Source organism: Silene latifolia, chromosome Y (assembly GCF_048544455.1).
Source record: "Silene latifolia isolate original U9 population chromosome Y, ASM4854445v1, whole genome shotgun sequence".
Taxonomy (NCBI): Eukaryota; Viridiplantae; Streptophyta; class Magnoliopsida; order Caryophyllales; family Caryophyllaceae; genus Silene; species Silene latifolia.
The window spans coordinates 314,916,902-314,988,990 of NC_133538.1; the positions used below are offsets into that span (position 1 = coordinate 314,916,902).

General features: G+C 35.9%; 2 protein-coding genes and 2 long non-coding RNA genes across 7 annotated transcripts; 1 reads left to right on the forward strand and 3 right to left on the reverse strand.

The window, feature by feature from the left end:
- Window positions 1-13,669: 13,669 nt before the first annotated feature.
- On the reverse strand, window positions 13,670-15,937 carry LOC141633616 (uncharacterized). Its single transcript, XR_012538399.1, has 3 exons — window positions 15,821-15,937; window positions 15,613-15,722; window positions 13,670-13,852 (listed from the first exon to the last, which is right to left on the reverse strand). It is a non-coding gene; the product is annotated as an uncharacterized LOC141633616 (long non-coding RNA).
- Window positions 15,938-22,325: 6,388 nt separating this feature from the next.
- On the forward strand, window positions 22,326-23,878 carry LOC141627756 (uncharacterized). The gene is made up of 2 exons (XR_012537059.1): window positions 22,326-22,475; window positions 23,014-23,878. It is a non-coding gene; the product is annotated as an uncharacterized LOC141627756 (long non-coding RNA).
- An 11,732-nt stretch (window positions 23,879-35,610) lies between these two features.
- On the reverse strand, window positions 35,611-36,702 carry LOC141631230 (uncharacterized). The gene has a single exon (XM_074443930.1). It carries the CDS (start codon window positions 36,700-36,702, stop codon window positions 35,611-35,613), a length of 1,092 nt encoding a protein of 363 aa, XP_074300031.1.
- A 3,342-nt stretch (window positions 36,703-40,044) lies between these two features.
- Window positions 40,045-44,109, reverse strand: LOC141633742 (uncharacterized). 4 transcript variants are annotated; one of them, XR_012538518.1, is made up of 7 exons: window positions 43,736-44,109; window positions 42,516-43,081; window positions 42,104-42,197; window positions 41,643-41,756; window positions 41,021-41,096; window positions 40,797-40,877; window positions 40,045-40,311 (listed from the first exon to the last, which is right to left on the reverse strand). XR_012538518.1 is itself a non-coding variant. In XM_074446161.1 (7 exons), exons 2-6 carry the CDS (start codon window positions 42,633-42,635, stop codon window positions 40,848-40,850), a joined length of 423 nt encoding a protein of 140 aa, XP_074302262.1. In that variant the 5' UTR covers window positions 42,636-43,081; window positions 43,736-44,109; the 3' UTR covers window positions 40,045-40,311; window positions 40,797-40,847. The 4 variants fall into 4 exon arrangements, 2 of the variants coding, with proteins under 2 accessions (XP_074302262.1, XP_074302261.1); XM_074446161.1 differs by having other exon boundaries at window positions 41,021-41,089; window positions 42,108-42,197; XM_074446160.1 differs by lacking the exon at window positions 42,516-43,081 and having other exon boundaries at window positions 41,021-41,089; window positions 42,108-42,197.
- Window positions 44,110-72,089: the final 27,980 nt, after the last annotated feature.

The window sequence follows — 72,089 nt, forward strand, 5'->3', positions numbered from 1 at the left end:
CGAGCATCCGAAAAAGTATTGCCATGAATAGAGTGTGAAGTACTCTTTGCCATTCTGTCTCATAACTCGGTAATAATGCCGCGGGGAGTTTGCACAGGTTGTGAGACAGTAACCCTAGGGATCACAGGTGTTGCAGCAACCATAGGAGCTTTCCCCTTCTCCACAGCCTTGGTTTGGGGTACAACCACCTTCTTTTGCCAAACTTGTTTAACTTTGACCCCCTCTTTTTTCTTCCTGCATTGATCCTTATTATGTCCTATGCCTAAGCATTGTGAACACTTTAGGGGTAACCAGTCATACTCAACTTTCACAGTATGATCTTTCCCTTTCTCATCCTTGAATTGTATGGAGTTAGGAAAATTTTGAGTAACCTGCACATCCACCAGTAGCCTAGCATAACCAAGGAAAGTTTTGTGACGAGTAGCTTCATCACATTGAACATACTCCCCGATAAGACCACTAATTTTTTTCAAGCACTCAATCCCCCAGAACTTCAAATCCAAGCCTGACAATTTGATCCAGATAGGAACAGTTTGGACATTCTGTTTGACAAGATTCACATCTGGAGTCCATTCATTAATGATAACCGGCTTGTTATCAAACATAAAATGTCCCAAACTAACCACCTCCTTCATTTTTTCAACAGTCTTAAATCTGACTATGAAAACTCCATTAGGCATAAAAGAGATTTTATCCACATCATAATCCTTCCAAATTCTCTTAAGATACCCAGAAACAACATTCCAAGGAGGGTTTGTACCCATGATATACCCGTATAACGAAGACGCCCAGTAATTAATTTCAGGTAAAACATCAGCTTCAGAAAGTTGCAGAGTAGTCTTACCAGAAATAATAGGAGAGGGAATCTGGGGAATACCAGGTGATTTCTTCCGTTTTTGAACCTCAGTCCAGGTACCATTCTCCTCCTCAATGAGAGATTCAGCCACCAAAACGGTCTCCGATGTAGATGGTAATAAAGGAAGCACAACGACCTCTTCCTCCTCCGTTACATCCTCAACCAATGGTTCCTCCTCTAATGATTCCAAAACCTCAAACCTAATCTTCGACGCCGAGCCTACAGAACGTTTATTGTTATTCGAATTTTTTTGATTTTTCCGAGTTTTTGCCATTGTTGCGTGAAAATTAGGGTTGATTAAAGGTGAGAAAATTTTTTGGGAATTTTTTTCGCAGGAACTTTATCTCTCATCTTTATCTCTCTCCATTGGGTTATCACTTGAACCAGCCATTTGTTGTTTAGCAGTTTAAAATCGTGATCTACACTGAAAAAGAAGGAAAAACAAAACGAAATAAGCAACTCATCGAGGTGATTTAAGTCTATTTTAAAATTCATTTTAAAACATGTAGACTCTCGCACTTGCATAATTGATCTCCCTCAAGAAAGATACAAGTGATCCCAAGACTCAATTTCTGTAAATTGATAAGCCAACTGTTTAGCTAATTCTTTCGGAAGAACTCTTGGTCGATAGATTTCTGTAAATCCTATCTATTAGTCCACCATAGTCACAGGATCGTACGAGTGACCATAGTGTTGAGATAAAATAAGTCAATCGGTTCCAATTTACCCGACGTAGAAGGGGTCATAGTATGCCTACCGACGAAGAAGGGAGTCCTTGGAGTTTGACCTATAAAGACCGTTCTCAATTTTGGTTTATACGAGGAAGATCCCATCAACTTAATTATAATTCATTTTAAGTGAACGAAAAACTAGCGTCTGCGTGAATGAATCAATTTAGGTGATGGCTTAGCATGATCGTGTGACATACGAATGTCAATGAAAACTAACTCGTGACCTCTATATGTGTCAGTTTTCATGCAATAATTAGGTGGTTTGGTTTTTAGGCGGAATATGATGCATACTATCGTTACATAAAAATAAATAAATGAATGCGATACGTAAATAAAAAATCCTAGTGTGGCCTATCCTAGTAAAAAGAACAAAGTACAACTTTGGAATCCACCGTTGGACCCGAAAAGCTTGTCTTGATGTTCCATCTTCATCCAAGTAGCGGGAGTGAGCATCCGGTCTCCATCTTTAGTCTTCTCAAGAATTACAATTTAAAATTTACAAATATAAACCTATTTACATTCTAAATAAAAACTGTAATTAAAAGAAATAAAAATGGAGATACGAGATCTCAAAATACAACCAAGACCGTGTTCCATCATTACGGTAACACGTTCTACTAAGGCCACACTAAGTTACAACCGTTTGCAAAATAATTAAATACGTAATTAAAAGGCATTCAAAACATTCAAAATATATATAAGAACGATAAAACAAAATGCATCAACTAAAAATTCAATTTATTCGTGACATAATTCCGTAATTATGTTAAATTTTTTTATCCAAACCACCAAAGATAATTAAAATTATGTGACAAAACCGCTTCATCAACTTAATTTTAATTCGATATAATCCGTTACAATAAATCATGTTAGTGTAACTTTATTTTACGTGGGTGAACCGTTTCACTAACAAGCGAGAGCATAAAAACGTTTTATGCATAAAAAGGGGCCGAAAAAGAAAAAAAAAACAGGAAATTTTTTTTTTTTTTTTCTTCTGTACTGTTGACGTGAACAGTACCAGGGGCCAAAAAAAAAAATTTTTTTTTTTTTTTTAATAAAATGGCAGAATTGCCGAGAGCCTCTAATGGCCAAAAAAAATTTTTTTTTCACGGCTCAATTTGTGAGCAAAGAAAGATCAAAACAAAACGGTTTGATTAAAACACAATTGCAATTTACTCTAATCCGGATTAAAATAAAAGTACAATTGACATGTTCTTCACATTTGTTGTAATTATCGCTTAAAACAACAAATCGCTAAGAACAATAAAACGAGACAATCAATAGATCGAATGATCTAGCAAAGTGTGTGGCACGCAAAACGATGCAAGAACGAAAACAAATAAAAACAGGCCGTGAAACAAGAGGCCACACGGTTTTCAATAAAAATTTTCGAACCAAAAATTGTACCACACGAAATTTTAAGCAATGATTTTAACCGATCTTTAACATATAGCAATAACCTTCGGTCCTAGTGCAAAAGGCAATGAGAGATCAAGTTAGATCTCCTCCTAATCGTTGCACCCAAGATGTCCGAGTAATGCCCTTGTGCTAGAGTGAATCCCCTAATTGCCTTGCAATATCGAGGGGATTGTTTTTGTGAGTTTTTAGTTGGATGAGAGATCCGGGGTTTAGGAGGCACAATTCCCAAAACCCTAATTTTGATTAGCAAATGATCAATTAGGTTAGACAAGAGGAGAAGCTCTCCTTTTGTCCTTGGATAGCTCGGCCAAACCGAGTGAGTAAGAGGGAAATGGGCTTTTCATTTCCTCTTCACTTAAACTCGTGATCCGGTCCATAGCTCGCTAAATGTATTCGACGCGGTTTCATTATAAACTGTTATCGGTTATCGGAAATTAAGGCATCAACTGATAATCCGGGTTAGTTGAATTATTAATACATGTCCGACAAAACAGTATTGTATAATTATATTCAATATACATTTAATTAAATATAAAACGCTTATATTTAATTTTACGAATTAACTGGTTAATTCGCCTTTAGCCCATGATATTTAATCCGTATTAAATATAATATCTCAACATCACATTTTGACTAATTATTAGTCAAATAACTCAGACTAACTGGTTAGTCAAATTTGGCATCTACATGACTGTATTTTCATACCGTCACATTACTCAAAACGTATCCTATAGGTGTGACTTTTAGGGACCAGTTGATCACCGCCATCTGTATGACAATAACGTCAAACTTATCTAGCAAGCCAACCGTTATTGATAAACGTGGATCAACTGATTATGATACAAAGTATACCCTTTTGATCCTTTTAGAGGTTTATAAGTCCTTGCACTAACTGTTAAGGACACCAACCCCAACAGTTTACAGCTACCAGAATATACCTGTTACCCTGGCTAGACGGGAATGGTCCTTGATAATCAATGCCCCATACATCGAAAATCTCAACCTCTAAGATGCCGTTCTGAGGCATCTCATGTCTCTTGGAAATGTTTCCCGTTCTCTTGACAAGCATCACAGCTAGCAACAAAAACTTTAGTGTCAGCGAAAAGAGTTGGCAAATAAAAACCTGACTGCAATACCTTAGCCACGGTACGTGATGGACCGTGGTGTCCTCCACAAGGGGCCGAATGACAGCCTTCTAGGATAGCTTTGGTCTCCCACTGCGGAATACACCGTCTGTAGAGTCCGTCTGCGCATTCCTTAAATAAATAAGGGTCATCCCAGAAATATTGTCGTGCATCGTGTAAGAATCGCTTGCGCTGCTGATGAGATAAATCCGGTGGCAGTGCCTGACTGACAGCAAAGTTAGCATAGTCTGCAAACCAAGGTTCAGCACCATCCTTAGAATTCACAGAAGTCATAGAAAAAACATCAACAGAAAATAAAGAGTCATCAGCATATGAATCATTAATAGGAAGAGAATCCTCCCCTTCCTGATGCGTCAGACGCGAGAGGTGGTCGGCCACGACATTTTCTGCCCCCTTCTTATCGTTAATTTCCAAGTCAAACTCCTGTAAGAGGAGTATCCATCTCAGCAATCTGGGCTTAGCTTCCTTCTTGTTCATAAGGTATTTCAGCGCAGCATGATCTGTAAAAATAATAACTTTAGAACCCAACAAATACGATCTAAACTTGTCTAACGCATAAACAACAGCTAAAAGCTCCTTCTCCGTGGTAGCATATTTCACTTGAGCTTCATCCAGAGTTCGGCTCGTATAATAGATCGCACTCAGCGCTTTGTCTTTCCGTTGGCCCAGCACCGCTCCTAGTGCATAATCACTGGCATCGCACATAATCTCGAAAGGCAGCTTCCAATCCGGAGGCTGGATAATGGGTGCAGAGACCAAACCCTAATTCAAAGTGTTAAAAGCAGAAATACATTCATCGTTAAAATCAAAAGGAGCATCCTTTAAAAGAAACTGTGTAAGCGGTCGAGCAATCTTTGAGAAGTCCTTGATAAACCGACGATAAAAGCCAGCGTGACCAAGGAAACTTCTCACCCCCTTAACATTAATTGGAGGGGGTAATTGCTCGATTACTTGCACCTTTGCTCTGTCTACCTCAATACCCCTGTTGGAGACTAAGTGCCCAAGGACAACGCCCTCATTTACCATAAAATGGCACTTCTCCCAGTTTAGCACCAGATTAACCTCAATACATCGCTGCAAAACTTTATCAAGGTTAGCTAAACAATTATCAAAGTCATTCCCATAGACACTAAAATCGTCCATAAAGACTTCCATGATAGACTCTATATACTCAGAAAAGATCCCCATCATACACCTTTGAAAGGTAGCAGGGGCAATTACACAAACCAAAAGGCATCCTGCGATAAGCAAAAACACCCTTCGGACAAGTAAAAGTAGTCTTTTCCTGATCATCTGGATGAATAGGGATCTGAAAGAACCCTGAGTACCCATCCAGATAACAGAAAAACTCATGAGAAGCCAATCTCTCTATCTTCTGATCAATGAAAGGGAGGGGGAAATGATCTTTCTTAGTGGCGGCATTTAATTGCCGATAATCTATACACATCCGCCACCCGGTCACTAGTCTAGTAGGTATTAGCTCATTATTTTCATTTCGGACAACTGTAGTACCTCTTTTCTTAGGTACCACCTGAACGGGTCTTACGCATTTAGAATTCCCAACTGAATAAACAATACCTGCGTCGAATAGTTTCATAACCTCAGCCGTCACAACCTCCTCCATCTTCGGATTCAGCTTTCGCTGACCCTGCCTGCAAGGTTTTTGATCATCCTCTAGCTCAATCCTGTGCATGCAGACATCAGGGCTGATGCCCTTAAGGTCATCCAACGAATATCCCATCCCCTTCCTATTTCTCTTAAGAACAGTCAATAAAGCAGTTAACTGTCCGTCATTGAGCTTAGCGCTCACAATCACTGGAAACTGCTCAGTATCATCAAGAAAGGCATACTTAAGGTGAGAGGGAAGAGCTTTACGCTCGGGGACCTTTACCTCGACTGAGCACAAGGTGTGTGCCAAATTTTCTACCTGTTCCAGCCGAACGTCAGACAGCTCTATCTCATCTGTAGTAATTCCAAGCAACTCCTCGACATCGTCCTCGTCATCTGAAAAATCTGCACACTCATCTAAAAACATCAAATACTTCTGCGGATCCTTAACTAAGGAATCCGACCAAAAATCGTAAGCAGACTCATCAATAATATCAACAGAATAACAAGTATCCTCTATCATCGGTCTAGACAAGGTCTCAGGTAGACCAAACGTAATCACATCATCACCTACCTTTTAGAGTCAAACGCCCGAGTTTGACATCAATAATAGCTCCAGCTGTACACAAAAACGGTCTACCCAAAATAATCTGGGTACGGGTATCCTCAGCAATGTCTAAAACAATAAAGTCCATCGGAATAAAGAATTTGCCCACCTTGACGGGCACATCCTCTAAGATACCTAAGGGTCGTCTAACAGATCTGTCGGCCATCTGTAGGGTGATATTGGTCATTTTTAGGTGACCCAATTTAAGCTTAGAAAAGATAGAATAGGGCATGACACTGACACTAGCTCCAAGGTCACACAGCGCCCTATTTATCACCATATCTCCTATAACACAAGAAATAGAGAAACTACCCGGGTCTTTCAATTTAGGGGGAGACTTTCCCAAAATTAAACTACTAGACTCTTCCATGAAAGCGACAGTAGCTGTTTCTCCAAATTCCCTCTTACGTGTAATAATATCTTTCATAAATTTTGCGTAAGGAGGTATTTGGGTAATTAACTCAGCAAAAGGAATGGTTACCTGAATATTTCTTACCATATCTGCGAATTTGCTGAATTGTCTCTCCGTCTTCGTGTCGCGTAATCGACTCGGATAAGGGACCTTGACCATAGGAAGTGGGTCCTCTTATTTCTCTTTACCTTTATCAGTTCTTGACACCCTCGCAGCACAGGAGGGTACCCCACTACGGTCAGCATTGGAATGCGTGTCCGTACGCTCAGTATCTCTCGATCGAGGCTCAGAAGTGCTCGATCGAAAGCTTTTCTTACTAACCTCTCTCGATCGAGAGGTTTCATTGTGTATCTCACTCGATCGAGAGGTGTTGGCTCTCGATCGAGGGATTTCTTCCTCAATACTGGCCGATCGGAGGTAAGTTCACTCGATCGACCACCTTTCAGCAGTTCTTCGTCATTTTGCTGAACGGTAATCCTTGCCTCGGCATTTGGACTTTCTGAAGTAGGTTCTGGTTCGTCATAAGTTCGACCACTCCTCAAACTTATTGCATTTACCGGGTCTTCCTTTAAACACATCGACTCACACTTTTCGAGCAGTTTACGGAGGGTATCCGCACCAGATTGCTGCTCCAGATGTTGCGTGTGAATGGCGGCCTTAAGATTGTACTCGACTTGAATATTGTCAGCATAAAGCTCGAAGGAAGGGCCTCCTTGCCTAAACTTCCGATAGGCTAGAACTCTCTCGGATGTAGCCATACATGAAATGGGATTGTGTCCCCATTCGCCACATCTTCCACAGATTGCCTCCATAGCTGAACTATAACCTGTAAGCACAAAAAATTCCGGGCCAAGAATGAGAACTGTCTCAAGGAATAAATTCCCTGAGACAAAAGACAAACAAAGGGACTATAAAATTGCACCGTCTCCCCGGCAACGGCGCCAAAATTTGACACGGCTGTCGCAACCCTGTCAAAGATAAAACCAACGGGTCTCAACTAAATGTAGCAGAGGCAGTCGGGTATCGAAACCACAGGGAGATGGGAATCCTATAGTCAACTAGGTCTGTCGGAAGTATCCAAAATGGGGGGTTTGATTGTTTGTTTTCTAAAAACTACGAGTAGAGGAGAGAATAAAAGGAACGAGAGATAAATAAAATAGAGATGAGCAAGGAAGAAAAGTACTAGGATTGTCGGTTCACCATGGCTTCCAAAATCCGGACTAAATCATGAATGCCCTAAATTCAAGTTGTGGGTAAAAAACGTCACCTTTCGGTCCTTAGTTCGCCCTAGGCAATACTAGTTTAGCTTTCGCCCTAGCTAGCATAAATCCTAATATAACGCTGCAGAACTACTCCTTTTCCAATCTTTCGATCTAGGAGAAGGGGATATCGAGACAGTTAATTGAGTGCGTCGACTCAAACAATTAAAGGATATTAAAGCAGCAGATGCATACAACTAGACTATGGGTATTAATTAAATCGTCCTTCCTACGCCATGGCTACCCTAAATCCTAGCAAAGCGATTAGCTGTTCATGATCGAAATGAGGGACAATAATAGCAAAACAAATGATAATAGATACATAATAAATGAAACTGAACTGAAATTATGCTAATGATAATACCGAATTCAACGAAAGAAGAATTGAGAAAATGGCGATGAAAAGTATTTCTGATCCAAAACTAAAGCAACAGTCTCCGTTCTACGTCTAGAATGTGATAATTAGGTCTCTCGTATTCCTTGCCTATTTATAAGAAAAATAGCAAAGAAACAAAACGTATAGAACAACAACAAAACCGAACTAAAGCCCATCAGCGCGTGGCCTCTCGATCGAACTCCACAGTTGCTCGATCGAGAGCTTTCCCTAACTATATCCCTCGATCGAGAACAGGACATCTCGATCGAGGCCTTCACCTTTGCATTCACTCGATCGAGAACAGGACATCTCGATCGAGGGGTTCTTGACTTCTTGTGTGTTCTCCTAATCCTTTGGATGCCTTCACGCGTCTCAAGATGGTAAGGTTTCACGCCGACTCTCTTAAGCAAGCTTGGAAGACCGCAAATAGGCTGATTTCCAGTCATTCCGTTTCGTACCTGCAAATTATGCAAAACAGACCAAAGTAGACTATTCGGGGTATAAAGTGACATAATATCACTCAAATACATAGAAATGCGTGCCAAAAGAGACCGTAAAAGTCTATATAATATGCACGCATCAATGGTCCAACTTGTTCTTTTAAAAGTCCCCCTAGTGTCATTACAATTGACCATTTAGAGGCTCATGTTAAAAATAATGACCTTGTAGTAGATGACATGCTAGCCATGGGTGATCTTGATCCCGACTATTGTGAAATAGATGAGGTTTTACCCGAGTAATTTGAAACTTTTGAAAATACTTTCACATGGTATGTAGATGACCCATTTAAGGTTGATGGAGGACTTAGTGATCCACACATAGAGGTTAAGTGGGATATACCTCCCATTTTTTATGAGTCCTACCACATTGAGTTTCATACCACTAATTTGAGACCATTCGTGATTATAATTTGTGCACTACGGTTATTTTTATGGTCTTAAGCATGATGCTCCATCTCTGGGTGACGAGTGGAGTAGTACGGTGATTCTCTTCCAAGTCTCTAATGCGCATTTTGATAATATTTATCTTTACCTACCTTTGATCTTTCATGCTTATATCTTATCAATTGTTTATATTTGCTTTTGTATTGCTCATGCGCAGGTATATGATAGACTTCTAACGACTTTGACCTGATTTTTAAAGATAAAAATGGTTGTGTCACCTGAAGAAAAACAAGTCTAGCAAGACATTAAATTTGCGCTTCTCGGGAGGCAACTCGTGTTTACAATTTATAGTTTTTTTGAACAATTTCTATTTCAATTTGGTTTTGATGTAATAGTTAAGACTATAAGACATTTAGTTTGCTTTAGTTTGTAGTAGCTTGTCTTTTGCAGGTACTTTGCTACATGCATTGGACCTTACTCCGTTTTCAAGCTAGCTTGGGGGAGGCTTCTACACTTTAGTAAGCTTTCTTTCCTTCCTTTATTTTCGCATGTGTCATCCCATCTCCCCTTGTTGATTTTTGTTTGTCTATCTTTGTGTCACACATTGAGGATAATGTGTTGTTCTAACTTGGGGGAGGGATTTAGTGTAATGTGTTGTTCTAGCTTGGTGGAGGGATTTAGTGAGTCTAGATATTTAATTGCTTTCATATGTTGAAAAATACAAAAAATTGAAAAAGTTTAAAAATTTTATAAAAATATCCATGTTGTATTCACCCATTTGTCTTAGGCATAATGTCATTCCTCCTTGCATTTCTCATTGTAGCTTTTTAAGCTAATGATTCATGCTTATTGACGGGTTTTGCTTGCATGTGGATGTCTTGACATAGTGGGTGTTGGATGAATTTTGGACAAAGTATACTTGATCTTGACATTGGTAAGCTACACATATGGTAAGGTAGAGCCTCCAAAAGGCCGATGCATCTTTATCCGGTCTCATTTAGGTGTGTGTAGTTTCTCCTCTTGGTGTGCGTTACAGCTATACGCACAAGTATGGTTTTTTGTTCCATTTTGTATGAGTTTTGCTATCATGATTGCATTTTGAAGCCATTCACTTGTTTGCCAACAAATATTTCCCAAATCTTGCACATTTTCCTAGCAACATATAACATTGCCTACCTTTGTTGAGCTAGTGACTTGCTACTTGTGATTGGGGTGCTCTCTTATTTGGGATATGGTTATTTGTCACTATTGTGAGCATTTTTGTTACGGAATTGCTGATTCCCGTAATTTGGTGAATGGTGGTGAAGAAAAAGAAAAAGAGAGTTGAAAAAGATAGAAAAAAAGAAAAGAAAAGAATAGAAAGAAAAAGAAAGAAGCATGAGAAAAATGATAAAAATGATAAACAAAGAAGAAAAATAAATATGAGTTGCTTCCATGTTTGAAATGTATTGTTTTGGGAAGTAGTCTATTGTGCTATAATGAAAAAAATGAGTCATCATCCTATTTTTGGCTCTAGTTCTTGCTCTTGGAAAAGGTTAAGGTTTGGAATAAGCACCCTTGCACTTTTTGGTTAGTTACTAGCTTGACATTAGCTTCACATGACCAAAAACATCTTTCCACCTTCTTACTTATTCCCACTAGCCTTCTTTCTTTGTTATTGGCTTTTTTTCTTATGCAATTTGATCATGATTAGCATTATCTTCTTGATTTGGAATGTTTACCATACTAGATTGCGGGCGCATTCTCTTGAGTCATAGATAGGAGAGTGTCACATTCCATATATTTGCCCTATTCATAACATGAGTGTGAGTGTTTTCCCGTGAGGAGCCCAATGTCATATAAGATCATGCAAGAGTCGAAATGTCCATGTGAAGTCGTTTGTGTAGTGTCGTCATGTAAATCTCATCCATGTTGTTTCATTTTCCCGATGCCCATGTTGTTTCGAGATTTAATTCATTGTACTTTAAAGTTACTTGACGGAAACTGTATGCAGTTGGGATGATTGTTGCTCTTACCCTTTTCCTTGTCACACATTATGTTCTGTGCTTGCTTGAGGACAAGCAAGAGTTTAGTTTGGGGGAGTTTTATAAGTCCATTTTATATATACTTTAACCCCCTATTTTACCCCGGTTTTGCACTTCTATTAGTGTATTTGTGAGCTAATTCCATGTTCTAGGTATTTTTGCTCGTATTCATTACATTTTGTAGGAAATAAAGCACTCGGTAGCTTTTTTCAATCAAATTAGCATTCACCCAAGTTCACGAGGCTAATAAGAGCAAGTCTTGACCATGCAAAGGTGTTTCGGGAAGTATAGGGGCATTTTGGGAAGAAATTGGAAACCCGAGCATGAAGATATCCAAATGGGTCAATGGACAAAGATAAATAAAATGAATCCCATAAAGAAGTTGAGAGCAAGGAGCTTAGGATGCCATTTTGGATTCCATATGAGCATTCAACCGAAGGAATTAAGAGGCATTAAGACATAGCATTGGATTCTCTATACAAATTAAGATGGAATTAAGAGAACCGAGCTAAAACCACACGACCCCGATCAGGGTGTAGTGTCCCTGATCGTGGTTACCCCGTCATTTATTGTTTACGTTTCGTCTTATGGTCCTATATAAAGGGTGTTGATCCAGGACCTCAAACACACCTCCTACACCACTTTCATACTCTCATTTCAGTTCTTAGTTTAGTTTAGATTAGATTTCCCTTAAGCATTTCCTCTATGTTATAAACAATTTCCTTAGGCATTTCAAGTTCATTTACAATTTATATTTCAAGTATTTGTTCTTCTATATTCAAGTTCTATTTCCATTATAGAGTAATCTCATTTCTATTATTATTTTGTTATTCCTTTGTCGTTTCCATTTACTAATTATAATGCTTACTTTGTCATTTGTCATTAGATTAGTTATCATTATGCAGGAATAGTTCACTAGTATAGGGATTAAGGTAAGCCATGCATAAATAGTTTTAGCAATTGTTGAATTGGGATGTTATTATATCGAGTAAAAGTTTCTACCACATGTTTGCATTGTTTTGTTAGTCTTTGATTTTTGGCCACTATCTTAGATTAAATTTGTTAATTCACTTTTATAAGTCGAGAGGCATGAAATTGAATTAGACTAAGCATGTGTTAGTAGACGACCTAGCCCTAGAGAGAGCTCGTTAGGACCCGTTCTATGGTTGATAATAAGGCCGAGAGCTGGTTTTTTTTAAGCCTAAACAATTAATGATATTATCAACTCCTATGTTTAACTTGAGCATTTACATAATTTGCATGTGTGACCCGACTTCCCTAGACTCTTCCTTTATTATTATTGTTTCATAAACCCAACCAAACCAATTGATAACCGATATTGATAGAATTCACCGCATAATAACTTGTATAGCATCTCCCGTCTCCTTTTGTTCGACCCCAATTACTACATTCATTTGTGTCTAGGGTATTTACCTTTGATTAGGTTGCGACATCCAATCAAGACCTAAGCAATATGAAATATGAAACCAAATCTATGGATAAAGTTTTTCATATATGATTCCTCATCATATTAGACCTAAGCCCCTATATAGACCACATACTCACAAGAATGATTTATTTATATAATTCTAGAATACAAAAACCTATAATTCTGATGGCTAATTTTTTGATAGTTTTTAATATTTTTAGTTGTTTGTTTAGATCCTTTATGGTATTTATTTCTAATTTAGTGCTTTTTCTTTTCAATGTCTTTGTTGTGAAGGCTTTCAAACTTTTTGTGAAACCGTCAAACTTGGACAATCATTATTCATACAAGAAGGGTAATTTTAAATTCTTCTTTTCATTGTTCTAATTTTTTTTTTTTTGTGTTTATATATATATATATATATATATATATATATATATATATATATATAGTTTCATAACAAGATTAGGTATTATCAGTGACGATAATTGATCCGTTTTCTATCTATATACCTTTTCTATTCATTAATAATAATTTTTTTTTGTCTTTTTGTATTATTTATTACCCCGAAATACACTTATTTTCGGTATAAAACGGTGGAAGCAGCGCAAAACACTTATAGAGTACTAGGGGTTTATGTACGAAAAACCGGATAAATTAATAGTTTCATAAAATGATTATGTGACACCCTTAAAATTTAGCGTTATCTAATTACTTAAATGCGTAAATTCTACGGAAAAACTGGTAGGATATGTTTGTAAATGGTTCAACTAGATAAAACCTGCAATTTAAAAAAAAAAATTCTAACTAAACCATTCACAACCAATCCAACTCAAGAAGTCCAACGTTCCCAATAGACGGGTGCCAAAACCTGCAATTGCTAACAATCTAACTTACTTGCACCGCTAAAGGTAAGAAAATAAATAATGATACAACCCAAAATAGAAAAGGGAGACATATGTCCCTTCAAATTATATACAAAACCAAAAGTTAAAAGGTTATATACATAACCAAAAGATAAAAGGTTTCTACAAAAGAAAGCCAAACTAGGTCCAAGGTTCCTTGCTCACTAGCTCGTCTGTGACCCCAACTAAGCATCAACAACCTGTCAATCGCATTTTATACAAACACGAAAGCCACAATTCAGTGGGGAGTAACTTCGAGTCCTCCCAGCCACGAATCGTCAAAATTAATGTAACATGTAATGTAACATGTAAACAATTTGATAAACCATTTACTTATCATGTATTCTAACAAATGACCCCTAAACTGACCAAACTAAACTATCATGTGAATCATATAACAAATAGTAATCCAAACTTTATCAATCAGAACCGCTTACATCTCACCTATTACAGTTCATAAAATCACCATACAAGAAAGGGCAATATATCAAAGACAGGCATAAGTTCTTAGTACGGTCAATAGTCACTTTGTAACTCGAGTCTATACCACGAGGTAGGGAAGGTAATCGAACCGGTATCTTGGCTCAGCGGTTAATATTAATAAAACATGGCCAAGAGACAACACAACCCTAGCCTAAAATCACAGCCTTGACCTAGACATGCGGATACACACCACCGCACCCAAGACCCACAACTTTTTTTAAAACAAAGTGAAGTGAGTACCCTAAGGAGTCCACCAAAGGGTTGGCTAGTACTTAAGCTGACCACTTACTATCAAAATAAGTAACTGAGGTCATGCCCCAACTTGGATAAACATCCACTAGTCAGGAACACAAAGGCTATCAAGCAGTGAACATATACTCGTCAAAGACTATAAAGACCTATCTATGATGAAGGCCGAAGTACTCACCTAGGACCTAGTCCCAGCTAATCCCAGCTTGAATACTTTAGCCCACACTACACAAGACTCACCACACAAGTCAAGTAAGACACCCACTTAACCTTAAGAGGGCAAAAAGTCCTACTTACCAACATAAATTCTAACATTCTATCATGTGAAAGGCTATAATATTGTCTATTCAAAGATACAAATCCAACAAGTGTCCTCAATAAGAATTCAATACTAACTTCCAATTCTAGCAATTTTAACAATATTAAAGGCTTTAGGGGAATCTAGGGCCATTACTACAAAATAAGAAGCTATTTAAATTCAACTAACTAAATAAGAAGCTATTTAAATTCAACTAACTACACATGTGAAATAGAGATATAATAAATGGCCTAAAACAAGAAAAAGGCCGATTATCTAATTCATTCAACCAATTTTTACCCGCAACCCCAGCCTGCGGCAGTGCACGGTCAAATTGCGGTGACCAATCACTCAATTAATCGACATCGCATCGATTAAAGGGACTAAGGCTCGATTTTAATGACAATCAACAAAACATTACAATTATCCCTATACAATTCATTCTGAGCCTATTATTTACAAATTCATTTTGTAAACTATCCTAACATGTGATAACTATTAATATAAGCATAGTTTTACCATTAACATAATTTTTATTACTTATATGATTCAATTCCTAAAGTGTACTCATACTAACTAAGTCATTAATAAACCTTAAATGACAAATTTTGCATGGAAAACATGAAACAAGCAACGGACCGACCGGCCAACCGTGGGCTAGCCGTGGGCACCTTGCCACGACTGCCCGGCCTGCTTGCCCGTCCCCTACACCACCATTTTTTTCCATTTTTATTTAGTAAAAGACCGTCTGAACCTTAATTAATCGTTCCCAATTCAACTTTGTTAATTTAAACTAACAAAAGGCATAATTTAAGCATACATGCAACAAATTTTAACATGTGAAAACTACTACTCAAACAAAAATTCACCAAACATACAAAAATCAAAAACATGTGACGATCTTTCGTCGAGTAACTCGAAATATGTTACCTTAAGCTAGAAAAAAGAGCAATTAGCACCTCAAACCCAAACCCTAACTAGCAACTATCCGCTTTCTTCGACAATATACGAGTCCCCAAACTCGTCTTCCAATCCTTCACCTAAATAAACAATTAAAACACAATAATAAGCACATAAAACCGAAATTACCGAAATTTCGTCTTAAAACAACTTAATGAAAACTGAAATTAAATTATACCAAGTTGTAGATCTCGACGAGGGGATTCCGGAAAGGTAAATTATGCGAAAAACCGATAAGAAACGAAGGAGATGTGACGATTTTTAGCTTAAATGTATAAAAATGGAGTTTTGGTAATGTTAGAGGTTGAAGAAGATAAGAAAACCAGAAAAAATGAAGGGGAAGGGGCTGGTGCGCGTGAAAGGAAGAAAGGAAAGGAAAGAGCGGGTTTGAGTCGGGATTTTTCGAGTCGGTTTTGACTCGTTTCGATAATAATTAAAACCGTAAGTCAAATGCAAATTCCGTCAAAACCAAAGTTCTTAAACACGAGATTACAATAAAATTGAGTATTCATACGACCCATTTCCAAATTCGTTTACCCAACGTTCAAAAGAATTGTCATTTTCCCCCCGATACGCCCTTATTTCGAAATAAAAAGTTTTACACGGTTTAAACTATTTTTAAACATCTCGAAACTATCAAAATAAATACTTTTCTTCAAAATATAATAAAATTATATTTCTTTGAATTATTTTTACTTTAAATACTTAAATATCAACTTTTATTTGATTAATAAATTATTTCCGAAATATATTAACGGTCCGAAATTACGGGGCGTTACAGATTAGGTATTATCAATGGCGAGAATTGGTCTGTGTGTTTATTTTTGTATACCTTTTTTATTCTTTGATAATATTTTTTTCTTTTTGTAAGATTTGTTACCCCGATATTTTCTAAGAAGTTAGCCAAGAGCTAAAACACTCCATTTCAAATCTACTTATCATGGAACTCAATAGATTCATTGCGTCAACATGGAGAATATTACTAGGCAGTAATGTAATTACACTACTACAGATACATGCTATAACAACGGGTAAAAATCGTTGTTAAAACAAAAAGCGGACGTTGTTAAAGTGGCCGTTGTAAAAGGTATTTACAACGGTTAGGTTATTTACTAAAACCGTTGGTGGAAATTATTCACAACGTTTAAAAGCCGTTGTTGTTGCGAGTAAGTCGTTGTGGAAAGTTTGACAAAATTTTGGTGGGAAAGATATAACAACGGTTATATTATAAAAAACCGTTGTTGTATCTTTTCCACCAAAATTGTGAAGACTTTTAACAAGGGTTATATTTTACAAAAACCGTTGTTAAAAGTAATAACAACGGTTATATGTTAAAAAAACCGTTGTTAAAATTGACTATTAACAACTGTTTTTTGGCATATAACCGTTGTTATTGATGTTTATTATTTTATTTTTAAAAAAAATTTCAAAATTAGTGCATTAAAAATCCTGTATCAACAACATCAGCACTGTAACAGTATCAAAATACAACAAAAGCTCACTTTAAATTTATTAACCCAAAATTAAACACCTACAAAGTCTTATGCACTAGCACAACGATTTTCTCAAAATATTAATACCACAATTCAAACAACCATTTACATCCGAGAGTTACGACTCCACTATTACGCATGCACTTTTAGCGAATAAAATATTCAACAATACAACTTCAACAAACTTACATCAATCTCGCATCACATCCAACATAACAATAACATCTTAGTGAATAGACTATTCAATATTACGTTTTCCCTAAATAGTTGTTAAGCCTTCATCTCATTAACATCCCTCATCTCCTCAATTGACACTCTCAAATTTAAATCTGCAATGATACATTTAAGTTGAGATGATGGAAATAAAAAAGGGAAACCTACGTAGATATGAGAAGTGGATGGAAGCAATAAGTTGAGGAAAAACAAAGGAGGAAGATACCTGAGGAAAATATATGAAAATCACCAAAAGTCTAACCTACAAACACCATAAAATGAATGTTTACTAGCAAAAATCAAGGAATAAAGCAGAAATTAAAAATGAAGGAAAAATCAAAAAGAAGAAAGTGAGGTAGCACAACATAGAAATTTCACAAGTTTAGCAAAAAATGAGCATATATTGCATCTTTAGCCATAAAATTAAAAGTCGTGAACCCAAACACTTGAAACGGAAGTAACACAAACAACATTGATCCATCTTAACTTCATAAAATTTGGAAGAAGATTCAAACCATAATGGATATTGTGGGTGGACTAAATTACCGAGTCAAATTAGTTATAGTTGAAAGACTTGTTGATATGGAGAAAATAAATTAAATAGTTCTATAACATTCCAAAGACAAAATATTCTGAGTCTTGCGAATCCTTAGCAATTAAAAACTTTGCACTATATGTAAACTATATATGAACAACATAATATTTAGTGAAAAAAAGTAGTGATAATTACCAAAGGAAGTGGCTTTCGTCCTACTTTGTCGATCGAGTTGCTCCTACAGTGATTTACTACCGCAGGATCAATTTCTCTAAAGAAGAGGTCAATTTAAGATGTTAACCGGAATAAGAGCATATATTACAATCCCAATGCTAGGTAATACCGCTGAAATGGGGAAAATGAAGAGGTCACAGGTTAGTATCTTCGTGAAAAGGAAGGAATACATACCATTTCACGCACCTCTGAAATTAATCATCTATAATCGAACAATAGTATACAAAGAAGCGTCATGTCCACCAAACAATATGATCAGTAAATAAGGAGCCCATATATTGAGCAAGATTACCTGACAATAAAGACGGTAAAAGACTACAATGTACAAACTTCCACCATGTTTGACCTTCTAAATCAGCTGAGCATATTAGCATACTACCTCCAAGACTCCAAAACTACAATGTAAAAATTTCCAAGTATAAGAATAATGCGAGACGGTAAAAAAAAGTACAAATATCAAACGAAACCAAAAATTCAACAAGGCACCAGAGATTTTAAAATCAAAATAGGCGAAGCAATTACGGTTAGAAAGAATACCTCTAAGTCTGAATCCCTTCATGGATACTCTGAAAATGAGATCCTTATGAAATAAAAAAAAACCCTAAAATTTAATAAGGTAATTGATAGTGTAAAATGAATAATTGATAAAGGGGAGAGTGATGTCGATGGTGAGATAAAGAAGGGTTAGTCAAACAACAGTAAAATGGGAAATAAAATAGATGTTGATGTGATCAATATTTGAGCATATTTAGTCCCCGAATTAGCCTCGTTCCTATGCTTTTTAGTGAATATTTGGGTCATTTACTATCTTTAGTCCTTTGTTTTGCATATTCTTTGAGGTTTTGTTTCCTTGGTAGGAGAGGAGTGCAAACCTTGCATTTTCATGGCAAAATAGAGCTAAATTGATCGAATCTAATGACCAAGCATCAAAGAGAAGACAAGACTAGAAGGCCTTTGTACATAATGTAGTAGATGGGCAATGATGAAGAAGATCCTTGCATCTCCGACAAAATCCGGAGGATTGTTGGAAGAAGAAAAGAAGAAAAGAAGAAATGGCACGTTGGACTAGGATCCGAGCGTCTCACCTATCGGGACGCTCGTCCAGAAGCTCCACAATCCGAGCGTCCAAGCTGTCGAGCCGCTCGTCCACCGCCTAAACAATCCGCTCGTCCCGACCTTTTGGACGCTCGGATTATCCTCCAGTGCAACACGTCCTCTTCTTTCTCCATTCGAGATGCGCATATTTTTGAAAGACTAGCTAAAAGGAGACCCGCATCTTTTCTTGAGAGGAGCGATTCCTCAAGGACTTAATCGTCATTTAAGCCCTTAGTAACCCTAATTTATGCACCTAATCCCCATTATAAATACCCCATTAGTCTAATTAGATTATCAGGTTCTTCTTATCAATCTTTAGTGTAGTTTATTTTATTCTAATCTCTCTTTAATCTTGTAATCAACTTCTAATCAAGTCTTAATACAAATCTCATTTCTTTAATTTCTCTATTGTTCATCTTTTATTTTGGGTAATTGAAGATTATTTGGGTTTATTGGGAGATTGACAATCTTCCATCAATCATCAAGTACTTCTATTATTCTTTGCATTATTATTTTGGAATCATCATTAGGTATAATTCTCTTAATCCCTTTTTAATTATTGTTAATCATCTTCATTTATTCATCATGTTTTGCTTTGTTAATATGATTGACAACCTTGTTAACATGTTAAACTTGATAATGAGTGAGTAGTTTCCTTAACTATGGTTAATGGGGAACTAGGGGAAACCAATATGGGGGATGATTCATGCTTAATCTAATATCTTCACATAATTTATTTGCTTGCTTGTTGTAATCTCAACTTATGCACATGTTATGTTTGATGAAATGCGAGCTTATGAATCCTTGCATTTTTTACCCATCACTTACCTTTTCAATGAAACTTGTAAGACATAAACCAACTCGAGTCTCATTAGACCATGCATATAGTTGAGTAGGGAGGATTAAGTCGACTTGTAGGTGTTGTACAATCTAATCGATTCGGCTCCGGGACCCAAACCTTCCTAGGATTGTAAGATATAAACCAACTCGATCCTATCACAACAATAATTGCTTGCTTATAATTTGAGAATATGTTTGTATGATCAATTCCCATGAATCCCCTATGAACCCATGACACCCTAGTGCTTGTAATCAATTGTTTACATCTCATTTTAGTCATCTTGCTTGTTTACTTTTATTGTTATTTAGTTTAGTGATCTTCTTATCTCAACCCAAATTGTGACACCTCTAGACACCACTACTTGCAATCGAAAATCCTACATCAATACCCGTCCATTGGGATCCGACCTTTACTTGCCTCTTTACTAGTAGTAGAGTTGTTTGTGAAGTTATAAATATTGTTTTGGTCTAGGTGCTCCTAACGACAAGTAACCGAAATCTAAGCTCAAAGCGGACCGACCAGATGTGCAATTATTAAGATTTTGTGTTGACAAATAAATCGAGTAGGTTAGTATTTCATACCTAACAATCGAAATAATAAGGCGAAAATCAAAACAAAAAATCAATTTCTTGCTCTCGTATTTTTAAAACCCTAGGTTTCTAAATGTCGATTTTGAGTGATTTTGGTAGTTTTGAAGGTTGGAAAATGGGTTATAAGTATGTAAATTGAGTTAGGAAGAATTTTTGAGTGTTTTGGGGGTGATTTGGTGGGTTTTGAGTGAGTATTGTGTGAGAGGTTTTGTTTTTTAGTGTAAGAGAGATGAAGATGCGAAGGTTGAAGATGAATAAAGAATAGAAAGGAAAAGAAATATAAGGGATCTGGTTTGTCCCACAATGAAAATACTTTGGTGCGAAGGTAATAACAAGGGTTATATGTAAAAAAAACCGTTGTTAAAAGTAGTAACAACGGTTATATGTAAAAAACCGTTGTTAAAAGTAATAACAAGGGTTATATGTAAAAAAAACCGTTGTTAAAAGTAATAACAACGGTTATATGCAAAAAAACCGTTGTTAAAAGTAATAACAAGGGTTTTAAATAAATAACCATTGTTATAACTTTTCAACTATTAACAACGGTTCTAAAATGAAACCCGTTGTGATTACTAATAACAACGGTATTAAAGAAATAACCGTTGTTATTACTTTTCATAGAATTGCGCCAAAATATACTAACATGATTAACAACGGTATTACATATAATGCGTTAATATGCGTTGTTAATGGGGCGTTGTTATTGCCTATATTTGTAGTAGTGTTAGTATTCTCTACTTGAATGTGAAAGGCTCCACATGGTTGGACAGGATATTTTAAATGAAAATAATTTTTAGACCACATACTCATAAGAATGATATATTTATATAATTCTACAAAACAAAAACCTATAATTTTGATGGCTAATTTTGTGATATTTTTTAATGTTTTTAGTTGTTTGTTTGGATCCTTTATGGTATTTATATCTAATTTAGCGTTTTTTTCTTTTCAATGTCTTTGTTGTGCAGGCTTTCAAACTATTTGTGAAACCATCGAACTTGCCCAATCATTATTCATACAAGAAGGGTAATTTTTAATCCTTCTTTTCATTTTTCGAATTTTTGTGTGTGTGTGTGTATATATATATATATAGGAATGAGATCATGTGAGGATACACTATCTTTTTGAAGATTGAGGATTTCGTTACAATATCAGAGGTTGTTCAATACAATATCACAGGTTATTCGATAAAATATCACAAAAAAAACACCTGTGTAAAAAAAATATATAATTTTTTTTTTTTCGAAAAAAATATTTTTTTTTTGGCAAATGTCAGATTTTTCGTGATATTGTATTGAAGAATCTGTGATATTGTATTCATTAATCCTCAATTCTCAAATATTAAAAGTAGGTGAACACTGTATTGTGTTGAGCGGTTTTAAGGGTGGCGTGAACTTCGGGAAGAAGTTCTTTTAAGGGGGGGAAGACTGTAATACCCATAATTTTAAATAAGTTTAATTAGCATCTTATATTTTATATATATATGTATATATATATATATGTATATATATATATATGAGTCAGGATTAATAAGTTGAGACGATTTATTAGTGACGGTTTTAAGAAAAGAAAAGAAAACAAAACAAAACAAGCCTTGTAATCTGAGGTGGGCCGAGCTAGGTGAGAGCCCAATATACCCAAGATATATATACTCCAAGTTATAACATTATTACATTATTTCACATTCAAACTATCAAAAAATAAAACAAATAAAAAAAATATCAGAGAGGAGAAGAGAGCACGGACGAACGACGCGAGAACGATGAAGGGGAAATAGGGGTTTTCAATCCGGGTTTTGAGACGATTGTCGCTAGTTTATACATCCTTAAATTGTAAGTATGTTTATCCTATCATCTTTAATTCATTTAGTAGTTAATTAAGTTAGTTTATATCTTGATTTATGTAACCCTAGAAATTTAATTGTGGGTTTTTATTTATGAATTTGTTGAGACGGTTTTATAAGGTTGTGACTGACCATGGAAGGGGGTTGTTGGCCTAGAAACATTCGTGGTTTGAGCCGTGTGTTATGATTGTTGGTGCCCGATTGTTATACAATCTTAAATCTCCTCTTGAGACCGTCTTATATATAGTTGTATGGGTATTGGTTGGTGTGGTAATTGCTGGTGTTGTGGGTAGTTTGGTATGCGTGCTGGCGAGTTATTGAACACGGAGTCAATCGACTAAAACAAGGGCTGGCTGGCGATCAACTAATTATATCGACTAAACTACCGTCTGCTGGTCGATCGACTATAGGGTCAGTCGATCAGCTAAGCAGGGGGGCTGATTCTATTTTAGTTTTTCATAATTAGTGAACCACTACACTAAATTTATTTAGCTAGTTAGTAATTGTAAGCTATTTACTTTGTTTAGGTGACCTTGTCGAGGAAGCTTTTTAGGACTTGCTGCAGTATGCTAAGCTTGGACATTTGCTAAAGATAGGCTAGCTACTCAACGTTTACTTGCGGGGTTCTTTATGTGCTTATTTGCTTTGTATTATGGTCATTCGTTGGTCTTGGTTGCTGAGTAGTGAGTTGTATTGCTGGCTGTGTAATTGGTGCATCAGAATTAGCATAATAGCCATGTGCTTTTGGTTCCATATTGGTGGCTGCTATGTTACTCCGACACTTCACCTAACTGCCGTGTCGCGTGTCAGACACGTGTCGGTGTCCGACACGACACGACACTTCGACACTTCAATTTAGACCACAAAACAGGAAAATTCACCCCAAATAGCCGTGTCCGACACGCCGACACGTGTCGGTGTCCGACACGTGTCGGCGTGTCCGAGTAACACAGGGTGGCTGCTTATTATTATTTAAGTTGTTATTGGCATGTTTGTACTGTCAGTGGACATTTTACCTTATTTCATTACTTAGTTGGCATATTATATCGAGTTAAAGGAACTTGGCATTGAGGTAGCATATACTTGTTTTTATATCATTCTATTGGCATTGTGGATACATATTATTGTGTTGGCATTGGAACGAGGTGGATTGTGTTTTGGATAAGCCAGGCACGGGAATGTTGAAGAGCCATGGACCTTGGTTTGGATAGGACAGGCAGGGCATGGTGTAAGGAGTTAGCCTTGGACCTGGCATGGCTAGTCCAGAGGGTGTGGTTGAGCTTGGGCTGAGAGCCTCGGCAACAGACTACTTGCGACATATTATTGATACCGTGACATTGTGACTTCGTATTCATTTCATTGTTTATTTTATATTATTCACATGTCGTTCTTTCATTTTATTATGGTTCTTAGATTGTTGACTTGTGTGTTCATTGTCGTCTTTAAATTGTCTGTTTCCGTCATGGGAACATATTGATAAACAGGTATGGAGCTGTTGGATGTATGATGTAAAGTATGATGTATGCTGGGGTTAGGGACGAGTGAGCTGGAATCATGTCATCACTTTAGTTGTTTTGTTATAGCAATTATACATTTAAATTTAGTTATCACTATTGGTTGGACTGTATTTAAATTTAATTAGTATTTTCATTTGTTGGCTTTATTTGGCCGACTTTTGTAAGTCCAGGTTGGACAGTTTATTTCACCATTATTTATTTATTTTTAAAGTACCTTGAATTGTTTTTTCTATGCTATTTACCTCAGGCAACTGAGATGGTAACACCATCACTTATCTTAGAGGCCTAGCTTAAGGCTCTTGGATAAGCGTGGTGTTACAAAACCACTAACATAATGAGAACCGTGAGAATCCTTACTAAATCTCCACGTGGCTAATAAGAGCAAGTCTTGACCATGCAATGGTGTTTCGGGAAGCATAGGGGCATTTTGTGAAGCAATTGGAAACCCGGGCATGAAGATAGCTTTTTCCCGTCAAATTAGCATTCACCCAAGTTCACGAGGCTAATAAGAGCCAGTCTTGACCATGCAAAGGTGTTTCGGGAAGCATAGGGGCATTTTGTGAAGAAATTGGAAACCCGAGCATGAAGATATCCAAATGGGTCAATGGACAAAGATAAATAAAATGAAGCCCATAAAGAAGTTGAGAGCAAGGAGCTTAGGATGCCATTTTAGATTTCATATGAGCATTCAACCGGAGGAATTAAGAGGCATTAAGACATAGCATTGGATTCTCCATACAAATTAAGACGGAATTAAGAGAAATGGCCTAAAACCACATGACCCTGATCGGGGTGTGGTGTCCTCGATCAGGGTTACCGCTCACTGATTGTCTACATTTTGTCTTATGGTTCTATATAAAGGGTATTGATCCGGGACCTCAAACACACCTCCTACACCACTTTCATACTCTCATTTCAGTTTTTAGTTTAGTTAAAATTAGATTTCCCTTAAGCATTTCCTTTATATTATAAATAATTTACTTGAGCATTTCAAGTTCATTTACAATTTCTATTTCAAGTATTTGCTCTTCTATATTCAAGTTCTATTTCCATTATAAAGATAATTTCATTTTTAGTATTATTTTGTTATTCCTTGGTCATTTCCATTTACTAATAATCATGTTTACTTTATCATTTGTCTTACTTTATCATTTGTCATTAGATTAGTTATCATTATGCAAGAATAGTTCACTAGTCTAGGGATTAAGGGAAGCCATGCATAAATAGTTTTAGCAATTGATGAATTGGGATGTTATTACATCGATTAAAAGTTTCTATCACATTTTTGCATTGTTTTCTTAGTCTTTGATTGTTGGTCACTATCTTAGATTAAATTTGTTAATTCACTTTTATAAGTCGAGAGGCACGAAATTGAATTAGACTAAGCATGTTTTAGTAGACGACCTAGCTATAGCGAGAACTCGTTAGGACCCGTTTTATGGTTGACAATAAGGCCGAGAGGTGGTTCTTTTTAAGCATAAACAATTAACGATATTATCAACTCCTATGTTTAACTTGAGCATTTACATAATTTTCATGCGTGACCCGACCTCCCTAGACTCTTCCTTTATTATTATTGTTTCATAAACCCAACCAAACCAATCGATAACCGACATTGATAGAATTCACCCCATAACAACTTGTATAGGATCTCCCGTCTCCTTGTGTTCGACCCCTATTACTACATTCATTTGTGTTTAGGGTATTTATCTTTGATTAGGTTGCGACATCCTATCCAATTTTGGCACCGTTGCCGAGGAGCACAGTTTTGTTTGCTAATTAGGTTTTGATTTTTTTCTTGTTTTATTTGTCCCGGGGAACACTTGTTCCTTGGGATTGTTCTCTCGGTTTCCTTGTAATTTTAGTGCCTATTTTATAGGTAATAAAACTTGGTCTTCCATAATGATGAACGGATTCGTCACGCAACAAGACAATGAGCCCTTTCATGAATATCTTGACCGATTTTATGCCTTTACCAATAGTCTCATCTCCATTGGACAAGTCATTGATGTTGTTTACATAGCCTATGTCGTGCTTGATGGCATGAACTCCGGGACCCGAGAAATGGCTCTAAACTTGAGTAATGGGAGAGTCTACTACATGATTAGGGCGGAACTTCGGAATTTCTTGAGTTTCATGGCTAGCCAATGTTAATTGCGGGAGGTAGCACGCTAATTAAATTTATGGCGCATCGAAGAGGGGCTCAAAGTTGCTAAGGCTCATTTGGATCAACTTTCTCAAAAGAAACCGATACCACATGAGCCTATTTTCTCTCCTTTTGCCTTTTTACCTTCCCAATGTGAGTCTTCTCCCCCTAATGATTTTGAATTATTGGATGACGATGATGATTGTCCAACTTGTTCTTTTAAAAGTCCCCCTAGTGTCATTCCAATTGACCATTTAGAGGCTCATGTTAAAGACAATGACCTTGTAGTAGATGACATGCTAGCTATGGGTGATCTTGAGCCCGACCATAGTGAAACAGATGAGGTTTTACCCGAGTCATTTGAAACTTTTGAAAATCCTTTCACATGGTATGTAGATGACCCATTTAAGGTTGATGGAGGACTTAGTGATCCACACATAGAGGTTAAGTGGGATACACCTCCCATTTTTTATGAGTCCTACCACCTTGAGTTTTCATACCACTAATTTGAGACCATTCATGATTATAATTTGTGCACTAACGGTTATTTTTATGGTCTTAAGCATGATGCTCCATCTCTGGGTGATGAGTGGAGTAGTATGGTGATTTTCTTCGAAGTCTCTAATGCGCATTTTGATAATATTTATCTTTACCTACCTTTGATCTTTCATGCTTATATCTTATCAATTGTTTACATTTGCTTTTGTATTGCTCATGCGCAGGTATATGATAGACTTCTAACGACTTTGACTTGATTTTTAAAGATAAAAATGGTTGTGTCACCTGAAGAAAAACAAGTCTAGCAAGACATTAAATTTGCGCTTCTCGGGAGGCAACTCGTGTTTACAATTTATAGTTTTTTGAACAATTTCTATTTCAATTTGGTTTTGATGTAATAGATAAGACTATAAGACATTTAGTTTGCTTTAGTTTGTAGTAGCTTGTCTTTTGCAGGTACTTTGCTACATGCATTGGACCTTACCCCGTTTTCAAGCTAGATTGGGGGAGGCTTCTACACTTTAGTAAGCTTTTTTTCCTTTCTGTATTTTCGCATGTGTCATCCCATCTCCCCTTGTTGGTTTTTGTTTGTCTATCTTTGTGTCACACATTGAGGATAATGTGTTGTTCTAGCTTGGGGGAGGGATTTAGTGAGTCTAGATATTTAATTGCTTTCATATATTGAAAAATCCAAAAAATTGAAAAAGTTTAAAAACTTTATAAAAATATCCATGTTGTATTCAACCATTTGTCTTATGCATAATGTCATTCCTCCTTGCATTTCTCATTGTAGATTTTTAAGCTAATGATTCATGCTTATTGAACCATGGGGATGTCTTGACATAGTGGGTGTTGGATGAATTTTGGACAAAGTAGACTTGATCTTGACATTGGTAAGCTACACATATGGTAAGGTAGAGCCTCCAAAAGGCCGATGCATCTTTATCCGGTCTCATTTAGGTGTGTGTAGTTTCTCCTCTTGGTGTGCGTTACAGCTATACGCACAAGTATGGTTTTTTGTTCCATTTTGTATGAGTTTTGCTATCATGATTGTATTTTGAAGCCATTCACTTGTTTGCCAACAAATATTTCCTAAATCTTGCACATTTTCCTAGCAACATATAACATTGCTTACCTTTGTTGAGCTAGTGACTTGCTACTTGTGATTAGGGTAATCTCTTATTTGGGATATGGTTATTTGTCACTATTGTGAGCATTTTTGTTACGGGATTGCTAATTCCCATAATTTGGTGAATGGTGGTGAAGAAAAAGAGAAAGAGAGTTGAAAAAGATAGAAAAAAAAAGAAAAAAAAAAGAACAGAAAGAAAAAGAAAGAAGCATGAGAAAAATGATAAAAATTATAAACAAAGAAGAAAAAGAAATATGAGTTGCTTACATGTTTGAAATGTATTGTTTTGGGAAGTAGTCTATTGTGCTATAATGAAAAAAATGAGTCATCATCCTATTTTTTGCTCTAGTTCTTGCTCTTGGAAAAGGTTAAGGTTCGGAATAAGCACCCTTGCACTTTTTGGGTAGTTACTAGCTTGACATTAGCTTCACATGACCAAAAACATCTTTCCACCTTCTTACTTATTCCCCCTAGCCTTCTTTTTTGTTATTGGTTTCTTTTCTTATGCATATTTGATCATGATTAGCATTATCTTGTTGATTTGGAATGTCTACCATACTAGATTGCGGGCGCATTCTCTTGAGTCATAGATAGGAGAGTGTCACATTCACATATATTTGCCCTATTCATAATATGAGTGTGAGTGTTTTCCCGTGAGGAGCCCAATGTTATATAAGATCATGCAAGAGTCGAAATGTTCATGTGAAGTCCTTTGTGCAGTACCGTCATGTAAATCTCATCCATGTTGTTGCATTTTCCCGATGCCCATATTGTTTCGGGATTTGATTCATTGTACTTTAAAGTTACTTGACGGAAATTGCATGCAGTTGGGATGATTGTTGCTCTTACCCTTTTCCTTGTCACACATTATGTTGTGTGCTTGCCTGAGGACAAGCAAGGGTTTAGCTTGGGGGAGTTTGATAAGTCCATTTTATATATACTTTATGTTTATTTTACAGGAATAATCCGAACTATACCTCACCTTCTTATATTAATCCAAACTACATTTTAACTCAGAATAATCTGAACTATGCGCTCATTTTTCTCACAATACACCAAGTAACCTACTACCTGTTAATCAGGTCACACTTAAGAAAAAAAAAACAAAAATCCTTAAACTCTCGTTTAACTCATCTCTCTCTTTCATCAACCATTTTAACTTCTTCATCATATGAACATTTACACTCATCATTGAATCTTCTTATTATTGATTGTCAAATCGGTGCCGCATCTACTCAGAATAATCTGTACTTGAAATACACATGAAACAAAGTCTCAACTCGTGGCTAGCCAAGACATCCAATAACAATTCAACTAATCAATTACTCCTTAGTGTCAACAATTCATCAATGAATATTCAAGTTCAAACGCCAAAATTATACTCCCCATGGACGCCCAACTTTCTAAACTATCAACGAACTCATTAATCGGTGCCGCATCTACCCTTATATATCTCGATTCTGGACGTTATTCTCGTCTTCATAGATGCAATCATTCAATTAATCAACTCCAAAATCTGGATTTCATTCCTCTAAACTATACCGCTCCTACATGTAATGGTGGGACGGTGGTGGATGCGGCGGTGGAACCACGGCCAATCACGCTACATAAAAAAGGAAAAAGACGCCAATGGAAGTTACAAGGGCTCGGGTGAACGGAGACAGTTGAGACGAACGACTAGTGGCAGTGCGGCAACAGGTAGTGGCGTATTGGTGGTGATGTTGTGGCGATTGGTGGTGGGTTTAATGGAGACGTGATGGTAGTGTGGATGGGAAAAAATTTCAGATTGTTGGGTGATTGGGTGAGAGTGTAGGAATGATTCTTTCTTTTTATTTTGTTTTTTTAGTTTTGTTTATTATAATTATTGTCATTGCCACATCACCATCAGGTCATTTTTAACCTCATATAACAAGTCAAAATTGGCTAAGTCTATTTTGAGAAAGGGGTATCTAAAGTTGGGTTTATTCTCAGTTAAAGTATAGTTCAGATTAATATGAGAAGATGCGGTATAGGTTGGATTATTCCTATGAAATAACCCTATACTTTAACCCCCTATTTTAGCCCGGTTTTGCACTTCTATTAGTGTATTTGTGAGCTAATTCCATGTTCTAAGTATTTTTGCTCGTATTCATTACATTTTGTAGGAAATAAAGCACTCGGTAGCTTTTTCCAATCAAATTAGCATTCACCCAAGTTCACGAGCCTAATAAGAGCAAGTCTTGACCATGCAAAGGTGTTTCGAGAAATATAGGGGCATTTTAGGAAGAAATTAGAAACCCGAGCATGAATATATCCAAATGGGTCAATGGACATAGATAAATAAAATGAAGCCCATAAAGAAGTTGAGAGCAAGGAGCTTAGGATGCCATTTTGGATTCCATATGAGCATTCAACCGAAGGAATTAAGAGGCATTAAGACATAGCATTGGATTCTCTATACAAATTAAGATGGAATTAAGAGAAACGAGCAAAAACCACACGACCCCGATTGGGGTGTGGTGTCCCCGATCGTGGTTACCCTCTCATTTATTATTTACGTTTCGTCTTATATTCCTATATAAAGGGTGTTGATCCAGGACCTCAAACACACCTCCTACACCACTTTCATACTCTCATTTCAGTTCTTACTTTAGTTTAGATTAGATTTCCCTTAAACATTTCCTCTATGTTATAAACAATTTCCTTAGGCATTTCAAGTTCATTTACAATTTCTATTTCAAGTATTTGTTCTTCTATATTCAAGTTCTATTTCCATTATAGAGTAATCTCATTTCTATTATTATTTTGTTATTCCTTTGTCGTTTCTATTTACTAATTATAATGCTTACTTTATCATTTGTCATTAGATTAGTTATCATTAAGCAAGAATAGTTCACTAGTCTAGGGATTAAGGGAAGCCATGCATAAATAGTTTTAGCAATTGTTGAATTGGGATGTTATTATATCGATTGAAAGTTTCTATCACATGTTTGCATTGTTTTGTTAGTCTTTGATTTTTGGCCACTATCTTAGATTAAATTTGTTAATTCACTTAAAGTCGAGAGGCATGAAATTGAATTAGACTAAACAAGTGTTAGTAGACGACCTAGCCATAGCGAGAGCTAGTTAGGACCCGTTCTATGGTTGAAAATAAGGCCGAGAGCTGGGTTTTTTTTAAGCCTAAACAATTAACGATATTATCAACTCCTATGTTTAACTTGAGCATTTACATAATTTGCATGTGTGACCCGACCTCCCTAAACTCTTCCTTTATTATTTATGTTTCATAAACCCAACCAAACCAATTGATAACCGATATTGACAGAATTCACCCCATAATAACTTGTATAGCATCTCCCGTCTCCTTGTGTTCGACCCCTATTACTACATTCATTTGTGTCTATTGTATTTATCTTTGATTTGGTTGCGACATCCAATCAAGACCTAGGCAATATGAAATATGAAACCAAATCTATGGATAAAGTTTTACATATATGATTACTCATCATATTAGACCTAAGCCCCTATATAGACCACATACTCACAAGAATGATTTATTTATAAAATTCTAGAATACAAAAACCTATAATTCTGATGGCTAATTTTGTGAGTTTTTAATATTTTTAGTTGTTTGTTTGGATCCTTTATGGTATGGGGTGGAACTGGGCCACGAACCTCGCAATACCTGAATCACTCTTTATCTCTTTCCTCAACTCATACGTACATTCACCTTCCCAATTCTCATTTCCCACTATCCATCCATCTCCCCCAGCCACCATCTTCTACCGTCGGCGACTTTGACGCAACTCCGACGTCGTTCACCAAGGAGTAGTTGTCGGCGTGGGGTAGAACTGGGCCACGAACCTCGCAATACCTGAATCGTTCTATTAAATTCAATCGGAGCTTGTTTGAATACTAATGAAAACTGAGATTGCGATTTAAATTGTAGGTACACCGCAAATGAATAGCAAGTTCGAAAATTCAAGTTTGTCAGGATTTATGTCGGAGAATTCGGGACGGTAAAATGTTCTCGCCGGACTTAGCTAATGTGGTCGGCGTTTAAGGTGGTTGTCGATGGGAGTGGTCGCTTGTTGATGGGCTTCGGCGTGAAGGGTTTGTGCTGGTCGGGGAAATGGCGCTAATTTGGTGGTGTTCGTGGGGTGAAGGTGTGGTGGTGTGTCATGTCACGAGTGTAGGTGGGCCTGGATTGCCGTTGGGGCTAAGGTAGCCATGGTGGTGCTGGCAATAGGTTCAATTAGTTGTTCGGGCTGAGGTGGTGGTGGTGGTAATAGCGTGGTAGTTTATAGTTTGGGGTGGATACATGAAGTACTGTTACCGGATACATGTATTTATGAATACTACTAGATACATGTATGATGTGTGTATCTGGCACTAACGGAGCTTACAACGATCATGTCAAAGGTAGTTACAGTAATGGCAACGGTCTTCACTACTAAAGATAAGTTGTTGTGGAAATTTGCACACCCGGCTAGTATTGGGTCCGATGATCCATTGATTAATCCGGGAATGGATACCGAGTTAGGGGAGCTGGTTGGAGAGAAGATATTAGTTTTGGTGGCGGAACAAGATGAATTGAGGGACAGGGGATTCCATTACAAAGAAATGTTGGTGAAGAGTGGGTGGAAAGGAGATATACAAGTTGTTGAAACACATGGTGAGAATCATCTGTTTCACTTGTTCGATCCTGTTCCAGCTAATGTTGTTGTTCTCATGGATCAATTTGTTTCATTCATTAACTCATCCTAATAAGTTATTGCTCAAATTGTATTAGAGAATAATCTATAAGTTTTAAATAATTTTGAGATATCGGTTATTTAATCTGTGAACGGTTTCTTTCAAATGGGTTTCTAATCCAAATTAAAGAATTTCAGCTTCAAAGACAGCCTTCGTATTTGGGATACTTTGTTAAGTGATCCCCAAAGGACCTCAGGTGGGTTTTATGGGAACGGTTTTTTAGACCACTAAACTCTATTTATATGCCACCAACTTAGCATGTTAAATACACTATTTTAGATTTCTAGATAGTAGATACACTCTTTAAGAAAGATCTCCATGGTTAAGCAAAGAGCACATTTGCAAATAAAAAAGTTTTAAATTCTACTTGTAGTTAACCATCGACCACTTTTACACGTATCTTGAAACTAAATTGAATTGAGTAGTAGCTCCATGGAGCTAGTAGCTCAAATGGGCCTCTGAAAAAAATCTACCAATTAAAACAACACTTAAATATTTTTAATTTTTATTTTCTAGGTAAAATAAGTAAATGTATTAATTAAAAGAGTGTTGTGGAACGTAGTTGACATATGGTGCGTTTAAGCAACAACACTAAGCTAGTAGCTTACCATTGTAGTAGTTTGTAGCTTAAAAATATTCTAGCTTGAAAATCTTATGTGGCAAAGGTAAGCTAGTAGCAACTAGCTTACCATTGTGGATGCTCTAAACTTTCTAGATGCACATCTCTGACAAGTTAGATACACTCTTTTACCTTGCTAGATACACTTCTTTCCCTTGCTAGATACGCGTCTTTGGCAAGCCAGATACACTCCTTTAGATTACTAGATACAATCGTTTACCTTGCTAGATATACATCTCTGCAACATAGGTAGGCTCCTTTAAATTGTTAGATACGGTCTTTTACCTTGCTAAATACACTCTTTTACCTTGCTACATGCACATCTTTGGTACACGAGATACACTCCTCTAGAATGCTAGATACACTCTTTTACCTTGTTAGATACACATCTCTTACAAGCTAGATACACGTCTTCACCTTACTAGATACACTCCTTTACCTTATTAGATAATATTTTCTTAATTATTTTAATTTTTAACATTATTACTTCAAAATAATTCCCTGGAATTTAACTGGAATTGATTTGCCATTTTAAAACTTGTGACCTTAAATATTGTACACGTTTGGGAGACTTTACTCATTTTTGTGATTTTTGTATGAATAAAATTAACCTTTTAAATTAGATAATGTACCCACTTTATGATGGTGATAATATTGGACATGTAAAATAAGATTCTATGGCATGTTTTTATGGGAAATGGATCCTCTCCATTTCCTTTCTCTCCATTTCCTCTCACAATCTCTTTAAAATAATAATTTCCCCTTTCATCTTCATTTTCCTTTATCTTTATGCGTAAATTTAGAACCGTTAGATGTTGTCCACATGCGATCCGGATCGTTAATAGGAACTTGCCTCTCAATTTCTTTTTAGAAAATGGAGAGAAAATGGGCTCGTTTTTATGTAACTTGATTGAATTTAATCATCACGTTGTCAAAAGATTCACATGATATGACAATCCTTGGTTCAAAGTTGCCGAGTCACGATGGTGATAAAGCTGACTTGGTGGAGGCCTAGAGGGGCAGAGTGTCAAATTGTCAATGCACCCTTGGTTCAAAGTTGCCGATTCACGATACAACAATATAAACTGAATTGAACCTTAATTTAAAGTTAAATAAACATAAACTTCATGTTCTACTTAAAAAGATAGTCGTCACATCTCCAGCGTACTAGATACACTTTTTTAGATTGCTAGATACACTTCTTTATCTTGTTAAAGACACACCTTTAGATTGTTAGATACACTCCTTTACCTTGGTAGATATACTCACTTACTTGTTAGATACACTTACCTTGATAGATACACATGTTTAGCAAGCTAGATACACTCATTAGCTTAGTAATAAATTAAGAAGTTGTGCAACAGATGAAGAGCATTAAAAGTGAGATGAAACAATTGGTTGGGCACCTATTACTTGAAGAGTTTAAATGTTTTTTGCAAGAGTTGAAGAATGAAAAAGAAAGGGTGAAAAAAACGACGAAGATTTTAAGCGATTCGATTGAAGAAATGGTGATTTAAAGATGGATGAAAGATAAATAAATTGAGAAAAGAAATGACTCCCATTTAGAATACAAGTCCCCTTTGTTTGATCACATTAAGTTGTTAGATATGCTCATTTAAGTTGCTAGATACATACTTTTGCCTATCTAGATACACTCCTTTAAGTTACTATATAAAACTTACATACTATAATATATATTGTACAAATATAACTACAACAAATGACTATTCGAACTAAGAGCTAATGCGATGATTTCCTCAGCCTTCGTCTCTACTTTCTAGGCCTTAGAAAAATAGAACCATGGACTGCTTACGCACAAATAAGGAAATTGGTTAGCATCTGAACCGTCAGTCATAAGTCTATGTATTTGATTATTAAAACGTAATTAACTTAACTTAAATCCCCAAATTATCAGAGAAAAGCATAACCATGGCTGAAACGATTGAACATTAGCGTGCTACTCACCAGAATTTGGCTAGAAAATTGAACAAAAGGACGCCGAGAAGACGAAAGAAAGACAATGAGATTGAAATGTATATCTCAAATCAATGAAACCCCATTTTTCAGTAGAACAAAAACGAAAGAAAGACATGAGATTGAATCTAATTGAACTTCAAAGATAATTTAAACCTAAAAAGATTGGCCGGGCTTTGTACCTAATTCCGTATGATGACTATTACTTTCACAAAGTCTCCAATTGATAGTTGTATAACTGCTCAATGAAGATGGTGAATAAGGGCTTTTTTATTAGAGAATTAGAAGGGAATATGGCGGTCATAAAACATTCAAGTCCGGTAGTCCATTTTCTTTTTTTTTAGACAAAGGTGTACTATTTTTATTTTTTTTTGGTGAAATGTGAGATGTATATATATATATATATATATATATATATATATATATATATATATATATATATATATATATATATATATATATATATCAAAAAATGTAGTTCATGAGGTACATGTCAACTAATGCCAATTACATAATTCCAACTTCCTTAAGCCAATCTAGCTCTAAGTAAGTAAGCTTGTTTCTGTCTCTACCTTGAATTCTTAGCTTCATGTCATCAACAATATTTGTAGCAACCTTCTGTGGCCTTAGAAGAACACCATCATTCCTGCATTTATCTCTATGGTGCCATACATGATATATAGCTCCCAAAGTCAGTCCTGCCTGAACTCCTCTCTGCATCTTAGTACCAGTAGCATGTATACACCAGTCCAGCACATTGCCAGCTGGTAGATTGAGGCTAGTTTTCAGCTGCAGATGCTGGACTATCCTGCTGCTGTAATCACACCCAAAGAAGAGATGTTCCAAGTCTTTTGATGCATGTCCACATAACCAGCAACTATCATCAATGTCCACCCCATATCTGATCAACTTGTCTTTGGTTTTGAAAGCTCCATGGGCAAGAATCCACCCCATGAATTGATGCTTTGGTACCACCCATTCATTCCATATCACCCCATCCCAGCTGACCTTAGGACGAGTCCCCATGAGCCATTGATAACATCTGGCAGTAGAGAATCCTACCCCCTGTATATCCCATGACCCATTAGTGTAGGCAGCAGTCAGGTCCTGTTTTACCCTACAGACTCTCCTCCACACCCAGCTTGTGTTAGCACCAGGCTTATACTGCCACCAATTCTGTCCTTTCAGATGATTGTGCTTCACCCATTTGACCCAGATAGTATCTTTATCCTCAGCAATCCAATTGACCAGTTTACCTATCAGAGCCTTATTCATCATTTCCAAATTTTTAATTCCTAACCCACCCTTTGATTTAGACCTACACACAGTGTCCCATGCCACCATTGGAACCCTATGGTAGTCAGCACAGTTATCCCAGAGGAAGTTTCTGCAGACAGCCTCCACTTTTGTAAGAATTCCCTTTGGTAGAACAAACAAGGAAGCCCAATAGGAATGTAAAGTAGTCAAAACTGCTCTCACCAAGACAAGTCTCCTAGCATATGAGAATTTTTTAGCTCCATAACCATGAATTCTACTACAGATCTTCTCAACTAAACATTCACAATCTTGTTTTTGCAATCTAGTAGTTTGAATTGGCATGCCAAGATATTTAAAGGGTAACTTACCCTCTACAAATCTAGAGACACTCAGGATGTCTTATTTAAGCTGATTAGGCACCCCTCTGAAATAAGCATTAGATTTTCAGCACTTATTTTTAGACCAGATGCTTTAGAAAAAGTAGAATAAGACTAGAGTAGCAGCATCATAGACTTGGCATCCCCATGGCAGAAAAGGAGCACATCATCTTCAAATATCAGATTGGCAAATTGCACTTGCTTGCACATAGGATGATACTTGAACTCAAATTTAGCAGCAGCATACTTAATAGATCTTGTCAGGTATTCCATACATAATGTGAAAACAAGAGGGGAGAGTGTGTCTCCTTGCCTGAGACCTCTCCTGCCTTGGAAATATCCAAACATTTCCCCATTGAGGGATAAGGAAAAGGATGTTGTAGTTATACATTGCATCAACATTTCCTGAAACTCCACAGGGAATCTTAGCTCTTGAAGGAGTTTTTCAACAAATATCCACTCCACTGTATCATATGCCTTTTGGAGATCTATTTTAAATAGACATCTAGGAGATGCATTAGGCTTTTCATAGCACCTAATTAAATTTTGACAAATAAGGATATTCTCCTGAATACTCCTATTTTGTATAAAAGCTCCCTGATTAGGATCAATGATAGCAGGCAACACATCAGCTAGTCTTGCACATAGCAGCTTGGATATTACCTTATATACTACATTGCAGCATGCTATAGGTCGAAATTGATACACAGTTTGGGGCCTGGTGTACTATTTTTATATACTACATAATATATGAGTACATACAAACCAGTTACAAAACAAACCGAGAGTCATTACAACCCTCTAAACTTATTAGAAGCGCTTTCCCAAAAGCGCCTTAAGTTTAGACTAATTGGATAAAATCCAACTTTTTTTTAAAAAACGCCGCGAAACAAGCGTCGGTGTATACCTCATATAAAAAACACATTAATAGACTCAAACATCAAATGATAAAAGCTCACAAAGTTAAGTCTTTAAGTTGCTAGATACACTAGTTTAAGTTGCTAGATACATACTTCTAGCTAGCCAGATACACTCCTTTAAGTTGCTAGATACATACCTCTAGCTAGTTACACTCTTTTAAATTGCTAGATACATAACTCTATCTGGACTACTTAATCAAGAGAAGGTAGAATTCCCACCATCAATCACGACCGAGAGCTCCTCAAACCCTCTAAATGTTTTAGATTAAGTCAAACAGATTTCTAACTTGGAAAACCCCAGAACCAATTTTAAGGTATTCCGGACCCTTAAGTAACTAATCTGAAAAGAATAGCTGAAGCAATTGAGAAAAAGGCTTGCAATGTCTTTCTTTTGAAGGTATCATAATGTTACCCACTACATCCTAATTAATAGTTACATATGTTTAAATTTTCCGTCACAAAAACAGACAATAGATAACTATTTATTAGGATTTAGGACGTAGGTAGTACTATTTGTTTTATTTAGAATGCCACCATTTTTTTCTTCGGAACACATTAATTGACTCAATAAACAAATCACAAATTTTGTTTAAGATCGCTTTAACTAACAAGTTAAGACGACACTTCAAACAAATTTAAATAATGTTAAAATGTAAAAGGCGTTGTGAGAGGTCTTAGCTTAAGACCGTCTTAAGCAAGACTAAACAGAAATTAGCCTGAATTTATTTGCGATTTGAGAAAGGAACTTGAAAAGAGTAATATAAGTATAACGTCTATTTTAGCTTTGAAATTACAAATAATCCTTGAAGCCCTAAATGTTCACTGGTATTTGCACGTGAGGTGGTACAAATTGGTACTATGACTGAATCCATCCAAGCCACGATAGACTTAAAGGCAGCTGGGTGGGGTGTCATGGTCAGCTACTACAGTGGTGAAACAGAAGATAATTTTATTGCAGATCTTTCTGTTGTGCCGGTCAGCGGGAAGATAACTCTCACTGTAGCTAGCCATCATATGATTTTTTTTTTTTTTACTTTTGTTCTATTACTGGCCCAAATTGATCCGATATTTTAATTCTAACATCTCAAGACCATGCTCTATGCGTAAGTGATAGGTTAGTGAAATACAACCAGGTAATTAAATACTTCTTGCTGATATGTATTATGAACCGTACAATTATGTAATGTAAATCGTAGTGTCAGTAGATCCCAGGAAATATAACCGTATGAAATTAACATTAATCAAGCCTCAATACAACATTAGACTAGCTTAAATTCAATCAAAGATCTCATCCAAAACACACCTTGACAAAAGAGCTGCCATATAGGATCATAAGCTAGAAAGCGAATTTTTCCATCTCACCAAATAAGTACTAAAATCTATGAAATTGACAGCGGCTAGAACTTAATGCAAATTAATACATATATATTCTCCCTTTATTTAAACCAAAGGTCTTTGTTTGTTTGCCAACAGGAAAAGATAAAAGAAAGGCAAGACCGAAAGGCTGTTAGGTTCATCATTGCCCCCAGAGAGAGACCAAAGCAGAATAAGGCAGGAAGAGGAGTAAATAAAAGCGACAAATCGCAAACCTCAACCCCCAGACAAAGATAATGAAATATGAGCAAATTGCAAACGACGCGTTTTGAAGGTAAAAGTGGCAAAGTGATGCGTCAAATGAACAGTAAGGTGCCTGAAGCACTTGTATGTTAAGGTGAATAAACAGATTTAGAAGTAAACCAATTATCTCTTAGACTGAAGTGGATAGTCCACGAGGAAAACTGTAACCACTAAAAAGCCGGAAAATACCGGCTGAACTATAAATTTCTTGCAAAAGCTGGTGAGTGAATGATAGGATAAGAAGGTCTCCACTCTAGTAGGTTTCCTAATTATATATGTAGGGCTAGTAGACACGTCACCAAACTCTAGTTTCAGCAAAAACTATCTACTCTTCCAAAACATAGGCAAATTCAATATGATGACAAGTCTTTCATGTATTCAAAAGCAACTTCACCACCACCAAATTTGATATCAAAATTGTTTGGTGTACTTACCAATGCAAGTTTTTCCTTAAAACTAGACTACTTTGGCTAGGCGCACTACTACAAAAACCATCATAGACATCAGACTTTTTCATCAATAGGCATCGAATTTACAACTGATGCACAGTTGACACATGTATATTCTTTATGCTTATGCATCGGTCTTAAGTCTGATGTCTATTCAAAAATAGACATCAGACTTTTAGGAAATCCGATGTCTATATGTTATATAGACATCAGTTGTTTAAAATATCCGATGTCTATTCAACACCATGGACATCAGATATCCAAAAAAACCGATGTCTATAATTATATTTTTCATAAAAAAAAATATTGCGATATTGTTGCCCAAATACATTATTAATCATACACATGATCACATATATAACGAGTAAGCTTTCATGCTCCTCTGTTTATCACTTCTGTTGTGTGTGTAACAACAAATGATTACAAATTACACCACCAAAAAAGCAACTACCCAACCAACTCTCTTTGATCAACCCATGTAGCATCTTCTTCCTCTACTTGTGTGTGTTTGAGAACAAATGTAATCCATATTTCCCTATCCTCGTCAAGAATTTGTTGGGTATAAGTCCTTCGGAAATCTTCAAAATACTACAAAACAAAAATAAGCATATTGACTAAAAAACAATACTAATATTTGTGAAAAAAGAGAAAAATGGCAAAACGATAAATTAGACCACATGATAAAATTACGATAACTTGCTTGAGATAGAAAAAATTATGCTACCTTTTATAAGTTATCCTTAAAGTTTACTTGAAGAAAATATTCTTAAAAGTAAGATTCATAAGTAGTACATCACAATTGTGCGATAATCCGTATTTCCAAGCAAGCGTCTAAAACTAAATGATTCAACGACTAAACCTCAGGGAGTACTTTACAAATAGCTAGCATATTCTCACACGGACAATCTAAGTCATTTGGTTTGCACAAAGTGAATAATGAACATATAAAGCTTCAATTAGTAAACCAAGAGAGACAACTTAAAAATGAAAACCACGACGCAATTCCAAGCATTAGTGATTAAAACATCTCTTCGACGTAAAATAAGCAAATTATAAAAAGATGGATATCGTACCATGGACCTTCCTTCTCAGTACATAACTCTAACTCAAAGTGGGGAATAGCTTCATCGTAAACTCCGTGCCTCGTCCTCGTCCTGCAAAAAATGATATTTAGGACTATATGTCGTGAAGGGTAACAAACTGACCAGGCCATGGATCAAGAATTCAAGATGCAAGATTTCGTTTGTTTGTTTTGTAGTACTCCATAATAGTTACTACTAAAATTAAACAGGCTTACCTGACGAAAAATACAGAAGAGACCAAGATTACAATCCATAAACCATACCCAAATTCTCCACTGCACCATCTTTAATCTTGCAATACAGGCATGACAGGACCAAAATTAGTGCTTATAATGACAAACCAACCTAACTAGTACGAAGTATAATGCACGACATTACCTGCTTCTAGCAACAAAATCATATCTTATGCTAAGTAAAAGAGACCTCAAACTAAAATTAATGATGGTACCAAGAGAAAAATACTTGATCCGGGCTCTTGAGCACAAACTGGTCATGGCACAAAAATAAGGCAGAAGAATCACTTAACTAAAAATTATGTGCTTTCCATCTTAAGGAAAAGGGGAGACTGTTCTAAATATGCAGTTGTGGTCAGAACAAATATATTTTTTAGAATATACAAGCACTACAGTATGATCAAAGCCCAAGTGTTAAACACAACATGCCAACTATCTAAGTTACAACTAAATGATGAATTGCACTATTCTTAATTGCACAAGAAACAGGTGCATAATATACCACACAACAGACTCAAGGTGCAAGCAAAATTCTTCTTAGTTTCTCATAGAAACAAGCTCGATACTAGCAACACGACATAGAAGTATGTCAAGTGAAAGGTACCTTTGCCAACTTCACCAATGTAGTTCCTTTCCTTGTCAAAGCCCTGGCTACCATCTTGTGATCCGACCGAAGTTCCCTCCCTCTTTCCACAGTTTGGTCACAGTCCTTTATGCACTAATCGTACGACCAAAAAAGAATTAAATTAAAAACAAGCACAATAATAAAACAACCAACCTCTTTTTTATTCGACAACTACAACAGAACAAGTAGTACACAATCATAATTCAACACCATACTATACTCTTATGGAATATACAAACAGAAAATCAACTGAAAGCAACTTTACAAACCAGTACTCATTGAACCGTCCACAGAATCATAGACAAACAAACAGAATCACAGAAGTTAGGAATGATTTAATCATTCAAACGATAATCTGAAGTCTGAAAAACATGGTTAGCTAGTGAAATTAGTAATCTAACCCCGATACATGTAAAGACTGAGAGCAATTAAGAGGATACCAACAAGACCAAATTGGAGAAGAGCATGGACCATAATAGAAGCACCACCAGTCCTAATACTCCCAAATTCAATGCATTTGTGTCCACCTGGTACCTGAAATACTATCGCAGGTGTTATGACGATATATGGGAGAATCCGAATAACACTATGACATGGTAAAGTGGAGATAAATCTGGGCCGACCCTATTTACACACTGAAATCGAAACTAATAAAAATTGGGATGAAGAAATCAAAAATTGGGGATTCAAACAATCAACTAGCGGAACAATAATAATAGCAGAAAATGAATCGCATACACCATCAAATCCAAACGAAAAATCCCTAATTTGGTATAAACATAAACCAAGATCAAATTAAGCTAAAATTAAATAGTATACAAAATAAGTAAACTTCTTTGAAACGGTACCCACAATGTGACGGAGCAGTAATGATGGCGGTAACTTGACGTCGTGGTGGTGTTGGCGAACGATTGAGCGAGTGACGGAGGTGAACGATTGAGGGATGCAGACTTGGGTGTTGTCGGAAGTCATGAAGGGCGGTGATGGTGACTTAGGCGGCGGCGGCAGTGCTGGAGGTCGGCCATAGTGGCGAGTAAGCGGCGGTGACAGAGCTTTTGAGTGATTTGTAGATGAGGATTAGAGAATAATGAGGGAGAGTAAATTGAGTTTGGGTGTAATGTTCTATGAAATATGAATGAAAGCGCTAAAGTACTAAAAAGTTGCCGCCTATAAATTTTTAGATTCGATATACATCGGTTTTTAAATGCTCTAATGTGTATAATGTAAGTTAAAAATACATAAATGAATAGGCATGGGCTTTTGCAAAACTCAGATGTCTACATAAATGAATAGACATCAGATATTTGCAAATATCTGATGTATAAACATATACATCAGACTTTTTGAAATATCTGATGCATATTAAGAGATGTCTATTACGTATTTTGTAGTAGTGGCGCATTTGGATCAATCATCACCTACACAACATTCGTCATCAAAACATACATCATTGAAAAAGAAACGCCCATGAAGCTAAACTTGAAAAACACCAACCACTAAAGATACCAATGAAATAAAATTAGCTCAAAATAGCATCACGATTTCATTAAATATACTATACTTATACTATTAGTTATATTTGGACTAACTTGCTGCCATAAGACTCAAGAGTACTCTCGTGTACGACCTTGAAAAAGCAACAAATTGCATCCAGAACCAACATTTTGCAAGCCAGAATGCTAATTGATGCGTTCTCATCAACGCATTCATGTGTTATCATAAATTAATACTCCAGATACACAAGTCGATTTGTGTATCTTGTAGTACTAGTTTGTGTATCTGCGGTCATATATTATGCAACTACTAGTCTACCACTAACCAACTGTACCCACGACTAAAACCTGACCCACCACGCAACACCGTCCACTAACTTCACCCACCCATGAACCATTAACACCGACCCCTCAACGAGGCCGGTGAAGGAACCGTACCCACGACTAAACCACCGCGTCACCATAATTTGAAATTTCTTCTAAGTGCTAGAACTACAAAAAAGGAAGTAGAATTTCATAAAACTAACTATGCAGGCGATGTAATCGGGAAATTTAGAGTCAAAAAGTGGTCTTCCTCACCGTTGTCGGTAAATCCATACGAGGTCGCCGGTGAAGGAAGCGACGAAGAGGAGGGTGGCTCATTAGCGTGGTCAGCGTCGCCAGCGTTGGAGAGAGCCGACTCCGGCGATCGTCTAGGCTTCTGCGGTCGGTGATGGTGGTGGTGGTGGTGGTAGATTGGGGAGAGGAATGGTGAGCGTGGTGTCTGAAACTCTGAATGTTCATAAATTCTTATTTAACTTTCTCTCTCATCTGTTGGCTCCTCATGCTCTCCCAAATTCGCATCATCTGCGACGGCAAGGAATTTGATAGTGTATCGTCACCTGTGTATGCGATCGAAATTTTTCTTTTAATCTTAGATGCAGGTTTACTATTATTTCCTCATCTTTTGATCTTTCTAAATCAATGCAATTAGGTTAGATTTATTTTTAAATTAATGAAGGTTTTACATGTTCTTCTTTAACATCTTTATATGTTATCATTATGTTAATTAATCGTCAAAATCATTTATTCGTTGATCTTACGATTTATTAGGTAGTGATCTCAATTTTTTTTAATTAGGTTTTTCTTGTTTGATGCCTCAATCGCTTATGCCAAGGTATTTTAGAAATTCATTATATTGTGTACCACTGATCAATTTATTTTGTTATTCTTTACAATGTGTTTTTTTTGGATCATCATACTATTCTTTTAGTAAAATCATCATTTGTTAATTGCTACTGATCCGGTTCATCTGTGACTTATGTGTATCTAACTAAGTACATTTCTTTATGACGAACAACAATAGCGGAAGTGTGGAACAATGATGTAGTGTGTTACTCTAATGGTTTAAGTGTGTTATTGTAACGATATAAGTGTGTTACTCTAATCATTAATGATTTTTAATTGAGTTGTGCTTAATTTATTCTATATCCGCTATTCTCTCTTTCGATTATTTGTTTTTACTAAATTTCTTGTTCTCTTTGTAATTACTAAATTTCTTCCTCTTTATTAAAAAAGTAATACACAGTTGTGGTTATTTGGCTCTTGCATATGTTACTACTTGCAATTATGCATCTCTTACAATTTTTATTAACATGTTACTTTGTTGTTTTTATTTTATTTTTTTAGAATAGAAGTCACGTTGTAACACAAAAAATGCATAATGACGTAATTATGTTCTCTATTTGTACAAATATGTTACTGTAATTAATAAATTTTGTTATTTTAACAGTATAGTTAATCAACTATGTTTCTCAATAAAGATTTCCAACAAATGAAACATTGGCTTAATTGTGTTACTTTGATGATACAAATGTGTTATTATAATGGTTAAAAACTGTTATTGTAAAGGTAGAGTTAATTAACTACATTTCTCTATAATGGATTGGCGATAAGGGAGCAGAGGTTTCAGTTTCTTCTTCAATTTCACTCGATCGACCTGTCTTGACACTCGATCGAGTGTTTTCTTCAGCATAGTTACTCGATCGACCAGCTTGGAGTTCTGTACTTCTCGATCGACCGCCACTGTCACTCGATCGAGTGACTGGATGATGAGAACCGCTCGATCGAGTGGATGAGTTGCTCGGTCGAGTGGTTACTGCACACGCAGCAAGTATTTCTTGCAGGAACTCGTCTAGATCATCATCTGAGTCATCATTAGCTGCCAAAACCTCGTCTTCTTCATGAGGAGGGTCACTTTGAAAGTTCATTGCACTGGCTGGATCGCAAATTGGGAGAAACTTGGCTTGATCCGTCACGTGTGTCAACTGCGCGACTTGCTCTTTCAACTCCGATATAACCGTATCAGACTTCTGTGACATACTCATCATAATGGATTTCAACTCGGCAATTTCTGCTCTTGCAGAGGGAGAGACCGGTTGTGGTACGGGCGTAGAAGGGGTAGAAACGCTCTTTATCTCGTCATATAGCTGGGAGAAAGGAACTCCCTGCTTGAACTTCTTATATGCAAGGGCACGCTCTACACCTGCCGTGCATTCGTAAAGGTCATGCCCTTCCTCGCCGCATCTACCACATGGCTCTGTATGCTCTGTAATCGTAGGCATCTTGGCAAATATGCTAATAACCTGCAAAACTAATCAAAGCTTCGCAGAAAATGAGATCAGCCTCAAGGAATGAATTCCTTGAGACGAGAGACAAACTTAATTAAAGCGACAAATATGCGCCACCTCCCCGGCAACGGCGCCAAAATTTGATACGTCTGTCGCGTACCTGTCAAAAATAACCAACTGGCTCTAACTAATATAGCTAGGGAAGTCGGGTCGAATCCACAGAGAGGTAGGAATTTGTCGGCTAAATTCAAGTTCGTCTAAGTAACCAAATTGGGGGTTTATGAAATGTGATTTCTAAACTAAGAGAATAAGGAAAGAGGAATAAAGGAAGGAGTTTACAGATAAAAGAGAATAGCTAAGACAAATCGGTTCACCATAATTATCCTATTCGAGTAATCTAGGTCCCGTCAATGCGATGACGGTCTAAGGGGTAGCGAACGTCACCTTTCGGTCCTTAATTCACCCTAAAATGTAAACAGTTTAACTTTCGCCCTCGCTGCAATATTCTATTGTTCGCTACTAGTCTGCCTCTTCCAACCTTTCGGTCTAGGTTAAGGTCCACCAAGAATAAGGGTCTAATTGCGTCGACTCAATTAGGCAATTACAATTAATTGTAGCATTTAAACAACAAAGACGGTACTGATATTAACCTAGTAGATCGATTACTCTCCCTTCAAATCATGGGTTCCCTATGGTCTTAGCATAGGAAATTAGCTACTCATAATCGTCGGATTAACAATTACAATAACTGAATAATCAAAACTAAGCATGATGACAAACTATAAAGAGATGATTGAACTATTATAAATCAAAGAGAGGAAAGGGATTAAAAGCAATAAATACGATTAAGAAATAAATAGATTGATAATACCGAATCCGAGTAGCAAAGTAGAGTATAGAAATCCAAAGAATAGTGACCAAAGTAACAATGGAGAAATGTACGTAGTGAAGAGATCGGAGTAACGTGATGTTCTCCTCGGTCTTATCTTGAAAAATTGTCTTAAACCTAATCTATGGACTGATTACAAAAGCCCATAAAAGATTAGGCGGAAATAAACCAAAAGCACACGAGATCCCCTCGATCGAGCAGAGAGATTACTCGATCGAACTCCAAGTCACTCGATCGAGCACTGCTCGCTGAACTTCCTCGATCGACTCCTTAAGCTGGTCGATCGACCAATCCTGAGTGTATAAAGCATTCGATCGAGCAGTAAACCACTCGATCGAGCTACATAGGCGCGTCAGGACTTGTAATCCTTCCTTTACTCAGCTCATGCGTCCTCCATGTGTAAGATTTCTAAGCTCCGGCTCTTATCTCCCATGAATGCGTACAATTGGGACAATTAAGGCTTGATTTAGCTCCTTCTCGGCCAATTCCTGCAAATTACAATAAACGGACCAAAGTAGAATACTCGGGGGTATTTGTAGCCAGATGCTACATAAAAAGCACAGAAATGCGTGTAAAAAAGGAGGTGAAAACCTTATATAAAAGACACGCATCAGGGGCCCCCTCACACCAAACTTCTGGCCCTTTCAGTTTTGAACCGGTTTCCCTTGAGAGATATTACAGAGTGAGGTAATTTAAAATGAATATTGTTTATTTTGTCGTAGGAGTTTTGGTTGCTTTGTTGAATATTGTTTTCATTGATGACTGCGTTTACGGGACGTAACCTTGATTTTAAGGGGTGTGGAATGAATGAAATGAGGAGTTGATGTTGAATTGTTTTGATCATGAGCATGAAAGTAATTATAAATTGATATTGATTACATGGTTGAACGTTGTGTGATAGTAGAATCATGTCTAGTGATATGCGGTTGTGTGAATCCCAAAGCCATGTTATTTAAAATATATTATAAAATGATTAAGCTTGTGATATGAATGCTTTAGAGTATATACTAGTCGTGTGTGAAAGTTTATTGACCAAGTTGTGTTGATATAGGAGTAGGAGGGTCTTAATGAGGGCTTGTGACCTAGTAGAAAGGAACCTAGAGCTGAACTTTATTCCGTCAGATTTTACCCCTATTTGATTTAGTTTCCATTTAACCTCCATTTATCATACAAGGTTGTAATTTTTATGAGTGATAACCCAATGAGTTAGCTTACCAATTCCGTTAGTCTCATATTTAAAAGTTTTACGGTTTGGGAGAAATAAATAATTTAGTGGACAGTGGTCAAAATGTTCCTGTGCAGTTATGCCTTCGACAAACAATTTTGTAAAATTTGTCATTTAATACGTACTTAATATTTCGGCGTAATTCCAACTCTACTGTTTAAAAGATTCAAATATGTTTCCATATTGATAAGGCACGTTGCAAGTTAAATTTTTGACAATTAATAGTGATTTTTACAAGTTGACCCAAGAGTTTGACAAATTGCTGATCAGTTTTTGTTTCGACCCACTGAATTGTAAAAATCTTTATAAAATTATTATTCGAGATTTGGGCTTAATTTTTTTTCTCATGATTTGAAAACTCTTTATATTTTCTGGAAAGTATAAAAACTCAATGTAGAATATAACGGTTATTTAATGGTGATTTTTGAAAGTTACAGCTTGACTTTGATTTCCGAAAAAATGCGAGTTTACCAAATGTTTAATATAAATGTTTTGTCGATTCCTAACCTATGATAATTGGGAGGTAGGAGTGATGATAGGAGGACCTAAAGAGGGGTTAGAAAGGATATAATTGACCAAACCTTGTTTTGTAAGTATAGAATATTTAAAAATGTTGAGCCATCGTTTCCTCGGGTAGAAACATATGTTGTCTTGTTTTGCTTTTATAGAACCATGCCTCCAAAGAGATCTACACCTACACCCTCTACCATGTCCCAAGAGGAGATTGACCGTTTGATATCCATGAATGAGGCTTTGACTGCGGCACTGAAAGCTAAGGGGTCGGTTCAGGATCCAGCAAAGATGAGTGCTAGTATCGCAAGGCACAACCCAACGAGATATGACGGATTAGGGGAACTATCTTTACTTGGGGATTGGCATAGAGAGTTTGATAACCTTTTTGAGTTGTTAGGATGTCCTGCGGAGATGCAAGTAGACCAAGCTGCTTATTATTTGAGGGGGAAAGCGGGTTTGTGGTGGAATCGTAGTAAGGAAGTCTTAAGGGAAGCTTGGAGGGAGAGTGATGAACCTTTTATCATTTGGAAGGGTTTCAAGGAGAGTATGAGAGCGGTATTTGTACCAGAACATATTAGGAGTAAGATGAGAGCTGAATTTGATTCTTTCAAGATGACTGAGGAGATGACAGTAGAGACTTATTATAACAGGTTTATGGAATTGTCAGAATATGTAGCTGATTTGAATTTTAGTGATGAGATGTTGGCACTCAGATTTGAAAAGGGATTAACAACCACTATTAAGAAGAGGCTTGCAGCTGGTCAACCAAGTAAATGGATGATGTTTATCAACGAGCTGGCCACGCAGAGAGGATTGCAGATATGTTGAAGGAAGAGAGGAGGGAGAAGGAGGAGAAGAAGGAAAAAAGTGAGAAGAGAAAGGCTGAGTCATCAAGTGAGGCAGTTGGGGGTAGTAAGAAAAACAATACTCAATCTAAACATTTTTCACCCGGAGGGTTTAGTTATAATGGAAGTGCAACACGAAGTGGAGAAGGAGGCTCAGGTCAGATTCCAGTTCGAGGATGGAGATGTTTTAACTGTAATAAAATGGGGCATAGAGCTTTTGAATGCAGGAGTGCTCCTAGGGGAAGTAATGAAAATAGGAACCAAGAGAGTTATCGAACTCCCGCACCAAGTATTGGGGGAAATAGGACTGCATGGCAGTGGAGTACCCAGAGGAGCTACAACAATAGGCAAGGCAATGGGGGCAATCAGAGTAATGGTGGAAAGACTTTTGGTACAGCTAGTACAGTGCAAGGGAATGGAGAGAAGGGTAACTAGTTTTATTGAGAGGATTAGAGTCTTATAATTTATATAAGTATTTAAGTTATCAGTAGTTTAATAAGTAGTAATAATTCCGAAACTTCGGGACGAAGTTTATTTTTAGGGAGGTAGAATGTGACACCTCATGTTTTAAGTTTATTTTGTGATACATTTTCATGTTTTGAATTAGTTTTGTGATACATTTTGATAAGTATGATATGGTTTGATAATGATTAAGTTAATTATGTTGCAATGATCATAATTGGAATGAGACTCAGTTGTGCAAATGTTTATAAATGTTTTTTTTAGTAGTTATGGGCGAACTTCGGGACGAAGTTCATTTTAAGTGGGGAAGACTGTAATACCCCGTAATTTAATAATAATTAATGAGAATATTTTATGTAATTTAAAGAATTAATTAATGGAATTTCTAAATAGTTGCGAGAAAGACGTTAATTAAATAATAAATAAATAAGCAAGCCAGGAATTGGGTTTAGCTAGTATTAAGTCTTGGGCCGTGTGTTGTGAATAAATGGGCTGATTATATTAGGCCTAGTATGAGAGTAGTCGGGATTTAAAGCGGGATTTAATAATAAGATAATAAATATTATAATAATTTGGTAATTTCTAATAATAATTGGAAAAGGCAATAATTTCCTAATTGGCCTCATATACTCCCCAAACCTAGACTATAAATACTTAATAAATCTGAAAAGTAAGTCATAAAAGAAGAGAAAGGAGATTTAGAAGACGGAAGAGGCAATTAGCGATAAAAGGTAAGACCGTCTCACAATTTAATGTATTGATTTTATAACTTATATAACTCGTAATTTAGACCGCCTCTAGACTAGCTAGGACCGTGACCTTGGCCGTGGACCACCATAGACTGACCGGACCCATGTTTGACCACCGTTGACCGGCGGGAAGGGGTGACTTTGTGGTGTTTTCGTGGTTGTATGAAGGGGGTGTAATATGGGTTTAACGTCTGAATTGGGCCACGACCTGGGTTAAGGTGGTGTTTGGTAGTGATTTGACCCTCAGTGGGGTGGTTATGGGTGGATGAGGGCGACGACTTGGGTGGTTAATTGGCCGGAAAACGTTGATGGGTGGTGATTGTATATAAAACCGTGAATGAAGACATGGGATTAAACCCACTGGACTCGACTTGAACCGAGGCTTTAGCGGGTTGGGTTTGTACCTGGTGAGGAGTCGCACGTCGGTGGAGAGTCTGGGTGGTTGTTGGTGGTGGGCTGTGTGAGGGTGGCCGGAGTTTCGCGGTAAACAGGGGAAAACAGGGGAACCATATTAGTGCGTGTGACCGTCTTAAGACGGCTACCATGACTTCGTTAGTTGACCATTGGGGAATTGGGGACCACCCCTGGAGTCACCGTGGGACGTAGGTGTCAACGGTGGTGGCCAGAGGTGGTATTGGTGGATGTGGTGTTGTTGGTGAATTGTTTTATACGCGGTGTATGTTGATGACGGGTTTTCGGTAATTGGTTTTGTTCGTGATTGTTGTTGCTAGGGCGTGAGGTTGTGAGTGGTGGGGGATGGCTAGGCTGGTGGTTGTTGGTTGTCGGGATACGTTGTGGTGCGGGCTAGGAGGTGGCAGGCTGTGTGGTGGTGCTAGGTGGTTGGTGGTGCCGTGTATGATGAGTGTAAGGGGATGGGGTAGACGGGTTAAAACCGTGTATGGGGTTGTGTTTGGAGGGTTGCGTGGGTATGTGACGTGGTTGCTAGTGGGTTACAATAGTTTTGACTTGTTTAATTTATTAAGACGGGTTGTTACGTGATATTTTACACGATAAAATAATATAACGTAAATAAATTATAATTGATTATATTATGATAACGTATTGGATAATCAATAATTAAATTATAAATATATTATTTATCTATAGGTGACGGACTTGTGGAACGGGTTTGTTGAAGAATATTTTTAGTAGATTGCATTATTCGGAATTGCTTGCCAGGTAGGAATTTCCTACTCAACTCGGTTTTATTGCTAAGTGAATGAATGTTTAAATGTGACGATTTATGAGGTGAAGGTTAATATTGTGATTTATTGGAAATAGAGAAATTGTGTATGCTAAGATGTTGGTTGAGCAATGAAACGGGATTATTATTGAGTATTTGTTGTTGAGAGTTGATTATTTAGTTGAGCATAACACGGAGGGTGTTACTGCCAGTTGTGCATAGCGAGCAATCGTTCTTTGCGCGGATGAGCATAGTAAGTAATTACTCACCGCGTGATAGTTGTGCATAGTAAGTAATTACTACGCCAGTGAGCATGGTACGCAAGTACTCGCGCGATTGAGCATAGCACGGTGTTAAGGGAGTTGTGCTACGCCAAAGGCGTAAGTGAATTGTACGGATGAAGTGATGAGAATTTGAAGAATGTTTATTTTGGTTGGATTATTATTATTGTTGTTTAGTTTATTCCTACTCAACCTCGCGGTTGATTGTGTATTCGTGAACACTGCGGTGAACCGTTTTATGGGGAGCAGATTTGACAGGTACCAAAGATTAGCTGACTTGGGAGCTATGGGATGCGTGAGGACTTGACCAATCTACCTAGAAGTCTAGACCACATAGAAGATTTTATAACTTTATTTATTTTCCGCTGCGAGTTGTATTTATTTTATATTAAGTTTAGTTGGATATTTTGTAATAAAAATGTAATCGTTAAAGTTTTAATTAAAGTACTTTGGTTTGTTATACTTTGTTATTCACTACCTCGGGAAACCGAGATGGTAACAGTCCTATTTATTTGGGAATGTCTAGCTAAAGGCTCTTAAATAAATGGGGGTGTTACAACAACCCCGAAATTTGGGGTGCACACATAAAGGACAGTTACACTCCACTTGCTGGTAGCCATATCGACAAGGTCAGATATTTGTGAATCCTGGACCTTATTTGTGAATCCTGGACCTTATTTTGTGAATCCTGGAGCTTTTTTTTGAACTTGTTTTGTGAATCTTGGTGCTTATTTTGTGAATCTTGGTACTTAGTTTATGAACTTATTTGTGAATCCTGGACCTTATTTCGTGAATCCTGAACCTTATTCTGTGAACTTATTTTGTGAATCCTGGACCTTATTTTGTGAATCCTGGACCTTATTTTGTGAATCTTGGAGATTATTTTGTGAACTTATTTGTGAATCCTGGAACATAATTCGTGAATCCTGGACCTTGTTTTGTGAATCCTGGACCTTATTTTGTGAACTCCTTGACCTTAGTTTGTGAGCTTGTTTTGTGAATCCTTGACCTTGTGTTTGTGAATCCTTGAGCTTGTTTTGTGAATCCTTGACCTTATTTCGTGAATCCTGGACCTTATTTTGTGAATTTATTTGGTGAATCCTGGACCTTATTTTTGTGAACTCCTTGACCTTAGTTTCTGACCTTGTTTTGTGAATCCTTGACCTTGACCTTGTTTTGTGAATCCTGGACCTTGACCTTGTTTTGTGAATCCTGGACCTTATTTTGTGAATCCTTGACCTGATTTTGTGAATATTGGACATTTACTATCTCAAGTTTTTATCCCTTTCCATAGTAACACAGAGCCGTAGCATTGGTGGGCTTGTGTCTGTGATATAAAGCAGGGAAAAAATTTCATCCTTGACTCATGCGTGGCTGTTAATGTGGATCCTGACAATAAGCATGCCAAAGAGATTGTATGATTTTTTTTTCCAAAATATTGTTATTGCCTTTTCTTTTAAAAGTATACTCGAAAATATATTTTGCTCTTGTTATTGCCTTTTCTTTTTCAGGTACATCATGTTTCAGCTATTTTGCCAGATTCATATAAATCTTTGGAGTTCATGCACACGAACGAATTTGTCAATATCAAAGTCCCTCAACAAACAACAAGGTATGTAAGCATGTATCTTTTTCCTTTTGTTAACAGATCAATAGTTATTATTTTGAGCTTGTTGATTTTAAACCATTTACTGTTTTTTTTTTGTCTAGTTTTGATTGTGGAGTTTTTTTGTTGAAGTGGTTGAGTGCCTTGGACAATGAGAGTTTATGGACCAAAAGTGAATATTTTCAGGTAAGTTCATTAGTATACGAAAATAAAGGCTTATCTTGTGAATCTCAGACATTGTTCAGTGAATCTAAGAGCTTTGTGTGTGAAACTTGGTCATTATAAGTGGTTTAAAATCAACAAGGTCTGAGATTCACTGAACAAGCTCTGAGATTCACTGAACAAGGTTTGAGAATCACAAAACAAGGTTTGATATTCACCAAATAAAGATAGATTCGTTCTCTATATACTTCATTAATATATGTCGCTCTTGGAAGAAGTTGACACAATATCGAAAATCGATCGTATTGGAACTACTTAGTGTTGAGAAATGTGTCCTCAACAATAGTGCGATCACATGATTTAAATATCATTATTAAATCACATTTTAAGAATACATGTGGGATGTAATATTTTACAGTCAACTGGTCCAACACATATCGGTAATGATTGGCTGACTAGAGTTTGACATTACAGTCGTGCGACGGTGGTGATCAGTTGATCCCTTAGGTCATACCTATATGGAAATACTCTTAATTGATTATTTAATTAATCGTATACCGATACGAGTTAATTAAATTGCTTAAAATTGACGGATGATTTTGTGAGTATAATTTACGTATCTTATTGTAAATATGATTAAATGAGACACTGTCTAAGTAATCGAATTGTTTTATTACTTAGATGAAATCATTGTTTACAGAAACAATTGAAACGGAATGAATAAATTATTATAAATACAGAATGTTGTAATTTATAATTTGGAAACATTTTTGGTACGAGTAATTACGAATTACTAGTCGATTTTGTAAATGACATATTTTATGAGTATGTTGATTTTTAATAAGTTAAAAATACATTACATTGTGACATGTCATGTAACATGTTACATGTGAAAAATTGACAAATGACAAAAATAAAATGGACCATCCATTTTATATTGAATGTACCGAAATTATAGAGGGAGTGTAAGATATATATTGTGTTTTTATCTTGAGTGGAAAACACAATTATCATATCTAAGTAGTAGCCATGCACACCTAGCTTTTGAGAAGAGCAAAAATAAAAGGCATTGGGCATGCTACCCAAGGCCATTTTTTCGGCCACTTTAAGAGAAAAGAAAAGAGTTTTTCTTTTCAATTCATTCATTCATCATTTATACACATAACATTTTCTAGTGTAAGAAATGTATCTTTCTCTACATCTTGTGAAATCTAGAGAAATAAAACACACATAATGTCCTCTCTTGACCGAAATTTTCAAGAGAACAAAATTATTTTGTGTCATATTTTAATTTAAACTTATATTTTACTAGTTCATAAATATATAAGTTATTAAGAGATTCCTTGGGTATATGCTTTTGGGAGGGATTCTATATTTGAATCCTTGTTCTTCCATTTGGAGAGCTCAAGAACTAGTAAGGTAGGTGACCTTACTAATGCCCAAATATCTGAAACATGCAATGTAAGGAACCGATTTCTTTCTTAACTATTGATGTTTGCATGCATAAGATCCACCATTTAATTTTATGACAAATTAAAATAAAACATATATGAATATGTTGAGTTTATAGATCTACTTTTCCTTCAATCGGTATCAAGAGCCATGGTTGTTTGCATGCAAATCGGTTAAAAGTTTTTCCGAGTTATAAAGATTAACATATAAAACTTGTATAATTTGTGTTATTATGATATATCACAAAATTAATTTTTGCATGTTAAAGTTTCTGATCCTAAAATGTATTTAGGATATTTTGGTTAATTTATGGATTTTATTGTTCATTTTATATAATATTGGCATTAAAATGTGATTTTTATGATAAAAATGTCATTTTTGGACGAAAATTAGCTAAACTTCGAATTTGCCAGTAGTTTTTGGATATGTTTTCACATATATTATTTTTAGATGATCTGGAAATTTTCATAATTTTATGAGTTCTAATGCTCGAAAAATGGATTTTTCATGATAAAAATCGGATTTAGATGAAAAATAGGTTAATATGAGAAATATTTCGAATCTGGTCATAGAAATTTAGTATGTTGTCACATGAAATTTTACAAGATGTGTGTAAAATAATAGGCTGTAATGAAGTCTTCATGCATGATTTATGGATTTTTGATGAAAAATAGCATAAATAGTGACTTAATTAGTGAATAATTGCTAAAACATACTTCATGACTAAGGAAAAATGTCACATGTTGCATTTTATTATCTTTTTCAGATCTAAAATTGAAAAGTTGATGAATATAGTTTTTCTCATGTTTTTATGATTTTTATTTAAAATCCGATAAACCGCAACATTGTTTTTCCCGATAACTTTCGAAATTTTTAACCTAAGTTTTTGAACATTATGAGTGTCATGGTAATTTTCCAGAATGTTCATGAGTTTAAATTTCAAATTTTGAATTTATTTGAAATTTTTGTGATTTATTTGAAGTTTATAGCATTTTATTGTAATTTTGAGTCCTTTTATGAACAATATTAAGAAATATGAGTTAATTATGGTCAAATAGTTAGTGGAGACTAATTTTGAGTCCTAAGAAGTTAGGGTAATTAACTTGTGCATAAATATGAATTTATGTAATTTTTGTGATTATAAAATATTGAATCACGCAAATCCGTAAAAACCGAGTAATATACGATATTGGCTAATTAAAGGCGATTTAGCATAAAATTGGGCATGTTCATGCATATTTTAATGCTGCATTTTATTTATGATTGTCATAATTTTATTTTATGTAATTTTTGAATTATGTAATTTTTACTTAGTATGGCCTTAGTTTTTTAATTGGTATTGCCCGAAATGTATGGGAATATCGATTCGGTTGTAATTTTATTGTGATCTCATATCACCGTCTTGTAATTTAATAGATTTATTTTATTATAGTTACAAATGTATAATAGGAAATTATGTAATTTATTATGTAATATTATTCATTTCGGAGTTCCCAAAGACGGATTTCTTCAAGATGGCGATACATAAAGACGGTGTTACCTCGAGATGCGTGTCACAACCGCAGTTCAAGGGACCAATGGAGTTGGTTTCCGAATATGTAATAGTTAATTAGATTTTCTATTTTAGGAAGGCCATACTAGGATTTAATTTATGCTTTGCATTTTATTTATATGTCGCATGCATCGCTAAATCGCTATAACTAAAACATGCATTATCATTTTAATCGAGTATATCGACCGTCTCAATTACAATTATCGTAGTTCACCGCTTTAGTTCACTTAAAACGTGATAGATAATAAATTGACATGACCTCTTGCTAAAAATAAACAATTGAGACTTAGCCTTACCAAAGAGTAGAAACCATGAAAACCTATTTCGTGAGGGAGTGCGCTCGGCCACACCGGGGTACAAACCTTGTTACGTAGGGGAAGTGGGTGATAAATGTCTATCCACCGAATTCATGTTGATAAGGGATGTATCGGCCACACCGTGCCCAAGTTGATGTGGATTTGGATCATGGACACATTTATTCGAAATTTGGGTTAAACTCAACAAAAGTTTTTGATAAGGGATGTATCGGCCACACCGTGCCCTTGTCGGATGTGTTTTGGGCTAAAGATAAATGTTAATGTAATTGTATCGACCAAGAGTTCTAAAAGTATAATCGATTAAAGAGTTAATCCACCGAGTTATATTGATAAGGGATGTATCGGCCACACCGTGCCCAAGTTAATATGAATTTGGATCTTGGAATCATTTACATAGTTGGGTAGAGGTCACTATATAAATGCTATACTTATTTACAAGTATTATTAAAACGATAAATGTTAAGTTTTCCACTATTCCGTTATTATATTGTTCTATTTCTTTACCACAATTCATACACGATATCATTTAGATTTTTTCAAAACCTCCATTAAAACATCGTAACTAAAGACAAATATGAATTTGCTTCTAAAACCTCAAATGAACCATTGCTAAGGATCTCTTTTAAAGAGTATAGATAAAGGTTATTCATTATCAAACAGGTTTTTGATTCTTGACTAACACATCTACTTACAATGGATTGTTATTCATATACTTAATTGAATTAAGTACCTTGAAGCGATAAATTGTTTTGGTAACTAGATTTGTTGGAAATCAAAATTGACCAAAATAACGCAACCACTTCAATGAAAGTTTTAAGACTAAAACGAACAAATGAAGAGTAATTTTCATGAATTCAATTTTGCTTCTCAAAGCAAAGACTCATTGAAATAAGTGGGAGCATTCTCTTAAACCGTTAAGATGAGGACGAGGTTCAAGAAGTAAAGATTATAATGGAATTGATACAAGGTAATGTTAAAGGTAAAGTTGTTGAGAATGACGATACTAAACCTATCAATCCCGACCGATAAGTTTCCATTGTCTTAAATGTTGGACACGAGAAAGGAAACTACCCCAAATTATTGAAGTATCAACAAGTTAGTTGTAGGACATCTAATTGAACCTTCTTCTTTAAATGTTTATTTGATTAAACATAAAATTTTGCTAGTACTACTTCGTCAATATTAGAAACCAATGGAGGTTTTCATCATTGTACTTGATACATAGGATGATTAGAATATGACGACTAGCAACAATAATGTCGAGAGATAGAGTAATTGTGTACTCAATATAGTTTTTGGATTTAAAGTTGTACTTAATTATGACTATTAATTGCATAAACTCTAAATAAGAATATAAACTTGTTAAGATACAAAAGAGGTTTTCACTTTTGTGACCCTATACACCACGATTTGATGTATGGCTAGCCCATTATCAAGGTGATTATATTCTAAACCAAACTAGAATGATATATCATGTAGATGATGTAAGATTCAAATTGGTAACCCAAAATTAAACCTTAAATTATGGAATGATGAACGCAAAGAGTTATCGAGTCCTCTTGAAACCATTAGATTGTTAATGGTATATGCGTATCTTGTATTCAAAGCAAGATGTCTCGTGCCTTTTGGTTGAAAAGGAGATCGAGGTTGTAAATCATCGATCCAAAATAGGTTGATCATTATCTTTTACCAACGATTTAAGTTGACACTAATATGTTCACTTAATAAGGTAAATAGAGAAATCTTTGAAGAATTTCAAAGAGTTCAAGGAATCACGATTTAGTCGTGATGGGATTATCAAAGTGAAGACTTTGATATAAGCCAAATGAATTGTGATATAGTATCACAAATTAATCTCTCTTAACACGCATTATGGGATAATGTATGATTGGATAAGAATTCAAACGCTATTCAATAAGGTTTGGACTTTGATCAAGTTACTTTGAGTTACTTGATCCTTTTGGGGATTTTATCATTTTGTCTAGATTATTTTTCCACTAAATCGAATCATATGAGATATGAAATGGTAAGGGTACCATGTTTGTAAGTTTTCACAAGAAACATATGATCATTTCCCCCTTTTTCAATTATCACGAGTACGACGGGTTTGAGGCTCGTGAAACTGTCTTTCTAAAAATACAAGTTTATTTCTAGAAGACAGAGTGGGAGAAATTATTCAAGAGCCACAAAGAATGCCACAGAGAATGTTATGTCGCAAGAAACTGGTCTTTCTTGGCTACATGAGATGTTTTGTGTAAGACATTGTTTCTTCAAAACCTAGGAGGTTAAATTCGTCATTTGTTAAAAATGATGAATTCATGCTACTTTTAAGAAAGTAAAGAGCTTATAACTTACAAAAGAAATTGTTTGATTCAAGTTGATTACTTCTAGAAAGTAATGAACATATGACTTACATTAGAGTGTTTAAGTCACAACTCAATACAAGGCTTAGAGCCATGAAAATCCGAAACAAAAGGGCTTGATTAGTGACAAAGGGTTTTTCACTAATAAAGAGAGATTTCATAGCAAGATTGGTTGCAAAGGGTTTTGCACTAATTGAAATGCTTAAGTCTATTTGGATCTTCTTAGGGATTGTGTTTCATTATGAGGATACGCATACAGTATGTGAATCTAAAACCCACTTCTTCAAAAGAAGGAATGTATTCAATACATGTCATAAGTTTTATAGATTCTTGCAATCCTAAGATAATGTGCAACTTAATAGATGGTATTAAGTAGGACATCAATGAGTTAGAATCAATGTTTTGATCATGTTATAAAACTTTTCTCGATAAGTCGAGAAGTTGTGTTTATACATGGAGTTTAGTGGAAGTTACGAAAATTTTTATTAGTCTTATATGTGGATGACATATTGATCATTGCGAATGATTTAAGACTTTTGGAGTATCATAATACATCTTGAATATCCGGTTTTATGAAGATAAATCCACATGATATTAACGTCAATAAGAAGTCTTATGTTGATAAGATTCATGACTAGTTCAATTAAATTGAACATATTTGATTGATTTCATTTGCTTCCGCTGCCGGATCAATTAAATGAGTAATGATGTATAATACTTCACATACTTTGAGTATGATGAGCTGTTTTCAAATCGAATTTAAGTAATCTTTACCAAGTAAGCCATAAAGATTACCCTTAAGTGCTTGCAGAAGCATTAAGGCTATGATGCAAAGTGTTTATGATGCAATTTTGTGTAAGGGTGTTACACAAGTGACAATTGACAATTGAGATTGCGCATGGTTTCCGACAAAACCAAAATCAAAACACATTAGGATGGTTAAGATACCATTGTGGCAATGTTAATTAAGAAGTAGATTTTCTAGAATCGTTCTAAGCAATAAAGAACAATGAGAGATATTTATAACGGAAATTGAGTACATTTGCAATCATGAGATGTGCAAGAAGGATGAGTCCCGCACACTGTGAAAACAGTGGGAGCTATTCTTAGGCTAGAGGGATGTGCAAGAAGGATGAGTCCCGCACACGTACGCAGAAAGTTTTGTAATGCAAATGTATACATTACAAAGGAAAACGAGTATGTAGTAAGGTTGAGTAAGGTACAAGAAATTGATAAAACCTACTAACCAAAGCCTTCTCAAAGGCTAAACATGATGAGTCATGTCATTTCAATTGAATTGAAATGAACAACTACGTACAAGATCAAATTAGATTATAGAACATGAATTAGTAATCAGGCATTGACTATTCATATGTAATAATCGCATTTGTCGTTCATGTTTTACTTTAAAACTCTTTTATTATACTTTATTACATCCAAACGGGTTGTAGAGACAACGTTGAACCCCGTTAAAGTGAACCCGGATTAACATAGTATTAGCCCATAGTCGCTTGTATGAGGTGACGTCTCGAAGTGACTAGAGTGTAATGCGATTGATGGCAAATTCAAGTGCCATAGAGTCATGTGAGATGACTAGTCGATCACATAGGCAGACTGTTAGGAACACCTTGTCGGGCCTTATGACCGCTTATAGAGTTCTGGCAATTTATATAGCCTGGTCGTGGCGAGAGCTGCTATAGTATTCTAATGAGTCGATTCTTTTGACTAAAGACTGTTCGCCTAAGATGGCACGATTTCGATTAACTTTGATTTGTGTTACTACGACCTTCGTAAATGGGGTCAAATGGGCATATTTTGGGTTATGATGGCTGTGGCTAGTCGAAGGGAATAAGTGTGATAGGAATTGTCCACCCCCTTGTCAGGGTTAAAACAATATCTCAGGGCCACTCGAGGAGTAATGAACTGGAAATTCGTGGCCACGCTCGGAAGGTATCTATGATAGATAAATCCGGTCAATCAGTTATTCTCCAGATCGAGGAAACCACTCTCGATATGATCACTTGCAAGTACGACCCGAAAGACACCTTGCATTGAGTGGGAGATAGTAATAGGACAAGAGAATTGGTAACGCACACTTGTCGAGGACAAGTGGGAGATTGTTGGGAAATGTGTCCTCAACAATAGTGCGATCACATGATTTAAATATCATTATTAAATCTCATTTTAAGAATACATGTGGGATGTAATATTTTACAGTCAAGTGGTCCACACATACTGGTAATGATTGGCTGACTAGAGTTTGACATTACTGTCGTGCGACGGTGGTGATCAGTTGATCCCCTTAGGTCATACCTATAGGGAAATACTCTTAATTGATTATTTAATTAATCGTATACCGATACGAGTTAATTAAATTGCTTAAAATTGACAGATGATTTTGTGAGTATAATTTACGTATCTTATTGTAAATATGATTAAATGAGACACGGTCTAAGTAATCGAATTGTTTTATTACTTAGATGAAATCATTGTTTACAGAAACAATTGAAACGGAATGAATAAATTATTATAAATACAGAATGTTGTAATTTATAATTTGGAAACATTTTTGGTACGAGTAATTACGAATTACTAGTCGATTTTGTAAATGATATATTTTATGAGTATGTTGATTTTTAATAAGTTAAAAATACATTACATTGTGACATGTCATGTAACATGTTACATGTGACAAATTGAAAAATGACAAAAATAAAATGGACCATCCATTTTATATTGAATGTACTTAAAATTATAGAGGAGTGTAAGATATATATTGTGTTTTTATCTTGAGTGGAAAACACAATTATCATATCTAAGTAGTAGCCATGCACACCTAGCTTTTGAGAAGAGCAAAAATAAAAGGCATTGGGCATGCTACCCAAGGCCATTTTTCCGGCCACTTTAAGAGAAAAGAAAAGAGTGTTTCTTTTCAATTCATTCATTCATCATTTTTACACATAACATTTTCTAGTGTAAGAAATGTATCTTTCTCTACATCTTGTGAAATCTAGAGAAATAAAACACACATAATCTCCTCTCTTGACCGAAATTTTCAAGAGAACAAAATTATTTTGTGTCATATTTTAATTTAAACTTATATTTTACTAGTTCATAAATATATAAGTTATTAAGAGATTCCTTGGGTATATGCTTTTGGGAAGGATTCTATATTTGAATCCTTGTTCTTCCATTTGGAGAGCTCAAGAACTAGTAAGGTAGGTGACCTTACTAGTGCCCAAATATCCAAAACATGCAATGTAAGGAACCGATTTCTTTCTTAACTATTGATGTTTGCATGCATAAGATCCACCATTTAATTTTATGACAAATTAAAATAAAACATATATGAATATGTTGAGTATATAGATCTACTTTTCCTTCACTTAGATGGGATAAAAATACTAAAAAGGTACACTTCATTGTCTTAAAAATGATGTGAAGTTCATTTCTTCATAACTTTGGCAAATATTTCGTAAATAAGTCGATTGTAATTGTTTTTGGTTGTATAGGTGTTTAATTAAAGAAGACAATTGTCCGTGAAGTCATAATATGCAAAAGTGGGTCGAGGCTCCTGTAAAGATTGTTGCCTTCATCAACTCTTGTAAAGATATTTTGGTAGTTGTAAAGTCGTAATAATTTTTCAAGCAAAAATGGCTCGAGGCAAGATATTTCAACTCTTGTAAAGATATTTGATAGGTGTAAAGATTGTTGCCTTCATCAATTCTTGTAAAGATATTTTGACAGTTGTAAAGTAGATGATTTTAAAGCACGACCAAGTTTGACATTGACATTGTCAATGAGTTAAGCAAAAGGTCTGAGATTCACAAGATAAGGTCTGAGATTCACAAAATTAAGAGCAAAATGGATTATTTTAAACCACGACCAAGTTTCACAGAACAAGCCCTAAGATTCACTGAACAAGGTCAGAGATTCACAATATAAGGTTTGAGATTCACAAAATTAAGAGCAAAATAATTGATTTTAAACCACGACCAAGTTTAACAGAACAATCCCTAAGATTCACTGAACAAGGTCTGAGATTCACAAGATTCACTGAACAAGGTCTGAGATTCACAATATAAGGTCTGAGATTCACAAAATTAAGAGCAAAATAATTGATTTTAAACCACGACCAAGTTTCACAGAACAAGCCCTAAGATTCACTAAACAAGATCTGAGATTCACAATATAAGGTCTGAGATTCACAAAATTAAGAGCAAAATAATTGATTTTAAACCACGACCAAGTTTCACAAAACAAGCCCTAAGATTCACTGAACAAGGTCTGAGATTCACAATATTCACTGAACAAGGTCTGAAATGATAAAAAACGCTTGATGCTTGATTCAGAACCAAGTTTCACAATTCTACGTTCCAGTTTCATAAAATAAGGTTCAGGATTCACAGGATTCACAACGTTGACAAAAATAAAACGAGCTTAAAACTTGTCTTCTTCAATCGTCATCTCTATTCTCATTACATCATTCTTCATTCTCGACCTCTTCCTCTTCTTCCGATGTGTCTCCCTATGTGAAGAATCAAACCTTTATTAGATACTTTTTAGAAAAAAAAGAATTAGTAGACAATAGTAGTTGCGTTTTCAAGCAACACTAAAATGGAAAGACAAGAATTGAATTATACATACTTGATTCTCAGGAGGATGCTCTGCAAACTCATTTGGACAATTTCTTTTATCGTGGTGTGACATGCGTTTACACTTAGCACACAACCTTTTTGGTTTTTTTGCCTTCATAATTGCCTTGTTTTTGCTGCTCACCATCCTTTTACCCCTACCTTTGTTTCTAGAGACTTTAGCTGGTAAGATCTTGATTTCTTTTGGAGCCTTGTAGTTGAGAAGGGCCTCCAATTCTTGTTATTTGGTCAAAGGCTTTGGGTTTGGCTCCATCTTCTCTCGGAATTCTTTTATTAGCTTGGCAAACTCTCTCATATCTGACTCTTCTTCTTTTATTTTGAGCATACCAACAGTTGCGTATATCTCAGACCACACCCGAGACATTCCAAACTTACTATTACCAGTAAGATCATTGTTTTCCAGTAGATTTCCATTCAAATCATAAACCGGGTTTTTGAGTGCATTCTTACTCCACCTACGCAAAATGTATTTCTCAGGAATTTCCTTAAACTTTCCCGAGCAAATCCAAATGATGTGGTTGCATAAGATACCTTTCCTTTCAAATAATTTACATGCACAGCGGACATCCATTGTTCTCTGATTGTACTCAACTGCATATCTCTTTCTCTTTTTCGCGTCCTCAACAATTGAAACTTCAAAGTTAGTTACTGGATCTGGTGGGGTGTATCCAAAAACACTACACGCATTTACCGAAAATTTAACCTCCTCTTGGAAATCAAAGAACACTTCATGTGTATAGACCTTCACTGCATGGGCCTCCCAGTTTGACCCGAATAGGGTTTTAGGGATTGAGTTGTGGCTCTGTGCTTCAAGAAGCTTTAGATTGTGCCTTTGTTGGTCCATGACACTCTCAAATCTCATCCAAAATTCTACAAGAGTCCCATATTGATTTTCAAATATCTTGAAGAAGCTATTCGAACTCTCTGATCTTTGTGTGGTTTTTAAAATGTTGCCCATCGGCACATTCCTGAAATAAGCGGGTATCCACTGATCTCGTTCCGCAAACTTGTCAGTCAACCATTTATTCTCTTCTAACTAAAACTCGCTAATGACCTTAGCCCAATTGTCTTCAAATTCCTCAGGCTCCAAGTCCTCGCTCCAGACAACATTGTTCAGACGACTTAAGAAATCAGTCTCTTTGCAAATTGTGCTCCCAACCTTGTCTGTTACTTTCTTCATAATGTGCTACATGCAAAAGCGATGTCTTGCTTTTTTGAACACGGTTGCAAGTCACAAAATCCACATTATCTATTGTCAGAGATCTTTTGTCACAAATCAAGCTCTAAGATTCACAAAACAAGGTCTCAGATTCACAAGATAAGAGAAATAACAATATAGGCAATTTCAACAACTTATGACCAAGTTTAAGAATATTAGCTTTGTGTGTCACATAACAAGCCCAAAGATTCACTGAACAAGGTCTGAGATTCACAAGATAAGGTCTGAGATTCACAAAATTAAGAGCAAAATATATGATTTTAAACCACGACCAAGTTTCACATGACAAGCCCTGAGATTCACTGAACAAGGTCTGAGATTCACAAGATAACGTCTGAGATTCACAAAATTAAGAGGAAAATAGATGATTTTAAACCACGACCAAGTTTCACATAACAAGCCCTAAGATTCACTGAACAAGGTCTGACATTCACAAGATAAGGTCTGAGATTCACAAAATTAAGAGACTGATAGATGATTTTAAACCACGACCAAGTTTCACATAACAAGCCCAAAGATTCACTGAACAAGGTCTGAGATTCACAAGATAAGGTTTGAGATTCACAAAATTAAGAGTAAAATAGATTATTTTAAACCACGACCAAATTTCACATAACATGCCCAAAGATTCACTGAACAAGGTCTGAGATTCACAAGATAAGGTCTGAGATTCTCAAGATAAGGTCTGAGATTCACAAAACAAGGTCTCAGATTCACAAGATAAGAGAAATAACAAAATAGGCAATTTCAACAACTTATGACCAAGTTTAAGAATATTAGCTTTGTGTTTTACAAATCAAGATCTAACTTTCACAAAACAAGCTCTATGATTCACAAAATAAACTTCAAGATTCACCAAATAAATAACCAGTTTCACAAAAGTAAGATATTCCAAACACACATGGAACTGCATTTATTATTCCGGCATCTTGGTCACTGATGATGTAATTAGGTTCTTTGCCACCCATTGCTTTCAGGAACTGCTGAAATGCCCAAATAAACGAGTCATCGTCTTCATGATCTAAAAGCACGCATCCAAATGTTATTGACTTTTTGTGATTGTCAATGCCTGTGAAAGGTGCAAATTTCATGTTATATTTGTTCGTTCCATAGGTTGGATCGAATGAAATAGCATCACCAAACAATGCGTAACATCTGATGGAATCACATTTGTCCAAAAAATTCTTGTCAAGGCACTGTCAGCATCTGTTTTATATGAAAATACTAACCCTTATGTTTCTCGTAGGGTTTCTAAACGAGAAATGAACATATGTCCATCCTTGCCACTAAGTAGACACTTTACTTCCCTTTGGAAATTCTTGAACTGCGTAAGGGTAGCTCCAACATTTTCGAAACCCTCTGCTTGTTCCTTGCATAATTTGTATGTTAAACTAGCCCCGACATTCAATCTCGAATTTTGGATAATCAATTGCTTATGATAATCGTTCAGTTGATTTATATTAAGAGCAAGTTTCTCAAATGCCCTATTCTTGACAGGCGTCACTGGGTTATTTTATCATTGCTTCACAACCCCACCTTTTAATTTTAGTTATTCTTGTACCACTTTGCTTATTGGAACTCTCAGCTTCACCTGCACCTGCAACTCCACCCTTTTTCGTACTGGTTTTGCAGTTTTTGTTTTTCTATTTGCACTTATTGCACCAGCTTTTGTTTTGTCACTAGTTTCAACAGTTGTTGTTTTTGCATCAGCTTTGGGAGGACGATTTTTCCTATTATTAAAACCTTGACGATGACAAACCATGCATTTTGTTCGAATAGTACCATATTTAAACCTCTTAGTTGAAGACTTCCTTGCTTCAAACCCACAAGCAATAGCATAAATTTTATAGAACAGCATTGCTGACTCTAAGTCCACAAATGTTTTGACAAGCACGGGTGTAAACTTCTCTTCAATCCTACTTATCCATTGCTCAGTGCCACCCGGTGTGTAAGTTACTGTAATACCCCGTATTTTATATAATCGATTAAACGGATATTATTATATATTAGTATTATACATTTTTTATTGGTTGCATCGTAATATCGTGAATGTTATTAAGTCGGGTTTATATCGTATATGTTGAGTCGGGCTACATCACATTTTGTCTTTTGGGTCAAGAATTACCCATCTACATTTACCCAACGACCATACCCGTTTAACCCATTTGCCCTACCCGGAACATGTAACCACCATTTACCCTAAACCTAATCTAAGAGCCGCTCTCCCTCTCCCATCTTTTCATTTTATCATTCATAAAACCATTTCTAAACCTAGAGAAAGGGAGAGGAAGAAGAATTGTCGAGCCTTTCATTTGATTGAAGATTTCTCATCGATTCCAACCTAATTCGATTTCCCTGTTTGTAAGTCGATTTCATTCCATTTTTTATACTGTTTTAAAGTGTTCGTCTTCAAAAAGTTTGAAAATAGAGTCCTGTTTATTTGATGTCTAGTTTATGCATATAAAATATCGTAGTCAAATTCTTTATGGTTTGTCCTAGGTGATTTATTTATGAACATGTCGCTGAAAAGTCCGCGAATCTGATTTGGTTGGGGAAAATGACTTGAAACCCTAATTTTTATGTCGATTCAGTTATGAGGCTTCTTATTACATCATCTTTGTATAGTCTAGATGATAATAGGATTTGGAATTACTGCAAAATAATGTTTTAAACTCGTTTTATGAATCAATACTTTTTATGCGACGGTTTCTGTCAGTTTTTGGAAATCAGTCTGAAAACTCTTGATAAGTTTGGAATTTGAGAAAACCACGTTAGATATAATTTGTAGCTAAGACTCATGGGGTTCCAATCCAATTGGCCTTGTATCAATTTGATTTTTCTGGAATTAGTTATGTATTTTATTCCGAGTCTGTCATGTGCTGGAAAATCAGGATAAATCGTGTTTGTTCTTTAAGTTGATATTCCTATTAAGTTATGATGAGTCTAGGTTATGTGCATGATTATTTGATTGAGTAGGTGGTAATTATACATAATTATGTTATGTAGGTGATGGATATGTGAAGGATCATAATTGATTGCTTGTGTGCTTGGATTGCGAAAAGGTAGGGAAATACACTTGACTTATTATCGTTGTTGAATTGTGTTGACTTGTTTGTGTTTCATATGACCAAACTGTGAACATTGACGTGATTCGTGGTTGTTGATTCATGTTATGATTCATATCCTGGAATGTGCTTGACTGAATTGATCGTATTGATTATATTATCACAACATTCGAGAACCTTGCATGATTCTATGATTTACCAGTTCAATAATATACATATTGTGTTGCATTAATTTCTTGAGCATTCATATGCATTGGAGATGGAGGATGTTGTGGTGACGTGTTGTGGTGATGATGATGTTGTGATAAGGCCCAGGCGGGTTCTCGCAGACATGCCCTGGTGTCCTCAACAAGGAAATGCGGATCGGCTACGGTCGATATATAGTCTACATGGGATCGGTATGGGCTGGGTTGTACGGGTTATGAGATATGAGTTGAGATGGAGGTGGAGGTGACGGAGGAGCATGCATATCATATTTTGTTGTTTCATTGTATTCCCTACTCAACCTCGTGGTTGACCCTGTGTATTCGTGAACACCTGTGATGACCCAAATATTGGCGAGCAGACTTGACAGGTTTAAGAGATAGGACGGGAGCTTGATGGGCGTGAGACACTGGATCAGAAGAGGTTTTATTTTTATGTTAGTTCTTTGCAATTTGATGTAAAAGAGGTTTTGTAAAAATTAAGTTAAAGAAATTATATAATTCGCCTTGGAGTTTAATTTGTTATTCACTACCTCGGGAAACCGAGATGGTAACAGTTCGGTTTATTAGGGAATGTCTTGCTAAAGGCTCCTTCATAAATCGGGGTGTTACAAAGTGGTATCAGAGCGAACGATCCTCAGGCCTAAACCAATGAACCCAATGAACGTAGGATGTGTCTAAATAAAATGAACCCCAGGGAATAAATCGTTAGGAGCTCACGGTGCGGTTAAGAAGGCGCCCTTAATGCGTGCTCTTTTGCCCTCTCGCCAAACCAGGTAACCCGAGAGAAATTGAGTGAATGGGGTAGTTAGAAGGAAAACCTTTGATATAATCGAGTGGATGTACACCTTGAGACCCATATATTCTAACCATGCTGCAGGATAACATTGCGGTATGTATTTTGTATGAATGATGACGTGATCATATGATGTTGTGGAGATGAGAAATAAATTTTCGTGTTCAGATTGATAATCAATGAAGTGTTGGATTTTGATAATCGTGAGCGTGAAAATAATTGCGAATTGATGATATTTATCTGGATGGATGTTGAATGACGTGTTGATAATGCCATTATGTCTAGTGATATGCGGTTATGTGATCCCGAAGCCGTGTTAGTATAGTATTGTGATAGTAATCGGAAACACTATTGAATTGCATGTTTCTAGTCGTAACAATCGTGATTTAGATGTAAGGAGTAGAACGAGATGCGAAGGGATTCTATGGGATAGATGTTTACGTAAGTACAAAGTGTGTGATTTAAGTTGGGATGGGTTAGTATACATAGTATGTTCATAAGAGCTGGTAACATAGTAAAGAATGACCTAGTGCTGAAACTCGTTTTGTTTTATTTTACTCTTTAATTGACCTTACTGCCATTTCTTTTCTGTTTATTGCCTATGGATGAACATTTTATGAGAGATAGCCTCGTGAGTTAGTGTTCATTTGGCGTTGGTTTCATGCTTATAGGATATACGGATTAGGAGTAATGAATATTTTAGTGGGTCGTGGTCGGGAAGTTCTGTGCAAAGATGTTTTGACCAACGATTTTGTAAAAAAATCCTCATTTAAATTGTATTAATAATTTTTGCATAATTCCAACTCCATCGATCAGAAGATTCGCATATGTTTTCAAATTGATAAGCCACGAAAATTCTTGATGTCTCTTTATTAAATGGTAAGTTTTGCAAACTGACCCAAGTTTCGGATCAATCGCTGTCACCTACTTGTTTGGACCAACTGAGTTGTAAAATTTTTTTTAAAAAAATGGAATTCTTGTGCTTTAGACCTAATTCTTTTTCCCCTGTGGTTTTAACTCTCCGTATGTTATAAAAAGTAATATAACTCAAGTTTTCGTTGAACGGTTATTTATTCGTGATTTTTGGAAGTTACAACGTGAATCATAACTTTTAAAATGTGAATTCTATGTTGAGTTTTCATACAGTTGTTCGATTATTTCATGAGCCTTATTAATGTGAAATTATAGTGTCCTTATATGATGGTAGTAGCACACATATTCATTGGTTATGTATCTTAACAAGTGATAAAAAAAATAAAGTTTAGTTTATAACATTGTTGGCATGATAGTATGTGTGAAATTGAATAGCTTAATCTGATCCTTAATCGAGGGTGAAATATTTTATACGAGTCCAGTTGTTGCATATTTTATATATGTTTGGCATGTTGTAATATCTCTGGTGTGTTCATCATATTTGTATAGTGGTCGGATATATATAAATATAAAACTATATTGTCATATCTTGGTAAAGTTGGTGGCGTTAAATGTTAACTTGATTGTTCTAATATACTCGCGTGAATATTTATAATAATTATGTTTAAATGTTTATACATGGATGGTAGTAATGAGTATGTCTAAATGTTCACATATGTAGGATGTCATCTGAGTTCTCATGTCTTTTATGTGAGTTTGTGTGCCTATAGTTATACTTATTACTTTCATTGCATTAATTTATTTCAGTTGAACTTAAACTTATGATATGATAATAAAATAGTGTTGTTATTCCTTATTGGATATGTTCATAGTTGTATTGTCATGAAATGCTAAGGTGATTGTTGCAATTGTCACGATATTTGAAATATAGTTGATATAGTTACGATATAGTTACGATATTTGAAATATATTCTCGAACCGTCGAATTATAATGAGATAACCCTTTGATGATTCACATGTCATGCGTATGTTTAAATGATAGTCGTTATAGTTACGTTTAATTGAGCCGCGAGTTGCCTATTTGTTCAAACCGTGCAAACCAGAGAACTTGTTCACCTTACTAATCTTTTGTCATAGATAATGTTTTACAAGTTATATGATGGTATATGTACATGTTTAAGTTGTTTATGCGATATCTTTTATTCTTGCTGAAAATGAATTATACTGAGTTGATGGATACAATTGAATGGTATGGTTGCTAAAATGTTAAACATATGTGTGATATGGAAGTAATTTTGTTGTTATTGTGAATCATATAACTATTAATACTCAATTGTAATTTCAGTTGTTTGACTTCTACATTATTAAGTTAATTACTCATGACGCACAGTCAATGGTTCTGTAAGGAGTTTAACTGGGAATTTTATAATGTGCCTCCGATCTAAACTAATAATCTTCTTATATTAATTATATGGTTAGACTCTTGTCTAGTTCTTAGGACGTGATAAATCGTTTTAAAATTTAACATGTGATTGAGTTGGTACTTATACTTTGTGTGACCATGCAACCTGTGATAAATAGATCTATAATAAAGAGGTAAAAATTTGATTGAACACAGTTAATTTGTAGTTACTTGCTTTACTTTATGATACGAATCGTATGCTTTGATGAGACGTCACCAGGGAATGTGTACTATCTTAAAGGTCTCCGATTAAATGTTGTAGTCGTGTTAGCCGTGTATATAACTGAGTAAAGAAGTATGACTAGAACCCTGATGTTGAGGTAATAGTCGTTCATTAGTAAAGATAGGACTGAAATGAAAAAGATGAACCTGTAAATTATGAAATATGAGTCGACACCTAAGCTTGTATTGTTTGAAGGAATTGAATTAAGTTTATCTGATTTTGAGTTTCG

Excerpts from the sequence above, each read along its gene's own strand:
- LOC141631230 (XM_074443930.1), bottom strand. The coding sequence starts at position 36,702 with ATGCCAATTCAAACTACTAGATTGCAAAAACAAGATTGTGAATGTTTA.
- LOC141633742 (XM_074446160.1), bottom strand. The coding sequence starts at position 43,939 with ATGAACATTCAGAGTTTCAGACACCACGCTCACCATTCCTCTCCCCAA. Across the intron at positions 41,090-41,642 it reads CATTGGTGAAGTTGGCAAAG|ATGGTGCAGTGGAGAATTTG; the intron begins GTACCTTTCACT and ends GCAAGATTAAAG. Across the intron at positions 40,878-41,020 it reads TCTTCTGTATTTTTCGTCAG|GACGAGGACGAGGCACGGAG; the intron begins GTAAGCCTGTTT and ends CATTTTTTGCAG.